The sequence below is a fragment of the Cetorhinus maximus genome, chromosome 13, assembly GCF_964194155.1.
Source record: "Cetorhinus maximus chromosome 13, sCetMax3.hap1.1, whole genome shotgun sequence".
In the NCBI taxonomy this organism is placed as follows: domain Eukaryota; kingdom Metazoa; phylum Chordata; class Chondrichthyes; order Lamniformes; family Cetorhinidae; genus Cetorhinus; species Cetorhinus maximus.
In genome coordinates, this window is record NC_135891.1 from 2,145,293 (window position 1) to 2,217,381 (window position 72,089).

Sequence of the window (72,089 nt, forward strand, 5' to 3'; positions counted from 1 at the left end):
AGGGGAACTTCCAGGTGGTGGTGTTCCCATCTATCTGCTGCCCTTGTCCTTCTAGATGGTAGTGGTCGTGGGTTTGGAAGGTGCTGTCTCAGGAGTGTTGGTGAATTCCTGCTGTACATCTTGTAGATGGTACACACTGCTGCTACTGTGCTTTGGTGGTGAAGAGAGTGAATGTTTGTGGATGTGGTGCCAATCAAGTGGGCTGCTTTGTCCTGGACGGTGTCAAGCTTCCTGAGAGTTGTGGAAGCTGCATTCATCCAGGCAAGTGGAGAGTCAGGAGGTGAGTTAGTCATCACAGGATTCCCAGCCTCTGACCTGCTCTTGTAGCCACAGTATTTATATGGCTAGTCCAGTTCAGTTTCTGGTCAATGGTAGTCCCCAGGATGTTGTTAGTGGGGGATTCAGCCATGGTAATGCCATTGAATATCAAGGATTCTCTCTTGTTGGAGATGGTCATTGCCTGGCACTTGTGTGGTGCGAATGTTACTTGCCAATTGTCAGCCCAAGCCTGGATATTGTCCAGGTCTTGCCGCATTTGGACATGGGCTGCTTCAGTATCTGAGCAGTCGCAAATGATGCTGAACATTGTGCAATCATCAGCGAACATCCCCACTTCTGACCTTATGGTGGAAGGAAGGTCATTGATGAAGCAGCTGAAGATGGTTGGGCCGAGGACACTACCCTGAGGAACTCCTGCAGTGATGTCCTGGAGCTGAGATGATTAATCTCCAACAACCACAACCATCTTCCTTTGTGCTAGGTATGACTCCAACCAGCGGAGAGTTTTCCCCCTGATTCCCATTGACTCCAGTTTTGCTAGGGCTCCCTGATGCCACACTCGGTCAAATGCTGCCTTGATGCCAAGGGCAGTCACCCTTACCTCAGGGGTGCAGCTCTCTTGTCCATGTCTGAATCAAGGCTGTGATGAGGTCAGGAGCTGAGTGGCCAAGGTGGAACCCAAACTGGTTATTGTTTAGCACTGTTGATGACCCTTTCCATTACTTTACTGATGAGCGAGAGTAGACTGATGGGGCACTTGTCGGGTTGGATTTGTCCTGCTTTTTGTGTACAGGACATACCTGGGCAATTTTCCACATTTCCATGTAGATGCCAGTGTTGTAGCTGTACTGGAACAGCTTGGCTAGGGGCACGGCCAGTTCTGGAGCACACGTCTTCAGTACTATTGCCGGAATATTGTCAGGGCCCATAGCCTTTGCAGTAGCCAGTACCTTCAGCCATTTCTCGATATCACATGGAGTGAATCGAATTGGTTGAAGACTGGCAGCTGTGATGCTGGGGACCTCCGGAGGAGGCTGAGATGGATCATCCACTCGGCACTTCTGTCTGAAGATTGTAGCGAATGCTTCAGCCTTATCTTTTGCACTGATGTGCTGGGGTCTCCCATCACTGAGGATGGGGATATTTGTGGAGCCTCCTCCTCCAGTGAGTTGTTTAATTGTCCACCACAATTCAAAACTGGACGTGGCAGAACTGCAGAGCTTAGATTTGATCCATTGGTTGTGGTATTGCTTAGCTCTATCACTTGTTGCATATGCTGTTTGGCACGCAAGTAGTCCTGTGTTATAGCTTCACCAGGTTGACACCCAATTTTTAGGTATACCTGGTGCTGCTCCTGGCATGCCCTCCTGCACCCTTCATTGAACCAGGGTTGACCCCCTGGCTTGATGGTAATGGTAGAGTGGGGGATATGCTGGGCCATGAGGTTACAGATTGTGTTCGAGTACAATTCTGCTGCTGATGATGGCCTACAGCGCCTCATGGATGCCCAGTCTTGAGTTGCTAGATCTGTTTGAAATTTATCCCATTGTGGTGGTTCCACATATGATGGAGGGTATCCTCAATGTGAAGACAGGACTTCATCTCCACAAGGACTGTGCAATAGTCACTCCTACTGATACCGTCATGGACAGATGCATCTGCGGCAGGCAGGTTGATGAGGATGAGGTCAAGTGTGTTTTTCCTTCTTGTTGGTTCCCTCACCACCCAGTCTAGCAGCGATGTCATTCAGGACTCGGCCAGCTCGGTCAGTAGTGGTGCTACCGAGCCACTCTTGGTGACATTGAAGTGCTCACCCAGAGTTCATTCTGAGCCCTTGCCATCCTCAGTGCTTCTTCCAAGTGGTGTTGAACATGGAGGAGCACTGATTCATCAGCTGAGGGAGGGCGGTACGTGGTAATCAGCAGGAGGTTTCCTTGCCCAAGTTTGACCTGATGCCATGGGACTTCATGGGGTCCGGAGTCAATGTTGAGAACTTCCAGGTCAACTCCCTCCTGACTGTATCCCAGTGTGCCACCACCTCTGCTGGGTCTGTCCTGCTGGTGGGACAGGACATACCCAGGGATGGTGATGGTGGTGTCTGGGACATTATCTGTAAGGTATGATTCTGTAAGGATGACTATGTCAGGCTGTTGCTTGACTAGTCTGTGAGGCAGCTCTCCCAATTTTGGCACAAGCCCCCAGATGTTAGTAAGGAGGACTTTGCAATATCGACAGGGCTGCTATTGCTGTTGTTGTTTCCGGTGCCTAGGTCAATGTCGGGCAGTCCTGTTTCATCCCTTTTTTGTGACTTTGCAGCAGTTTGTTGCAACTGAGTGGGTCTGGAGTCACATGTAGGCCAGACCAGGTAAGGGCGGCAGATTTCCTTCCCTAAAGGACATTGGTGAACCAGATGGGTTTTTTTATTACAAAATTCGACAATGGTTTCATGGTCATCATTACACTTTTTAAATTCGGAGTTTTTATTGAATTTAAATTCCACCATCTGCCCTGTGGTGGGATTCGAACCCAGGTCCCCAGAGCATGACCCTGGGACTCTGGAATACTAATCCAGCGACAATACCACTACGCCACCGCCTCCCTGTTATCACACACTAGAGTCCAGTGAGGTGAGGAGAAGGCATTGCAAAATAAAGGATACACCGCCAGCCTTTTAAAGATTATAAATGTCTTGATTTTAATTCCACATTCAAGGTATATACAATGAAACCTGCAAAGCACATTTTTAAATTAATAAGGATATAATATACAAAGCTTTTCTGCACAAAATCGCTGTGAGATAGAAACTTGTGGAAGCAAAGAAATCCTGTCTAATTATAACTGAAAGTTATGGAAAGTCTTGCAATATCTTGGCTCTCAAATAAACGGTTCAAACTCCGAAGTTGACAGGTGTGAGCTCTTGTTGCTGGAACTGGTCCCAGTACCGACTGGTTGAAGGGTTTTCCATCCCATGTTATCGAATCCTATAGCACAGGAGCAGGCCATTTGGCCCATGGTGCCTATGTCAGCTCTTTGAAAGTGCTACCCAATTAATCCCATTGCCCCATGATTTGATTTTCCCTTTTCAAGCGTTTATCCAATTCTCATCTGAATCTGCTTCTGCTGCCCTGTCAGGTCAGTCCAGGTCACAACAGCTCGATGCATCAAGAAAATTCATATCTCCCCACTGCCCCTTTTACCAATCAAAAGGGGAGGAGGGCGGAGAAATAGGGGAGGAGGGCGGAGAAAGAGGGGAGGAGGGCGGAGAGAAAGAGGGGAGGAGGGCGGAGAGAAAGAGGGGAGGAGGGCGGAGAGAAAGAGGGGAGGAGGGCGGAGAGAAAGAGGGGAGGAGGGCGGAGAAAGAGGGGAGGAGGGCGGAGAGAAAGAGGGGAGGAGGGCGGAGAAAGAGGGGAGGAGGGCGGAGAAAGAGGGGAGGAGGGCGGAGAAAGAGGGGAGGAGGGCGGAGAAAGAGGGGAGGAGGGCGGAGAAAGAGGGGAGGAGGGCGGAGAAAGAGGGGAGGAGGGCGGAGAAAGAGGGGAGGAGGGCGGAGAAAGAGGGGAGGAGGGCGGAGAAAGAGGGGAGGAGGGCGGAGAAAGAGGGGAGGAGGGCGGAGAAAGAGGGGAGGAGGGCGGAGAAAGAGGGGAGGAGGGCGGAGAAAGAGGGGAGGAGGGCGGAGAAAGAGGGGAGGAGGGCGGAGAAAGAGGGGAGGAGGGCGGAGAAAGAGGGGAGGAGGGCGGAGAAAGAGGGGAGGAGGGCGGAGAAAGAGGGGAGGAGGGCGGAGAAAGAGGGGAGGAGGGCGGAGAAAGAGGGGAGGAGGGCGGAGAAAGAGGGGAGGAGGGCGGAGAAAGAGGGGAGGAGGGCGGAGAAAGAGGGGAGGAGGGCGGAGAAAGAGGGGAGGAGGGCGGAGAAAGAGGGGAGGAGGGCGGAGAAAGAGGGGAGGAGGGCGGAGAAAGAGGGGAGGAGGGCGGAGAAAGAGGGGAGGAGGGCGGAGAAAGAGGGGAGGAGGGCGGAGAAAGAGGGGAGGAGGGCGGAGAAAGAGGGGAGGAGGGCGGAGAAAGAGGGGAGGAGGGCGGAGAAAGAGGGGAGGAGGGCGGAGAAAGAGGGGAGGAGGGCGGAGAAAGAGGGGAGGAGGGCGGAGAAAGAGGGGAGGAGGGCGGAGAAAGAGGGGAGGAGGGCGGAGAAAGAGGGGAGGAGGGCGGAGAAAGAGGGGAGGAGGGCGGAGAAAGAGGGGAGGAGGGCGGAGAAAGAGGGGAGGAGGGCGGAGAAAGAGGGGAGGAGGGCGGAGAAAGAGGGGAGGAGGGCGGAGAAAGAGGGGAGGAGGGCGGAGAAAGAGGGGAGGAGGGCGGAGAAAGAGGGGAGGAGGGCGGAGAAAGAGGGGAGGAGGGCGGAGAAAGAGGGGAGGAGGGCGGAGAAAGAGGGGAGGAGGGCGGAGAAAGAGGGGAGGAGGGCGGAGAAAGAGGGGAGGAGGGCGGAGAGAGAGGGGAGGAGGGCGGAGAGAGAGGGGAGGAGAGAGAGAGACAAAGTGCAACAAGTCTCTCCATTCACTGGTTAAAATAACTTTCTTGAAGTAAATCTGGAGATCATTGGCAATTTTAAACGAATGAAGAAGTTTATAATCGTATGAAAACTGAAGTACGGACATCAGGCATAATCCCCGACTACAGTCTGATCCCTCCTAGTTAGACTTTTCTAGAGATTCCTGGATACCTCTGGAAAGTTGGCAAATTTACGGGAGGCTTCCCGATGGCCTGCTAGGCCGCAGTAGCTCCAATGTTCAGATCAGAGGCTGATGTGGGGGAGAAATAGTTTCATAACATCAAAAGATTATCACCGAGGCATCAAGTCTAATATTGCAAGTCAGTGTTTGATGGAGGAAAAACGAGCGTTTATAAAAGGAAAGGTTCTTTCAACATTCAGGAGTCTAGTTTGGCACTGTAACAAAGGCATTGTACACAATTTTTCACAAGAACTGGAAAAAGGATCAAAGGGCTGGAGAGCAATAAGGGCATCTTGGCCTCACTGTTAACTATTCTGGCTGGAGTATAACTTTGGAAATTATTGAAGCCGGAGAATGAGTTGATGCTTCAGAAGCCAGTCAAAGCCAAAGGCCGGAACATCATCACCGGCTCCCCGATCTGTGTGGTCTAGACATGCTGGGAAAACCACAGCAACAGACTGGGGTCTAGACATGCTGGGAAAACCACAGCAGCAGACTGGGGTCTAGACATGCTGGGAAAACCACAGCAACAGACTGGGGTCTAGACATGCTGGGAAAACCACAGCAACAGACTGGGGTCTAGACATGCTGGGAAAACCACAGCAACAGACTGGGGTCTAGACATACTGGGGTCCAGACATGCTGGGAAAACCACAGCAACAGACTGGGGTCTAGACATACTGGGAAAACCATTGCAACAGACTGGGGTCTAGACTGATGATAACCAGACAGTGACACGGAATGAAAGGAAAGTTCCAGGTCCTACATCAGCCCACATCAAGTTAGCAGATCCAAGCATACACGGTGTTAAAAGGTTCTTGAAGGGATTTTGGTGTCTCCACATAATTAAAGGAGACAGAAAGCGGGAGTGTCCAGGTGTGCGAGGGGATGGAATAGTGACTCAGGGCAAAACACTCATGACAGAATAACCTGCTCACACGATGACGAGCATTCTCAAGAAACGGGACAGAGAAATACAGAAAAGCCCTTTGGCCTGCTCCAGAAAGGGACTGGGGATATTTAGTCATTCCTCTGAGCTAAACCTGCACTGAGTGACAGTAGTTACTGATGTGTAATATATAAAGGAAACAGGCAGTGGCATTCAGAATTATTTCCAAATATGCTCTACTCCTAACGTAAATATGCAGTCTTAGAAATTTACAGAGAAATGTGTTATTTGCATTGTGATTTTCAGTGTTTTTTGTTACAGAAAACACGGCAATGATAAATTTGCAGGTTTCGGTGGACGCTCATGTTAATCTTTGTTGCAGTTTTGAGATAACCGAGGGACTCATTAGGGTCACTTCAGGGGGCAGTTAGGAGTCAATCCACTGACATAGGACTGGAGTTACATAAAGGTGCAGACTGGCTAGGGATGGCAGGTTTCCTTCCCTAAAGGGCATTAGTGAACTAGTTAGGGGTTAATGACAATCTGACAGCTTCAGACACTTAGTTATTGAGACCAGCTTCTCATTTCCAGGTATTTTTTAATTCTTTAAATTAGCCATGATGGGATTTGAACTCATATTCTCTGGATTATTAGTCCAGTAAGTGAACCACTTAGACTCACTGTGCCTTGAATCTAATTAACAAGGCAACATGGAGGGGAGGTACTGTAGAGATGAAGTTTAGTAATAGAAACTTAGTAAATAATAATATGCAATATGAAAAGAAAAACTCCCTCTGGCACAGATTAAAATCAAAACTTTAAATAAAGTACTAATTTGTGTTCATTCCAAACTGTTGGTCAGTCGGTTCACTCTCCTGTGGATCTCTCCCACTCCTCCTCGCTCCCCATCTCCCCATCTCCACTCTTCACCATCAGGCCAGGAGCCCGAGTCGAGTCACTTTCGCCGAGAGGAATGAGTGAATTATAAAAACGATGGTTTTGGGACACGACTGTAGATTGAGTTGCTGTAAGAGAGAAAGTTTCCAATGACTGGTCCCATAGACACAGGCTCTGAAAGAACAGGATTCTTTAACAGGGAGTTTATTCTCGTGCGATGGATTCACTGGGAAATCAATCCTAAAGTCAGGACATTAAGGTCGTTTGAGATGTTTGCAATTTCACTGAGAGTAGGGGTTTCCTGTGCAAGGCAAAGTCTGTGAACGGGATCTCGGACATCTGAATAAACATTTTAACACCTCTGATCAATAACTGTCACCATCTCAGAATCTGCATATCAGAGAATGATCTTCCAATAATCCCATTGCTTCAAAAGATCATCTTCCATCCACCATGGATTTTACCCAGGTAATTTCCTGTGGGACGCTTATGCTCCATAATCTCCCCATCTCATTTAAGCAATCATAGAACAGACAGCACTCCCAACAGCGCAGCACTCCCTCAGTACTGACCCTCTGACAGTGCAGCGCTCCCTCAGCGCTGACCCTCTGACAGTGCAGCGCTCCCTCAGTGCTGACCCTCTGACAGTGCAGCGCTCCCTCAGTACTGACCCTCCGACAGTGCAGCGCTCCATCAGTGCTGACCCTCCAACAGTGCAGCACTCCCTCAATACTGACTCTCCGACAGTGCAGCACTCCCTCAGTACTGACCCTCTGACAGTGCAGCACTCCCTCAGTGCTGACCCTCTGACAGTGCAGCGCTCCCTCAGTGCTGACCCTCTGACAGTGCAGCGCTCCCTCAGTACTGACCCTCTGACAGTGCAGCGCTCCCTCAGTACTGACCCTCCGACAGTGTAGCACTCCCTCAGTGCTGACCCTCCGACAGTGCAGCGCTCCCTCAGTACTGACCCTCCGACAATGCAGCGCTCCCTCAGTACTGACCCTCTGACAGTGCAGCACTCCCTCAGTGCTAACCCTCTGACAGTGCAGCGCTCCCTTAGTGCTGACCCTCCGACAGTGCAGCGCTCCCTCAGTGCTGACCATCCGACAGTGCAGGGCTCCCTCAGTACTGACCCTCTGACAGTGCAGGGCTCCCTCAGTACTGACCCTCTGACAGTGCAGGGCTCCCTCAGTACTGACCCTCCGACAGTGCAGCGCTCCCTCAGTGCTGACCCTCTGACAGTGCAGCGCTCCCTCAGTGCTGACCCTCTGACAGTGCAGCACTCCCTCAGTACTGACCCTCCTCCCACAGTGCAGCACTCCCTCAGTGCTGACCCTCTGACAGAGCAGCGCTCCATCAGTACTGACCCTCCGACAGTGCAGCACTCCCTCAGTACTGACCCTCTAGCAGTGCAGCACTCCCTCAGTACTGACCCTCTGACAGTGCAGCGCTCCATCATTACTGAACTTCCGACAGTGCAGTTCTCCCTTGGTACTGACCCTCCAACAGCCCAGCACTCCCTCAGTACTGTGCTGGGATTGTCACTCTAGATTACTTGCACTGTAATGGTTTGATATAACTGACTGCCTTGCTTGGCCACTGGAAAGACAAGGGCCACAGACACATAGGAACACCACCACCTGGAAGTTCCCCTCCAAGTCACTCACAACCTGACGTGGAAATATATCACCGTTCCTTCACTGTCGCCGGGTCAAAATCCTGGAACTCCCTCCCTAACAGCACTGTGGGTGTACCTACACCACATGGGCTGCAGCGGTTCAGGAAGGCAGCTCACCACCACCTTCTTGAGGGCAGCTAGGGATGGGCAATAAATGCTGGCCCAGTCAGCAATGCTCAAATCCTGAGAATATAAACATAAAAATTATTTATTCCAATTTAAAAGTGAACCACATTGGTTTGGGACTGGAGTCACATATAGGCCCAGGTAATTCCCAGAATTCGGTTTTAAACTGAATTCAGCCAGCCCTGGTGGAATATGAACTCACGCCCTCTGGCGTGAACCACTAACACTAAACCACCTTGGCTTTTGATTTATGGTTTCTACGTAGAACAAAGCCTGATGAAAGTACTCACAATCTCCCCCTCAGGGCCCCCGAAGTCCAGGTACAACACTTTGACACCATCATCAGAGGACATGCGAAGCTTCTCGAAGGGTTGACTCAGGAGGATCTTGGGTTTGCCAATCTCAGGGGTGTCCTGGTAAATGGTGAAGCCCTTATCCAGGTGGACAGCCAGTTTGCAATCCTGCCCACTCCAGGTACATGCTGAAGCAAGGAGAAGAAGTGTTGAGAACATTAGACCATGGAGACTATCAAACACACTGGGATGTGTCTGAGAGACGTGATATCATTTCTTCCATAAGTATTTGGTCTGGATGGCGAAGAGACAGTTGGGGGGGTGGGGTGGCGTTAGTGAAGGGACATGTATATAAGAACATAAACAGGAGCAGTCCATCTGACTCCTCAAGCCTGTTCCATCATTCAATACCATCAATGCTGATCTTTGGGTTGGTGGGGGGGTGGGGGGTATAATGCCGGGAAGTGTGAGGTTTCTCACTTTGGTCGTAAGATTTTTTTTAAAAATCAGAATTTTATTAAAAGGCATAAAACTTGTAAATGCTGATGGTCATAGGGGCTTGGCTGTGCTCTACAAGGAGCAGAAAGTTAGCATGCAGGTGCAGTAAGCAATTAGAAAGGCAAATGGGGTGTTGGCCTTTATTGCAAAGGGGATTGGAATGCAGGAGTAAAGGAGTCTCGCTATAATTATACAGGGTGTTGGGGAGCCCACACCTGGAATACAGTGCTCAGTTTTGGTCTCCGTGCCTATGGAAGGGTGTACTTGCATTGGAGGGTCGCTAGATTGATTCCTAGGAATGAGAGACTGAGTAAACTGGGCCTACACTCTCTGGGCTTTAGGAGAATTGGCAATCTCATTGAAACTTTTAAAAAATTCTTTCATGGGGGTGTGGGCGTCGCTGGCAAGGCCAGCATTTGTTGCCCGTCCCCAATTGCCCTTGAGCTGAGTGACTTGCTCGGCCATTTCAGAGGGCTGTGGATCTGGGGTCACATGTAGGCCAGGCCAGGTAAGGATTTCCTTGCAGGTTTCCTTCCCCAAAGGGGAAGCAGATGGGTTTTTAAGGACAATCCTGTAGTTTCATACTCACTATAACAGAGACTGGCTTTACATTCCAGATTTATTAACTGAGTTCAAGTTCCACCAGCTGCTGTTGCGGGATTTGAACTCTTGTCCCCAGAGCATTAGCCTGGACCTCTGGATTACTAGTCTAGTGACATTACCACTAGGCCACCATCCCCCATAGGTACATGAAGGGGCTTGACAGAGCAGACACACAGGTGGTTTCTGCTGGCTGGGGAATCGAGAACACGGCTCCAGAATCTCGAAGAGGAAAGTCTGCTCACCTGTGACAACCTCCTGAATCAGCTCAGCCGCATTGTGACAGCCATCGACCAGCAGCCGTGTCCACGTGGACAGGTCCAGGTGGATTTCCGCAGAGAACAGGTGAGTCTCCACACCGTGTGGGGTGCCCGCTCTCAGGACAAAGGACAGGTCGGAATTATCTGCCAACAGAGAGCCTTTGGCGGGGCCAGAGTGAACCAGCCTGAAAGATGAAAGGTGAACCACATTAACCCTCTCCATCCATCGGTGGCAAACCCAACTCACGTCCAATCCGGAGCTGACCCCAGCATCATTGACCTGCCCTCCCAATATCCAACACTGAATAATAAAACAAACATACTCCAAATGCAACTGAGGGAAAATGGGTCCCAGAGTTTGGACAGATGATGTTCTGAGTAATATTGAGTCAGGAAGTGCTGGCCAGATGGTTACGCATAATTCAATGACAAGAGGGGAAATCAGCCAGAAGAGGGGGTCACAGCTGAAAAGACCATGAGACCTCTCCAGTCACCAAGGAGCCTAGTGCCATATCTGATCATGAGATGTGCTTCCAATCACAAACCCATTCCATCAGCAAAACTTCCATCTCCAGAAAATCCCCCACCTCAGCTCACCTGCGGCTGAAACCTTCATCTACACCTTTGTTACCTCCACGCTCGACTACTCCAATGATCTCCTGGCTAGTGTCCCATCTTCCACCCTCCCTGAATTTGAGCTCATCGAAAACTCTGCTGCCTGTTTCATAACCTCACACCTTCACCCACCGTGCTCGCTGGCCTACACTACCTCCCGGTCTAGCCACTGCTCAATTTTAAAATTTTTATCCTTGTTTTCAAATCCCTCCATGGCTTCTCCCTATCTCTCTAACCTCCCACCCAACAACCCTCCAAGATCTCTGTACTTCTCTAGCTGTGGCCTCTTAAGCCTCCATTTTAACACATTCCACCATTGGCAGAGGTGCTTTCAACTGTCTCTGCCCTAAACTCTGGAATTCCCTCCCGAAACCTCTTTGCCCATCGTCCTCTAAACCTCTACCTCAACTCCACTTTCTCACCCATTCTCCATTTCCCTTGACTCCCTCAGCAATCAAAAGTTTATCGATCCCAGTTTTGAATATATTCATCGATGGAGCATCCACAGCCCTCTGGGGTAGAGAATTCCAAAGATTCACAACCCTTTGGGTGAAGAAATTTCTCCTCATCTCTGATCCCAAACGATCGGCCCCTTATCCTGAGACTGTGCCCGTGTTCTAGATTCCCCGGCCAGGGGGAAACACTCTGCCCACCCTGTCCAGCCCCTGCAGAATCTTGTACGTTTCAAGAGATACAAAGCATGTTGCTGTCACTGCGGGATTATCTGACCAACTGACCACTAGAATATGGAAGAACATGAGCTTCTGACCCAGCCCAGGGTGCCAGCTCTGATGGTGCCTCTATCCACTCTCCACTTCCAGGAAGCTCTTGGCTAGAGCTCATCATAGAATGATTACGGCACAGAAGGCAGCCATTTGGCCCATCGTGTCGTTCTAGCCCTCTGAAAGAGCAATTCACCCAGAGCCAGTCTCCCGCTTTCTCCCTGTAACCCTGCACATTCTTCCTTTTCAGATAACAGTACAATCGCATCTTGAATACCTTGATTAAACCTGCCTCCACCATACTCTCAGGCAGTGCATTCCACATCCCAAACTCCTGCCGTGGGAAAGGGTTTTTCCTCATGTCTCCATTGCTTCTATTGCCAATTAACTTAAATCAGTGCCCTCTTGTTTTCAATCCGTCCACCAATGGGAAGTTTTTCTCTATTCACTCTCCGTCACCCTATATGTTACCCTATGTCTTTCTGTATAGAAGGCCACTATTTGGCTCTTTGCTAGGGCAGTCCAAAACTAGTCTCTCAGCCCTGCTCTTTTCCGCCCATCCATCCATTTTCACACTGCTTTTCCTGCCGAGGGTCGTGGTGGCAGGAAGCTGAGCAGGGCCCACCAGGCTTCCCATTACCCCAGCCACAGATTCCAGCTTCTCCTGGGGGATTCCCAGGCGTTCTCCAGCCAGCCGAGAGATGTAATCCCTCCAGCCTGTCCTAGGTCGGCCTCGAGGTCTCCGCCCAGTGGGCTGTGCCCGGTACAGCTCCAGCGGGAACCTACCAGGGGGGCATCCTTATCAGGTGCCCGAACCACCTCAACTGGCCCCTCTCGATCCGGAGGAGCAGCGACTCTAATCCGAGGCTCTCCCAGATTGCTGAACTCCTCACCCTGTCCCAGAGAATACACCCAAGCAACCCTGCAGAGAAACCTCATTTCCGCTGCTCGTACCCATAATCTTATCTTTTCAGTCATTACCCACAGTGCATGACCATAGGTGAGGATGGGGACATAGATCAACTGGTAAACCGAGAGCGTCATTCTAAAACCCAGCTCCTACTTCATCACCACGGACCGGTAAAGCACTCGCTTGCTCTTTTCCCTTGGTCCAATATCTCTCCCTGCTTCAAATATTTATCTACACCTTGCTCAAGCAATGTCGTGGTCTTTGTCTCAATCACTCTCTCTGGTAAAGCATCGCACACGCTCCAACAAGGCCTCGGTATAAAAAGACGTTGAGCCATGTTGCTTTACGAGCACAGGCTGCTTCACTAACATCCTTTCAGTAAGGATGTTGGAAGTGGGGGAAACTGCAGAGGTGAGAATATGGAACGAGATGAGAAACAGTCGCTGGAACACATCGCTTGTCTATGCTGCTGGACTAGAGTAATCCACAGAACTCAAGGTCAAATCCCACCATAAAATTTGAGTCCAATTTTTAAAATCTGGACATAAAAAGTTGGTCTCAGTAAAAGTAGCCACAAAGCTGTTGGCTTGTGGTAAAAACTCATCTGGTTCACTAATGTTCTCTAGGGAAGGAAATCTGCCATCCTTACCTGGTCTGGCCAGATCAGAAAGGGGCGCACAAGGAGTCAGGCAACTACGTCAGACTGAGACAGAGGCTGAGTGAGTAGCGATTAGGTTCACGGTACACGGGGGAAAGAGGCGAGGTATACATCGGAATTATTCTAAGTTAATTCAGTGAGTAACTAAATTAACTAAATAACATAAGTTAGAATGGCGGGACAGGTGTGATGTTGCAGCTGTGGAATGTGGGTGCTTTTGGACGCCAAGGCGATCCATAACAAACACGTCTGCAGGAAGTGTAAACAGCTTGAGGAATTCCAGATCGGGATTATTGATCTGGAAGCCGAAATGCAGACACTGTAAGGGAGGGGGGAAATACCTGGACACTTTATTCCAGAAGACAGTCCATCTCTTAGAATAGGGTTATCTGCTTGGTCAGCAGTGAGGGACAGGAGGACGTGACTGTCAGTGAGGGACAGGAGGACGTGACTGTCAGTGAGGGACAGGAGGACGTGACTGTCAGTGAGGGACAGGAGGACGTGACTGTCAGTGAGGGACAGGAGGACGTGACTGTCAGTGAGGGACAGGAGGACGTGACTGTCAGTGAGGGACAGGAGGACGTGACTGTCAGTGAGGGACAGGAGGACGTGACTGTCAGTGAGGGACAGGAGGACGTGACTGTCAGTGAGGGACAGGAGGACGTGACTGTCAGTGAGGGACAGGAGGACGTGACTGTCAGTGAGGGACAGGAGGACGTGACTGTCAGTGAGGGACAGGAGGACGTGACTGTCAGTGAGGGACAGGAGGACGTGACTGTCAGTGAGGGACAGGAGGACGTGACTGTCAGTGAGGGACAGGAGGACGTGACTGTCAGTGAGGGACAGGAGGACGTGACTGTCAGTGAGGGACAGGAGGACGTGACTGTCAGTGAGGGACAGGAGGACGTGACTGTCAGTGAGGGACAGGAGGACGTGACTGTCAGTGAGGGACAGGAGGACGTGACTGTCAGTGAGGGACAGGAGGACGTGACTGTCAGTGAGGGACAGGAGGACGTGACTGTCAGTGAGGGACAGGAGGACGTGACTGTCAGTGAGGGACAGGAGGACGTGACTGTCAGTGAGGGACAGGAGGACGTGACTGTCAGTGAGGGACAGGAGGACGTGACTGTCAGTGAGGGACAGGAGGACGTGACTGTCAGTGAGGGACAGGAGGACGTGACTGTCAGTGAGGGACAGGAGGACGTGACTGTCAGTGAGGGACAGGAGGACGTGACTGTCAGTGAGGGACAGGAGGACGTGACTGTCAGTGAGGGACAGGAGGACGTGACTGTCAGTGAGGGACAGGAGGACGTGACTGTCAGTGAGGGACAGGAGGACGTGACTGTCAGTGAGGGACAGGAGGACGTGACTGTCAGTGAGGGACAGGAGGACGTGACTGTCAGTGAGGGACAGGAGGACGTGACTGTCAGTGAGGGACAGGAGGACGTGACTGTCAGTGAGGCTGGTAATGGGACTGAGCAGACAGTGGGGGAGGAGCCTCAGACTTTGCCATTATCAAACAGGTTTGAGGTGCTCACAACCTGTGTGGACGAAAGCAAGGTCTGCAGGGTGGATGAGCTGACTGACCATGGCACAGTGGTACAGGAAGCCGTTTAAGCGTAGGAGCAAACAGGAATGTAGTGGTAGTGGGGGACACTATAGTGAGGGGGATTGACACTGTTCTCTGCAGCAAAGAGCGAGAGCCCAGAACGCTGTGTTGCCTGCCCAGTGCCAGGGCTTGGGACATTGCTCAGAGCTGGAGGGGAGCTTGCAATGAGAGGGGGAGGATCCAGTCATTGTGGTCTATGTGGGTACCAACGACAGAGGTAGGACAAGGAAAGAGTTTCTGCATAGCCAGTATGAGAAGCTAGGTCCCAAATTAAAACGCAGAACCTTAAATCTCTGGATTATTACCTGAGCCATGTGCAAATTGGCATAGGGAAAATAAGATTAGAGAGAGGAATGTGTGGCTCAAAGACTGGTGTAGGAGAAGTGGATTCCGGTTTGTGGGGCACTGGCATCATTACTGGGGAAAGTGGGGGCTGTTCCATTGGGACAGTCTACACCTGAACCAGGCTGGGATGAATGTCCTCGCAAATTGCATAACTAGGGAAGTTGAGAGGGCTTTAAACTAAACAAGAGGGGTGAGGGAAGAAGCTTGGGTAGATGTGACAAGTCAAGAGGTAGAGTCAAGACAGGAGGCCATAGTAGTGAGATGGAAAATGAGGGTCATGGAATAGAAGGAAGGGAGAGAGAGGTAAAACCTCAGAATACAGCAATAGTTGAGACTAGGTGTTACAAAGTTAACAAAAAGACAAAACTAAAGGCTCTGTACCTGAATTCACATAGCATTCATAACAAAGTAAACGAATTAATAGCACTCAGTGCAGTAAATAAATATGATCTGACAGCCATTACGGAGACCTGGCTGCAAGATGACCAGGATTGGGTCCTGAATATTGAGGGGTATATGATATCCAAGGAGAATAGAAAACAAGGTACAGGTGGAGAGGTAGCACTGTTGATCAAGAATGGCATTTGCGCAATACTTAGAGATGACCTTGGTTCAGGAGGTCAGGATGTAGAATCAGTTTGGATGGAGATGAGGAATAGAAGGGAAAAGAAAGAAGTCACTATGGGAGTGGTCTACAGGCCCCTAACAGTAACCACAATGTAGGACAAAGTATACAAGAAGAAATATTGAGTGCTTGTGATAGAGTCATAGAGGTCTACAGCACAGAGAAAGGCCCTTTGGCCCATCGAGACTGCGCCAGTCAAACAAGTACCTAACTTTTTAATTCAGTTTTCCAGCACTAGGCCCATAGTCTTGAATGCCATGGCATTGCAAGTGCACATCCAAATACTTCTTAAGGGGCGGCAATAATCATGGGTGACCTTAATCCATATTTTTTTAAAATTCATTCACGGAACGTGGGCTTTGCTGGCTGGGCCAGCATTTACTGCCCATCCCCAGCTACCCCTTGAGAAGGTGGTGGTGAGCTGCCTTCTTGAACCGCTGCAGTCCATGTGGTGTAGGTACATCCACAGTGCTGTTAGGGAGGGAGTTCCAGGATTTTGACCCAGTGACAGTGAAGGAACGGCCGATATATTTCCAAGTCAGGATGGTGATTGGCTTGGAGGGGAACTTCCAGGTGGTGGTGTTCCCATCTATCTGCTGCCCTTGTCCTTCTAGATGGTAGTTGTCATGGGTTTGGAAGGTGCTGTCTAAGGAGCCTTGGTGAATTCCTGCAGTGCATCTTGTACATGGTACACACTGCTGCTACTGTGTGTCGGTGGTGGAGGGAGTGAATGTTTGTGGATGTGGTGCCAATCAAGCAGGCTGCTTTGTCCTGGATGGTGTCAAGCTTCTCGAGTGTTGTGGGAACTGCACTCATCCAGGCAAGTGGGGATTATTCCATCACACTCCTGACTTGTGCCTTGTCGATGGTGGACAGGCTTTGGGGAGTCAGGAGGTGAATTACTCGCCGCAGGATTCCTAGTCTCTGACCTGCTCTTGTAGCCACAGTATTCATATGGCTCATGCAGTTCAGTTTCTGGTTAATGGTAACCCCCAGGATGTTGCTAGTGAGGGATTCAGCAGTGGTAATGTCATTGAATGTCAAGGGGGGATGGTTAGATTCTCTCTTGTTTGAGATGGTCATTGCCTGACACTTGTGTGGCGCAAATGTTACTTGACATTTGTCAAACCAAGCCTGGATATTGTCCAGGTTTTGTTGTATTTGGACATGGACTGCTTCAGTATCTGAGGAGTCGTGAATGGTGCTGAACATTGTGCAATCATCAGTGAACACCCCCACTTCTGACCTTATGATGGAAGAAAGGTCATTGATGAAGCAGCTGAAGATGGTTGGGCCGAGGACACTACCCTGAGGAATTCCTGCAGTGATGTTGTGCAGCTGAGATGACTGACCTCCAACAACCACAACCATCTTCCTTTGTGCTAGGTATGGCTCCAACCAGTGGAGATTTTTCCCCTTTTCCCATTGACTCCAGTTTTGCTAGGGCTCCTTGATGTCACACTCAGTCAAATGTTGCCTTGATGTCAAGAGCAGTCACTCTCGCCTCACCTCGGGAGTTCAGCTCTTTTGTCCATGTTTGAACCAAGGCTGTAATGAGGTCAGGAGCTGAGTGGCCCTGGCGGAACCCAAAATGGGCGTCAGTGAGCGGGTTATTGCTAAGCAAGTGCCGCTTGATAGCACTGTCGATGACCCCTTCCATTACTTTAATGATGATGGAGAGTAGACTGATGGGGCGGTAACTGGTCTGGTTAGATTTGTCCAGCTTTTTGGGTCCTTGCATAACAAGAATCTAAAGGTTATTGGGTTAGATGGGAATGTGGAACTCAAAACACAAACAGATCAGCCATGATCTTATTGAAAGGTGGAGCAGGCAAGAGGGGCCGAATGGCCTTCGTCTGCTCCTATACATTATATATATATATGTTCATATGTACTCCAGACCCACAGCAGTGTAGTTGACTCTTAGCTGCCCTCTGAAGGACCGAGCAATAAAAGCATTTTTCATCTTTGCCAAAACTGTGCCCTGCCTTTAATTTTATTTCATCTGGCATTACAAACGGCAGCCAGGAGGAGGCAATGCTATACCTGACCTGGTCGCTATGAGTGGGTGCCTGGAGCTGGGGCTGTTCAAACTCTCTCTGGTTTGTGGTAAACCGCTGTACAGCAGCAAGTCCTTCTCAGTGAGAATGGCCAGAACGGGTTTCTCCACATCACTGGACACCTGCAACAAAGGAAACAGCTCGAGTTAATGCAGGGGTGACAGACGCTCCTGGGCTGCACGGGAAGACGCCCCCACCACCCCCCCGCCATGGAGGAGACGGGGTCCCTCCGCAGTGCACCGGGGAGATGGGCCCTTCTGCAGGAGACGGGCACCCCACCCTACCAGGGAGGGGAGACAGGAGTTCCAGTTCAGAACTCTGGGTCAGCAACCAGCAGGATACTTGTGTCCGGCAGCTTTTGAGTAACTCCATTCCCCCCTTTATAGGGTTGTGGTAGCCCAAAAATAAAACTCTCCTCCCACTGGGTAGAGCTAACCCCCCTATCGACTGGGATAAAGATGGTTAAGCCATGGAAGGACTGTTCACCGTCACCATCTGTCAAGACTGTTAATTAGTCTGCGAATCCTTTCATTAATTCACACTGCTCTCCAAAGCAAGGCAGTAAAAGGATTCAAATAGCAAGCTGATTGATGAAGGTGTGGGTTACAGCTTTCCCATTCCAGCTACAAACACACACCCCACGATTCTGATATCCCAGTCTGGGTTTTGTATCAGATGGTGATTAAAGAGTAAGGGTCTGTGAGCTGTCAGAACAAGGCTGGCGGGACAGGGAAACCAACAGCGAAGAGAATCTTCACTAGCAGCTCTTAAATGGAAGGATTTTTTGAAGAACGAGGCGAACTGCCCTTGTGTAACAAGGTTTAATTTGGGCCGTAGATCAGATTCCTTTATCGGGGTCTGGAAGATGTACAAAAACAGACATCACGTGCATTTAGGTGCCGAGAAATCTCCCCAAAAAACATTCACCAAACGTACAGGTATTCCTTAGCTGTCATTATTTGGGTGGGGGGGGGGGAGGGAGAGTGGTGTACTGGTAATGTCACTGGACTAGTAACCCAGAGGGGACATGGGTTCAAACCCCACCAAGCCAGCTAGCAGAATTTAAATTCAATTAATAAAATCTGGAATTGAAAGCTAGTCTCAGTAATGGTGACCATGACAACTATCATCGATTGTCCTTCACTAACGCCCTTTAGGGAAGGATACCCGATGTCCTTACCTGGTCTGGACTGACCCACAGCAATGTGGTTAACTCTAACAGCAGCAAAAAAGCCCATCAAAAAATGTTCCTTCCCATGGACTGAGAGATTAACTAAGTACAGCAGCCAGGCATGATGGGCCAATTGGCCTCCTGTGCAGTACTGGGATCTGCTAGATCCCAGCAACAACTTGCATTTATATACTTAATTAGTCAAACATCCCCAAGGTGCTTTGTCAGACAAAATTTGAGGCCAGGGCAGATAAGGAGATATTAGGACTGGTGACAGAAAATTAATCAGAGTAGATTTTGGTCAGTTGTTCTCACATCTCTTGTATCTCAGTGTTAAATTTTGTTTACTAACACTCCTGAGAGATGTTTTACTACATTAAAGGTGCTACATAAATGCAAGTCGACGTTGTCTGCAACCAACACGTGTGCTTTATTTTACTTAGAAAGATTTGATGAGCACTTTATCCTGAAAAGGAAGAGAATTCACCTGCTCTGTCAGCCAGCCCACGTGTTTAACTTCTTTACTGCCCACTATGCCTGCGTTGCCTGCCAGGGCTCTCATCTCAGCTTTGACCAAGGGCAGAAGTGCACTGGCATTACCATGAAGGGCACTGAACCAGGACTGGGCAGTGGCGCTGTCCTTCACCCGCAGAGAGACCGAGGACTTCCCATCGGCAGAGGAGAGGTCAATGTACCTGATTGAAGAAAGGAAATAAACAGACGCTGAGATCGACAGAATCATTCACACAAAACAACTGAGAAACTCCAAATGGGGAAAAAAAAAATCAGCTTCTCACTTGGGAATCAATCAATGCTAAACAACGAAACCAAATGGTGTAGGATCAGAGACCCTGGGGGTGCAATTATGCAATGCTTTGAAGCTGACAGGGCGAGTTGAGAAGGCTGTACAAAAGGTAAGTCGTTACCTTTGTTTTATAAATAAGACTTGAAAAGATGTCTCGCTAGGGAGGGTGCAGAGAAGATGTTTCCCTTGGCTGGGGAAGAACACACGGTCACAGTCTCAGAATAAGGAGCTGATCATTTAGGACTGAGATGCGAAGACATTTCTTCACTCTCTGGAACTCTTTGCCCCAGAGACCAACAGATTTTTGGATACTAAGGGAATTAAGGGATCTGGTGATCGGGTAGGAAAGTGGAGTTAAGATACAAGATCAACCATTAAATTATTGATTGGCGGCGCAGGCTTCAGGGCCTACTCCTGTTCATGTCTCTCTTATGTCCTTCTAAGCAAGAAAGTTCTCCATTGTAAAACATTGGTTAGGTCTCAGCCTAACTCCGGGCACCACACTTTATAAAGCATCTCACGGATTTGGAGAGGTGGAGAGGAGGTTTCTTGGAACGGTTCCAAGTGATGTGAAGGGACTGGAGAAACTGGGACTGTTCTCCTTGGAGGGGAAAAGGATAAGGAGAAATTTAATAGAGAGGTTCAAGATGATTAAGGATTTTGATAGAGTAAATAAGGAGAAACTGTTTCCACTGGGCAGGAGAGTCGGTAACCAGGGGACACAGGGAGAATGTAATGGGCAAAAGAACCATGGACAACATGCAGAATTTTTTTTTCACACAGCGAGTTGTGATGATCTGCAATGTGATGCCTGAAAGGGCAATGGAAGCAGGTTTGGTAGGAGAACTGGAGGAGTGCTTGAAAAGGAAAATATTACACAGCTATGAGGAAAGAGGAGGGGAGTGGGAATAACTGGACAGCTCTTCAAATCGCCACCACAGTACAATGAACCAAATAGCCTCCCTCTGTCATCTGTCGTTCTACGATCCAATGGGCCAGCTGATATGGCAGGGGGAAAGGAAAAATCATTATTATTTACTGGGCATCTCCCTGTAAATATAGACAACAATCCCTGGAGACCCCCTGTAAATACTGACACACTCCCATGGGCCCCTTCAAAGAGCCGGCATTAACACTGAATGGGCTGAATGGCCTCCTCCTTCACTATGTGACACTCCAAGCATCCGGTTTACAGGCCGTGTAAGAGGGACTCCTCTACATCTGGGGCCTTTTTAACTATTTCAGCCTTTGCTGGAGTCTCTGTTTACATGGGTTCTCCGTATGTGTCTGTATCAGCAAATTCTATATCTCCTTCTTCCATGTGAAGGCTCAGGCTCCTGACTGAAAAAAATCAAACGACCATCCAGCAGAAATCAGTGCCATGTTTATTTAGTATCAACTCAATAAAACGCCATAAAGTGACTAAAAAAAAAAGGGGGTGGGAAATTAAAGGTGAGTGAGAAAGTTATTCAGGGATTGTGCCCAGTCTGTTCACGGCTGTCTCCAGATCTTTTCAAAAATAATAACTTTACTCCACTTCTCTAGTAGAGAGAGCCAGGCATTAAAAAAAAGACAGACTTGCATTTATATAGCACCTTTCATGACCACCAACTGTCTCAATGCGCTTTACAGACAATGAAGTACTTTTGAAGTGTAGTCACTATTATAATGTAGGAATCGCAGCAGCCAATTTGCACACAGCAAGATCCCATAAACAGCAAAGTGGTAATGACCGGATAATCTGCTACAGGAACCGAGAACCTTATGTCTCAGAGGCAAGAGTGCTACCAACTGAGCCACCCCTGACACTGTATTATTACAGTTAGTGTAGGATAAAAGAGCCCTGGTTCTATGCAGCCTCTTGGTCACTTGTCTTTGACCTTACCTCTTATCCAGGTCAGGAGGCCTGACTTTCCTTCGGACGTAACACATTTTCAGGGGGATGGTCTTCTCCTGCTCCAAGTCCCCGTGGGGGGGTGGGCCCAAGGTGGCCGGGGAGTTTCCCCCACTCCCGGGAGGCGATGAGGAATCCCATCCCTGGACCATGCCCGCCGAGGTGTTCTTGAAATATGATGACACTTCCTTCAGGTATTTCACTAACATTGGAAAACAAAAGTTATAGTCATTAAATTTGCAAAAGGTCTGTCTAAACACTAGTGGACAGGTTAAAAAAATAATGAACAAGCCTAATGGAATGTTGGTCTTGATCTCGAGGGGCTGGAAGTGATGCTTCAGTTATACAAAGCCTCACAGTCAGACCCCATCTTGGGGCAAATGTATTCAGTTCTGGCCACCCGAGCTCAGGAAGGAGAGCTTGGCCTAGGAGGAGGTACAGCTCCAATTGAATTTCTTCCAGCCCTGGGATCGTTCTGGTCAATCTAGCATAGGCTAAGCTTATATTCCCTTGATTACAGAAGGGATAATCAGAGTAATTATATGCCATAAGATGTAGGAGCAGAAGTAGGCCATTCGGCCCATCGAGTCTGCTCCACCATTCAATGAGACCATGGCTTATCTGATAATCCTCAACTCCATTTCCCTGCCTTTTCCCCATTACCCTTGATTGCCTTACTGATTAAAAATCTGTCTATCTCAGCCTTAAATATACTTAACGACCCAGCCTCTACAGCCCTCTGTGGTAAAGAATTCCACAGATTCACTACCCTCTGAGAGAAGAAATTCCTCCTCATCTCTGTTTTAAATGGGTGACCCCTTACTCTGAGATTATGTCCTCTGGTCCTGGACTCTCCCACAAAGGGAAACAACCTCTCAGCACAACAGTCTGACAATCGCATTGATTCAACAATATGTTCTAATTGATGCTAATCATGAGTTTAGAAAAGTGAGGGGTGATTTGATTGAAGTATAAAGGACCCTGAACGGCCTTGACAAGGTGGACATGGAAAAGATGTTTCCTTTTGTGGGTGAGTCCAGAACTAGGGGGCACTGTTTTAAAATTAGGGATCACCCTTTTAGGACAGAGATGAGGAGAATTTGTTTCTCTGAGGGTTGTGCGACTTTGGAACTCTCTGCCTCAGAAGGTGGTGGAGACGGGATCATTGAATATTTTGAAGGCGGAGGTAGATAGATTCTTGTTAGGCAGGGGAATCAAAGGTTATCGGGGGTAGATGGGAATGTGGAAATCGAAATGTAAGAAGATCAGCCATGTTCTTATTGAATGGCAGAGCAGGCTCGAGGGGCCGAATGGGCCACTCCTGCTCCTATTTCTTATTTTCTTATGCTCATTTTTGGCTGAGGTCAAACTGGACTGAGACTGACAAACTCAGTTCAAGATGGACTATTTTTAATAACAGACCCCAACAACCAGCAGCCCATCAGTGAATCAAATCTGAGATGTTGGAGAACAGTTTCTAACCCACTCTGTTAAATGTACTTTCTGTGGTGACAATTACTCTAGAATTCACAACAGAAAGACCAATATAAAACAAATGATTGCTTTCGGCTGACAATCTGCAAGTTTGAAAATACCAACAGTTTCTAAAATGAAAATTTTCTCAGGGCTCTTTATCACAATAAAGCCGCTCGGTTTTCCTGACTTCAAATGAAGCTGCAGAAAAAGCCCAATAATTGGCAAACCCTTCATTATAAACTGGAGTGTGCAGACAGAAGGGGTGAAAGAATGAAACATGTGAGAGAGTCTGCCTTCCTCGTTCCAACCTCACAGCATCTCCTCAATCGAAGGGTCAATGACAGGTTCACTTTCTTTAGTCTGGTTCATTTCAATAGCTCATGCCCATTTGAGAGGAGGCAATGGAGACAGGGAGATGAGGGGTGGGTGCTGTGGAGGGGTTGAGAGTGAGGGGCTTGGAAGATAAGGGGGCAAGGATGGGAGGGGACAAAGAAGTCTCAGTTCTGACTCACCGACAGTGCAGCACTCCTTCAGTACTGATCTTCCGACAGTTGTAAAGAACATATCTTTTTATTTCTGTTGGACTGTGGATTAAAATTACAATGGCTGCAGCTTGAGAAACATGTCTACTGGAACAGTATGCGGGATATATACAATGTTGCTGTCCTGGAACAGAGTGTGCCATGAAAGACAGGATGGTGCCAAGGAGGAGTTCGGTCTAACGGGGAACTGCCTGGCAACAATATTTTGATTCGCTCTTAACCAGGTGACCAGGGTTTGTGAGAGAGCAGTGCAGCAAAAAAAGCTCCTAGTCTGAAAAGAGAAAAGACCTAAAACCTCTTTCTCCTATGTGCAAGATTCCAGTAATTCTACAATGATAGCTAACTGTTCTATAATAATAGCTAATGTCCTAAGTATCAATAACAATAATTAATAATGTTCTACAATAATAGCTAGCTGGTTTTATTTTCCTCATATCTCGATAACCTCTCTCTCTCTGAAAAGCCCCTGTCAAGAGGGAAATGGGAAAATCACTGTTAAAGGCATTAAAAAGCAAACGCTCAACCAGCGAACTAAAGACTGAAAGTGCTGGAAGACCCACCTCGTGTCATCAGCAAAGAACTGAAAGGAATTTGGAAGCCATCGATCAAAATCAACCCATCGAATCCTGTACTCTGGAATTGGTGTGATTGAATTGTTTTATCCCACCCGTAAAATCCATGTTTTTGTGTGTATTAGGTGCCTTTTGTGTGTGGGTATAGGGATTTAGGAAGGGGTAGAGTTTAGACTATAGGTTTAGAAATTAGTTCACGTTTCTTTCTTTTGCCACTGGTTAAAGACAATTTGCTCAATAAACGTTATTTACTTAAGTTTAGAAACTTGGTGCTCGTATTCTGTTAACCTAAATTAAAGCATTAGGTGTTTTGATCAACCTTTTCACAATTGTCGTGGCTCGGGGAGCAGTGGGGCTTGATATTCCCCAGTGAGTCGTGACACAGTGTACACTCCCTCAGTACAGACCGTCTGACAGGGCAGCAGCACTCCCTCGGTATAGACCCTCCGACAGTGCAGCACTCCCTCAGTACTGACCCTCTGACAGGGCAGTATTCCCTCGGTACTGACCCTCCGACAGTGCAGCACTCCCTCAGTACTGACCCTCTGACAGTGCAGCAATCCCTCGGTACTGACCCTCTGACAGTGCAGCACTCCCTCGGTACTGAGCCTCCGACAGTGCAGCACTCCCTCGGTACTGAGCCTCCGACAGTGCAGCACTCCCTCGGTACTGACCGTCCGACAGTGCAGCACTCCCTCGGTACTGACCCTCCGACAGTGCAGCACTCCCTCTGTACTGACCCTCCGACAGTGCAGCACTCCCTCGGTACTGACCCTCCGACAGTGCAGCACTCCCTCGGTACTGACCCTCCGACAGTGCAGCACTCCCTCGGTACTGACCCTCCGACAGTGCAGCACTCCCTCGGTACTGACCCACCGACAGTGCAGCACTCCCTCGGTACTGACCCACCGACAGTGCAGCACTCCCTCGGTACTGATCCACCGACAGTGCAGCACTCCCTCAGTACTGTCCCACTGACAGTGCAGCACTCCCTCAGTACTGAGCCTCCGACAGTGCGGCACTCCCTCAGTACTGAGCCTCCGACAGTGCGGCACTCCCTCAGTACTGAGCCTCCGACAGTGCGGCACTCCCTCAGTACTGACCCTCCGACAGTGCGGCACTCCCCCAGTACTGACCCTCCGACAGTGCGGCACTCCCCCAGTACTGACCCTCCGACAATGCAGTACTCCCTCAGTACTGAGCCTCCGGCAGTACAGCACTCCTTCGGTACCGAGCCTCCGACAGTGCAGCACTCCTTCGGTACTGAGCCTCCGACAGTGCGGCACTCCCCCAGTACTGAGCCTCTGACAGTGCAGCACTCCCTCAGTACTGCAGTGGGGTGCTTCCTAGACATTGTGCTCAAGTTCCTGCAGAGGATTTTGAACCCACAATAGTCTGGCTGAAAGAGAGAGCTGCCCACTGAGTTCTGGCTGACTGTCTCAGCCAAACAGGCTGCCAATAGTTACAGTCGGGAAAGGCAACTCGGTTTTGTGCCAGAATGTTGTTGGTGCCCGTGGCCATGTTGGAATCTGCAGCAGGTCAAGAGGGTAAAAACTACAAAGTGTTCCGATACCAGGGACCAGTGGGTGCAGCCTGTGCCGCTCAGCACCCACCCTGCACTCTAACCCGGACCATTACAGCTTTAACTGGCTCACGGTTCAGGATTGTGCTGAGATCCTATAAAAAGCAGCATCCTCACAGCATCCAACACATGTTCGGAATCTCGGATATCCACACAAGTTCATTAATCACTGGAACCCAGGATGGCGACAGAACAAGACCGCCCCTGGTTGCAAACAAAACGTTGTGGTTTGTGGATGAAGGGGAGGGGAAGGTGGTTTAATCCCTTTCTCCCTTGTCGCCGTTTGCTAGATTGCTCCCTGCTGTCCCGATTGAGGTTTTAAGCAGATTCCGGGAATTGTGGCCGGAACCTTGTCCGGCTGCAGGGAATCTGGGAATTGCTAAAATAACTCTCCACCCCCCTCCCTCCTCAACGCATCAAAGAGGTTGGTGGAGAGTCCAAAAATAGAATGCTGATCTCTATCCCGTGACCTCTGGTAAAATTACAGGGCAACACGAGGGAAGTGTTTAACATTATGAAAGAATGAGACAGCGCGGAGAAAATCTGACTGCATCCAGTCATCGAGGGGTCTGGAACTAGGAGCCACAGATAAAAGGTTTAAAAGAGTTAGGATAGATGGCAGGAGAAGCTTCTTCAGTGAGTAGGGTGGCTGTGGGATTCACTTCCAGGATTCATGGTTGAGGCAGAAATTCAAGTCAACATTGAGGATAAGATTGGATTGGGTGGGGAGGGTGTTGGATGAAATGAAAAGCGGTTGAGGGGATATGGGAGCAGGGTGGGTAAATGTGATTGGAAGTATTTGCTCGAGAGGAGGGTAAACACTGGCACAGGCTGAATAGCCTGTTGGATGTTGGCTGAGACCAGGGTCAGCCTGGGCTGTGATGCCTTCTGTAGTTGAATATCTTGCTGCAAATCACTTTGTGAAGCAGCGGGGGCAGGCAGTCCTGGAATCAGAATCTGCTGACCATGAGGCAGAGAAACCCAGAGGGCAATATTCAAAACACAAAGTAAGAAAGGAAAGGATTGTTCAATGTTCTTTTCAGCTGGGATTGAATGGGGAATGTGACTTTGAGAAAAACTACTTGGGAAGAAAAAAAAACACTTAGCAAAAGCACAATTTACAATCGAGTCACTTAGTGACAGAGAGCAGCCACAATCACCCAGGCAACCGGTTCCAGTACAGACCAGAGCCTTCATGGGAGAAAAAGAGAGAGGGAGATAGAGAAAGAAGAGAGGAGGGGAGGGGAGGGCCGAGAGAGAGAGGAGGGGAGGGGAGGGCTGAGAGAGAGAGGAGGGGAGGAGAGGGCCGAGAGAGAGAGGAGGGGAGGGGAGGGCTGAGAGAGAGAGGAGGGGAGGGGAGGGCCGAGAGAGAGAGGAGGGCTGAGCGAGAGAGAGGCCAAGAGACAAACAGACAGAGCGAGAGCAAGAGAGAGAGAGAGAGAGGAGGGGAGGGCTGAGAGAGAGAGGAGGGCTGAGTGAGAGAGAGAGAGAGAGAGAGAGAGAGGCCGAGAGACAAACAGACAGAGCGAGAGCGAGAGAGAGAGAGAGAGAGAGGCAGGGAGGGGACAGTGAGGGGGATGAGGGACAGAGAGAAAAGCAGTGAGGATCCAAACTTGGAGCTAAAGTGTGATCATTACTGCAGGAAGGAGAATAACTGAATGGTGTTAAAATCAGTCCCACCATTTGGAAGGGCAGTTTCCACTTACCCCCACTGCAGGAGGTTTCACATCCGATTAAAAAACGTAATTAATTCCAGGAGTTTCTTTTAAATGAGACTGAATGTTAATATTCCAATAACTATCAATATGGATTATTTTGAGATTCTGATCCTGAACTGGTCCAGCTTTATTCCTCAATTCTATCGACTCCTTGCTGTGACTCTCATCTTGGTCGCTGCGGGAATTAACACAAACAGGAAATCTTCCCAGTCACTCTGCACCTTCAAGTATCACATCGAGAGGATGACACTCTCGGGGTTGAGGACTAGCTGTGAATCTTTACCGACCTTCAATGAAGAAACAGGAGACTTACATTTCTACACTGGATGCCGTGTTAAACTCATCCTGTCTGCTCTCAGGTGGATATAAAAAATAAGGTGCCACTGGAAGAGGAGCAGTGGGTACTTCCTGTGACCCGACCAAATAACTTGACAGGGGGATGGGAATCTGAATGTAGCACTCGAAAGGAGAAGAAAGATGCACAAAGGATTGGGAGAGACAGACAAAGAACCAGTAAGGTATTAGGTGGGGTCAACGTAAGAGGGAATGCAGTAAGATCTAAATTAGGTTTACAGTGCACAGCATGTGAGATAAATAAGGTTGGTGAGCTGTGGGCACGTGGAAATGTGATATTGCGGCTATACCGGAGACCTGACTTAAAGAAGGAGGGACTGGGTATTAAATATTCCTGGATGCAAGGTGTTCAGGAAAGATAGAGGAAGGAAAGGAAGAAGAAGGGGGTGGCAATTTTGATTAAGGAGAATATTAAAGTGTTGGAGAGAAAGGAAATCCTAGAGGGGTCAAGGGCAGAATCTATTTGGAGATAGATTCCACGTCTGTGAATGCATGCCTTTTAGAATCCAGAGAGGTAGGATATTGGCACCTGCCCCTGTGTCAATCTTGGCCAATAGCAAATAGTTACCAACTTTCTTGGGACAGTCCTTGGCAAACGCTTCGGATGGTGTGATGGTATTTATATTTTCCACGATACTGACTGTGTGAAATATGTTCACTGCTCCTCGTTCCGTCGTGCACATCATTGTACAAGCACACGACTGGGTGTGTGTGGGGGGAGGGAGAGGGGCTGATTAGTGTGTGTGCGTGTGTGTGAGAGAGAGGGGTGGGAAGGGAGAGAGGTTATCGCCAGAGAATATGGAGAGCTTGGCTGAAATCTCAGTGGCCAATAACTGTCGCATGTTATACCTGTTCAGAAGCAATGCACTTTCCTTGTAAAACTGGTTGTGTTTTTATATTGATATAAAGCCATCAATCACTCATAAGGGATTGTGTAAAAACGTTGTGGGCTCATTTATTTAGACCAAGCACATAAAAACATTTATACAAAGGTGGAAAGCTTGAAGACCAGCAGTAGAACTGTGTGCTGTGCTCACAGGCCAAAGTGAAACACAGTGGATGACAACACACTTCCCCTCTAGTGATGGCACGCTGCTATCCCTTAAAGACATATTACAACATCCCCCTTTCTTTTCAAAGATACTTGCCCCTTTCTAAAGGAGTATAACTATTTATAATACATGATCATGTTTAGTTACCATTACTTAAGTGTGTAGGACTGGTGAATCTTTGATTCTCTAAAGCACAAAGGAAATCTGCTGGTACTTGCATTGTGCAAAATGTACCAAACCAATCGATGGACTTGCATTCTCCTGCAAGTGTAATGTTGCAGCTCCCTTGAAACTGCCAATTTTGTTGAAACATTCTGGATATTTCAATGTTAGGTCATGAACCGAGGTGGTAGGAGTAGTTTCTGAGGTTGATCTGCCGGATGAGGTCTGACTCATTCCATGGATTGTTACTGGTGGGAGGTCATGACATGCCTGTAGACCTACAATCGCTGGGCCTTTAGTCTCCACAATGTAGAACATCTGTGACACCCAGGAAGACTGATTGTACTTGCACTCCAGAACTACAGATCCTGCTCATGGAATTAGTGAACCGTTGTACGGCGAAAGCTTCACAGTTGTTGGTTTTGTCATGGCATTCCGTGACTGTGGATACACGTCTTTCAGAATCCACAGAGGTAGGGTGTTGGCACTTGCCCCTGTGTCAGTCTTGGCCAAAAGCAAATAGTTGCCAACTTTCTTTGGGCAGATAATTTGAATCTTTGCAAACACTTTGGATGGTGTCTATGTTTTCCATGAGATGTGTGGTGTGAAACGTGTTCGCCACTCATCGTCTCATCATACACGTCATCATCATTTTCTGGTTTGTCAATCACATCATATCTATGTTTCTGGCAGGATACTGGATGGTCATTCTTATTGCTTGAAGGTACCTGTTGTGAAGGTACCTGTTGTGTACGGTCTGTTTGGATCAGTGCACGGCTCTTTGTAGCTGCATCAGCCTTTGCTCTAGTGCCCTGTCACTGCCAATGGCCCCTTTCTGCCACATGCTTTGTAGGATTGGTGGAGAGCTGGGCATTTCCTTGGTGTGTGCAGAAGGCCACACCTTCCACATGTCTTACTAAGTTTGGATGTTCTAGTGACTGCGTCAACAATTGGGGTTGTGCTTAGGACCCGTCAGCTTCATTGACCTGTGAGGATCGCTTCATATTTACGTCCATCCATGAGCAGCTCTTCGATGCTATAGGTTTGGGCTTGTCTAGCAGATCTTTCTGGACTGCTTCCATGGGAGTGGATGTGATCACCAATTCGACAATTCTGTCTGCTAGCTCTGCATTTGAAAAATCACAGTGCGTATCCTTTTCCCTGTATCACCCGATGGAGTGGCCTATGGATTCTGTAGCTGTTGTTGAAGTTCCATGAACGCTAGTCGATGGATATGGAAGTTTAACCTGATTCTGAACCGGTCTTCCAATGTAGTCCATAACTTTTTGGGACCCTTTTGCTCTTCTGCTGTTAATCCTGACATGTTCATCCTGTGTAGACCTTCATTCCCAGTTGCTAAGCAAAAGTTTATGGCTTGCTTGTCTGGTTCAGACACACCTGAATCAAATAACAGAGCTCTATACGCTGTTTAAACGTTTTGAATTCAGATATGTTAGCTGCATCCCAATTCGAACTGGGGAATTTTGTGGACATTTTGACAATATCCTTTGATCTTCCTCCTTGTTTTATTCAATTTATTGTTCAGCAATTCCCGAAGCCACCCGCTACAATCGCACCCTTCTCTAGCCTGATTTTTATGACTATTTTTATGACTGTTTTTTTGACTCTCCCTCGCTCGCTATCGATCGGGTCCACACCCTGGTCACTCGCCTTTCCCGACTGAGCTAACCCGGTGCTGGTCCTCTTGACATGCTGCAACCTCACCACGAGGGATCCCATCTGCTTACCAGCTCTTTATTTGGGCACTGTCCCCACACTGGGTCTCCAAAGCTGTTCTGTGCAGTCACCATGCTGTGATTTCAACACTCTCCAATGTTGCGAACCTGCTGTGATCCGATCAAAGTGTCAAGGACTGTCTCATGCCACATAGCACGATCTGAGGTTGTCCACCATGTCGTACTTGTACTTGATCTTGCTGCCACACTGTTTGATCACCGCTGAGCACCATGTTGTGTTTTTATAATGATAAAAAGGCACCAATCACTCATAAGGGATTGGGTAAACACGTTGTGTGTTCATTTATTTAGACTAGGTACATAAGAACAGGTATACAAAGGTAGAAAGCTTGAAGACATCAGTAGCAGGCCTGTGTGTGCTGTGTTCTGCTCACAAGCCAAAGTGAAACTGAGTGGATCACATGACACACTTTCCCCTTCAGTGATGGCTTGCTGCTTTCTCTTAAAGGCATATTACAATAAAACCCATCCCCAGGTTGGGAGGGGCATGGCTCCACATTCAGGTAAGTTATTTAACTTGTGAATTAAATCCATCTTAGTTTAAAACTACATTGTGTGTAGCAGAATCCCCAATGAAACAGCAGCCTCTGGGACTATGAATATTATTCTGTCATTTGAAATCCTCAGCAGAAAATTAAAAGTCTATTTGATTTATCTCAGATTAAAATCACCAATGTCATGCTGGCCTGTGGGGAACTTGGTGCAACGTTGCTATAGTTCAATTATGCTGAATGCAAATGTGAATGTCAACAATATTTGCTGCTTTCTGACAAAGAGCCATGAGTTGGAGTGGCTCAGATGAAGTAATAGATTGGGGAGTACATAAAATAACGTGAAAAGGGCACTCAGTAGAGTGCATACCTCCGCCATGCTGTATTAACTCAACATTATTAAAATAATGCAGCTCTTCAGTGAAGCTTTCCCTGACTGGTTGATGTTCTGTAACTACAAAGCTGAGAAAAGAAATCTTTTTATTAACAGTTTCCATCTCACTGAGGCTTCAGGCCAATCTACATCCAACAACCTGCTCTGAAAACCCTGCTGACATTTTGAAAGCTGTGATAAATTGTACCACAGCAGCTGAAACAATCCACAACATTCTACGGCAACCCACTACATTTTTTAAAACAAAAATCAATTCACTCTATCTCCCAACTTTGACAAATCCTCTAAAACAATTTCAGGATCTGGGTCTGCATCTTCGTCAAAAACTAATCCGTTCTTCTTTGGGCCATACCCTATCTGTGTACCAAGTTTCGTTGAAATCTGCCCATTAGCTTTTCAGATATATTGTTTGCCGACAGACTAATAAATGGGCCCAAACATTACCTCTGCCCACCTCCAGTGGCTGAGATAATAACATTCTTACAAAGTACTTTAAAAAGACAGATCTTCATAGTTATAGTGATGCTCTATAATACATAATGTTTAACAATTATATACTGAATGCTACCGTCCTGCATCATTGCTGTTCCATTTTTGCTGTCATGTTAATTTTCAAGAGTTAAAATAGGATCACATTGGAAAATAGTTTTGGAAATACTGATCTATAACCAGAGTATTGATCAGGGGACTTGAATTACCCTAATATAGACTTGGAGAGTAATAGTGTAAAGGGCAGAGCGCAGGGGGAAGAGTTTCTGAAGTGTGTTCAGGAGAATTTCCTAGATCAGTATGTTCCTGGCCCAGTGATGAAGGAATCATTGCTGGATCTGGTTCTGGGGAATGTGGTGAGTCAAGTGGATCAGATGTCAGTAGGAGAATGTTTAGGGGGCAGTGACCATTGTATCTTAAAATTTAGGTTTGCTATGGAAAAGGACAAGGAGCAACCCGGAGTAAAAATCATTAATTTGGGGAGAGACAATTTCAGAGCGGTAAGAACAGATCTGGCCCAGGTAAATTGGAACCAAAGATTAACAGACAAAAGTATAACTGAACAATGGGCTGTCTTTAAAGAGGAGATTGTTCAGGTACAGTCGAGGTCCAGTCCCACAAGAGTGAAAGGTGGGCAAGACAAAACCAGAGCTCCCTGGATAACGATAGCGATAGAGAGTAAAACGAAGCAGAAAAAAGGTACAGGTGACAGATGCCAGGTTTATAATAGAGACTCCCAGCCTGAATATACAAAGTTCTGAGGGGAAGTGAAAAAGGAAAGAGAGAGTATGAGAAGAGACTGGTAGCTAACATAATAGGGAATTCAAAAGCCTGCTATAGGTATATTAGTAAAAGGGCGGTAAAAGGAGGATACAGGGCAATTAGGGATGAGAAAGGAGACCTGCATAGAGACCGAGGGCATGACTGAGCTACTAACTGAATACTCTGCACCTGTCTTTACCAAGGAGGCTGCTGCAAAAGTCATCGTGAAAGAGACATTGGATGTGATAAAAATTAGACAGGAGGAAATAGAAAGGCTGGATGTACTTACAGTTGATAAATTACCAGAACACAATCAGGTACATTTGAGGATACGGAGATAAGAATGAGTGGTAACTGCAGAGGCACTGGCCATAATTTTCCAATCTTCCTTAGGCTCAGGGTGGATGAGCCCAACAATTACAGACAAATCAGGTTAAACTGGATGGTGAGAAAGCTTATAGAAACGATAATCTAGAGCAAAATTAACAGTCATTTGGACAAATCTGGATTAATTAAGGAAAGTCAGCATGGAATTGTTAAAGGCAAATTGTGTTTAACGAACTTGATTGAGTTATTTGATGATGTAACAAAGAGGGTTGATGAGGGTAATGTGGTTGATGTGATGTACATGGGCTTCCAAAAAGTGTTTGATAAAGTGCCACATAACAGGCTTGTCAGCAAAGTTGAAGCTCATAGAATAAAAGTGACAGTGGCAGAATGGATACGAAGTTGGCTGAGAGACAGGCAACAGCAAATAGTGGTGAATGGTTGTTTTTCTGACTGGAGGTAAGTACATAGTGGCATTTCCCTCTGCAGTCGGTATTAGAATCCTGCTTTTCTTACTCAAAGAACTACATTTATATAGCACCTTTCACTGCCTCAAAAAGTCCCAAATGTTTTACAGCCAATGAAGTACTTTTGGAAGTGCAGTCACTGTCGTAATGTAGGAAATGCGGCAGCCAATGTGCGCACAGCAAGCTCCCACAAATACCAATGTGATAATGATCAGATAATCTGTTTATTAGTGAAATTGGCTGAGGGGTAAGTATTGGCCAAGCCAGTGGGATAACTCCCTGCTCTTTCTTGAAATAGTGGCAAGGAGGAAGCAGACAAAGAGTGATACCAACTGAGCCCCAAGCTGCACCTTGTTGACGATAGGGCTTTCATGAATTGTCTTCAGAGGACATAAACCTCAAGTCTTTGAGGCCCACATGAGGTTTAGATGTTTACACTATGCTGGGAGTTACAGTTTCACAGGCGCCAAGCCACAGTTGGTCCAATATTACATCAATACCTCGATTAGATCACCAATCTTCTAAACACAAGAGAATACAAAGTCAAATCTATACAACTCGTCCTCATAATTCAACACTTTATGCCCCAGTAATCTTCTACTGAATCTGTGGTTCACCCCACCCAGGGCAATATATTTTTTTTAAGCGGTGCTGTGCCACACTGCCACAGCCAACAGTCAGGATACTGAGCTCCACTCAACATCCCAGATACATCCAGCCCGCCATTGGCTCAGATTCCAGAATGCATCCCATGAGAGGCAGCAGGGAGAGGATAGGAGCACTCTTCAAATTCCACCCAAGGGAGGCTCAGCTAGAATGTGGTCAGAAGGTTGGATTTCGAAGGGAGATTTGAAAGCAAGTTCATCTTCCTCATCCTCAATTTCTGGTTTTTTTTTAAAGTCGAGATGAAGTCGGCAAATACTGAGTTAGGCACCATGGGAGTTAGCACTGACACCAAATACCAAGACACAACTTGGCAAGCAGACGATTTAAGGCAGGTCCAACAGGCTTTGCCACATCGGTGACACCAGACACAAACTGTATTTATATAGCATCTTTCACAGGAGCAAGTTCAGAGTGATCCACATAGGAGATATTAAGGCAGGTGACCAAAGACTTGGTCAGAGGTTCTAAGGTATATCCTAAAGGAGGAGCGAGATGTGGAGATACTTAGGGAGGGACTTCCAGGGTTTAGGGACCAGGCAGCTAAAGGCACGGCTGTCAAGAATGGATCAATTAAAATGGGGGATGAGCAAGGGGCCAGAATTAGAGGATTACAGAGATCATCAGAACAGGAAGAGGTCATTTCGTCCCATGAGCCAGTACCACCATTCAGAGATCATGGCTAATCTGTGACCTAACTACAAGTTCCTGTCTTTGCCCAAAGGGCTCTGAGAGTGTTGTAGGTTTGGGGAGGTTAGAGAGAGGGTGGAGGCTATGGGAGGAGCTGACCATGATAATGAGTGTTGGTGGATTAGGAGCCAGTGTAGCTGAGTGAACAGGATCTGTCCTCACTGGCTTCCATTGCTGTCTAATGCACACGCTCCTCCCTCTCTGCATAAACTAGTTCAAACTGAACTTCCCATTCTACCAACCCTCAAAGTTTGATCCACTGCCCTGTTAGAAACAGATTAATACAGCACAGGAGGAGGCCATTCGGTCCATTGTGCCTGTTCTGGTTCTTTACAGGAGATTACCAATTCTTATAGAATCTGTCAAATGTTAAACGTATTGATATTGATCTTGACTACATGCTTTAGGACCTCGAATTCTTGAAGGCAAGCTCAGAGGATTTCAAGTGAGAAGGTGCGGAAACCACAAGTATTTCAGCTGGGAAATCGAAGAACTTGGGTGCCTGAACTTAGCTCTTAGGTTTGCTTCCTCAGCGCTGCACTGTCGGAGAATTGGTACCGAGGCAGTGCTGTCGGAGGGTTGGTACCGAGGGAGCGCCGCACTGCCGGAGGGTCGGTACTGAGGGAGCGCCGCACTGCCGAAGGGTCGGTACTGAGGGAGCGCCGCACTGCCGAAGGGTCGGTACTGAGGGAGCGCCGCACTGCCGGAGGGTCGGTACTGAGGGAGCGCCGCATTGCCAGAGGGTCGGTACTGAGGGAGCGCCGCACCGCCGGAGGGTCGGTACTGAGGCAGCGCCGCACTGCCGGAGGGTCGGTACTGAGGGAGCGCCGCACTGCCGGAGGGACGGTACTGAGGGAGCGCCGCATTGCCGGAGGGTCGGTACTGAGGGAGCGCCGCACCGCCGGAGGGTCGGTACTGAGGCAGCACCGCACTGCCGGAGGGTCGGTACTGAGGGAGCGCCGCACTGCCGGAGGGTCGGGACTGAGGGAGTTCCTTCTTTCAGATGAGACACTAAACTGAGGTTCTGCTTCAGGGAGCTGGGAGTTTCCCATTGCCAAGCCAACATTGCTCGTCACCAAAAACACTGATTAGCCAAACATTCATCCCTTGCTGAGTGGCCATGCTGCTGTATGAATGTCGTTCATTGTAGGCGATGTGTGGAAAGAGATTTCAGAGCCTGGCTTACGTGCTCCAACTCCTCAATGAACAGAGTGGGTTCTTGCTGACTGCTCTATTTTTATACAAGTGTTGTACTCAGTGGAATAAAAGAATGAGCAGCTGTTTGTCACAGTTTCTAGAACACTCCATCCTGTCCCAAGCCGGAACACTTCACAATCCGAGCAGTTCAATATGGTTTTAATTTGAAATGTTTTTTTTTTAATTCCCTCTCAGCAGCTGATCGCTATCCATTAGTTTTCGCTCTCTCTGAGAGATGTAAATATTCTGTATTTATTCCACTTGAAGCTCCTCCTGCCTTTTCTGTATTTGGAGCCATTTCCTTCTTATTCAACATTCACTGATCTTTCCACTGACCACCTCTCCCCCTGGACCCACTCACTGACCACCTCTCCCCCTGGACCCACTCACTGACCACCTCTCCCCCTGGACCCACTCACTGACCACCTCTCCCCCTGGACCCACTCACTGACCACCTCTCCCCCTGGACTCACTCACTGACCACCTCTCCCCCTGGACCCACTCACTGACCACCCCTCCCCCTGGACCCACTCACTGACCACCTCTCCCCCTGGACCCACTCACTGACCACCTCTCCCCCTGGACCCACTCACTGACCACCTCTCCCCCTGGACCCACTCACTGACCACCTCTCCCCCTGGACCCACTCACTGACCACCTCTCCCCCTGGACTCACTCACTGACCACCTCTCCCCCTGGACCCACTCACTGACCACCCCTCCCCCTGGACCCACTCACTGACCACCTCTCCCCCTGGACCCACTCACTGACCACCTCTCCCCCTGAACCCACTCACTGACCACCTCTCCCCCTGGACCCACTCACTGACCACCTCTCCCCCTGGACCCACTCACTGACCACCTCTCCCCCTGGACCCACTCACTGACCACCTCTCCCCCTGGACCCACTCACTGACCACCTCTCCCCCTGGACCCACTCACTGACCACCTCTCCCCCTGGACCCACTCACTGACCACCTCTCCCCCTGGACCCACTCACTGACCACCTCTCCCCCTGGACCCACTCACTGACCACCTCTCTCCCTGGACCCACTCACTGACCACCTCTCCCCCTGGACCCACTCACTGACCACCTCTCTCTCTGGACCCACTCACTGACCACCTCTCCCCCCTGGACCCACTCACTGACCACCTCTCTCTCTGGACCCACTCACTGACCACCTCTCCCCCTGGACCCACTCACTGACCACCTCTCCCCCTGGACTCACTCACTGACCACCTCTCCCCCTGGACCCACTCACTGACCACCTCTCCCCCTGGACTCACTCACTGACCACCTCTCCCCCTGGACTCACTCACTGACCACCTCTCCCCCTGGACTCACTCACTGACCACCTCTCCCCCTGGACCCACTCACTGACCATCTCTCTCCCTGGACCCACTCACTGACCACCTCTTCCCCCTGGACCCACTCACTGACCACCTCTCCCCCTGGACTCACTCATTGACCACCTCTCCCCCTGGACTCACTCACTGACCACCTCTCTCCCTGGACTCACTCACTGACCACCTCTCCCCCTGGACTCACTCACTGACCACCTCTCCCCCTGGACCCACTCACTGACCACCTCTCCCCCTGGACCCACTCACTGACCACCTCTCCCCCTGGACCCATTCACTGACCACCTCGCCCCCTGGACTCACTCACTGACCACCTCTCCCCCTGGACCCACTCACTGACCACCTCTCCCCCTGGACCCACTCACTGACCACCTCTCCCCCTGGACCCACTCACTGACCACCTCTCCCCCTGGACTCACTCACTGACCACCTCTCCCCCTGGACCCACTCACTGACCACCTCTCCCCCTGGACCCACTCACTGACCACCTCTCCCCCTGGACCCACTCACTGACCACCTCTCCCCCTGGACCCACTCACTGACCACCTCTCTCCCCTGGACCCACTCACTGACCACCTCTCCCCCTGGACCCACTCACTGACCACCTCTCCCCCTGGACCCACTCACTGACCACCTCTCCCCCTGGACCCACTCACTGACCACCTCTCCCCCTGGACCCACTCACTGACCACCTCTCTCCCTGGACCCACTCACTGACCACCTCTCCCCCTGGACCCACTCACTGACCACCTCTCCCCCTGGACCCACTCACTGACCACCTCTCCCCCTGGACTCACTCACTGACCACCTCTCCCCCTGGACCCACTCACTGACCACCTCTCCCCCTGGACCCACTCACTGACCACCTCTCCCCCTGGACTCACTCACTGAGTCGATGGAGTGACCACCTCTCCCCCTGGACTCACTCACTGACCACCTCTCCCCCTGGACCCACTCACTGACCACCTCTCCCCCTGGACCCACTCACTGAGTCGATGGAGTGACCACCTCTCCCCCTGGACCCACTCACTGACCACCTCTCCCCCTGGACCCACTCACTGACCACCTCTCCCCCTGGACCCACTCACTGAGTCGATGGAGTGACCACCTCTCCCCCTGGACTCACTCACTGACTCGATAGGGTGACCACCTCTCTCCCCCTGGGCTCGCTCCCTCACTCCCTGGACTCCCTTGCTCCCCGGGATCGCCCTCTGGCCCTGCAACCCCCCCCCCGCAGCACCACCAGGCTCACCCCTCCTGACACCCCACTCACCCCCTCCCACTCTGAACTTGCCGCCTTGCTCCCACCCCCTCACTCCCCAGGCTCGCTCCTTGGGCTCACCCTCCGGACCTCCTAGCTGCCCAAGCTTGGCCCCTCGCTCCCACCCCCTCAGCCTCCCTGGCAGGCTCTCTGGGCTCACTCCCTTATTCCCTGGACTTCCCTTGCTCCCCAGGCTAGCTCCATCTCTTCAGAGGCTGTGCCAACACCTCCTTTAGTCCAGCAATAGGTGACTAGGATTAGCCCCGGCATTAACACTTTGACTTTCTCATCCTATTACATTTCAAAATTACTTCACTGACCGTCAAGAACTTTGGGATGTCCTGGGACCACGAAAGGTTCTACAGAAATGCAAATATTTTTCCTGTTGGGAAGACCACCCACTCAATCATGGCTGGGTTCAGACTGCAAACTCTCCCCCACAAAATAGCACTAGGGATGCTGTGGGTTAATTGGAGCTTTCTAGCGTGAGCTTTCAAGATTTTTTTTTAAGGCAAGGGGATTGAGTTTAGAAGAACGAGAAATGATCTAACTGAAACACACAAATTCTTGAGGGGTTTGATGGGGGTAGATGGTGAGAAAAGGCTTCCCCCATCTGGGGAATCTCGAGAACAGCATTACAGCCCAAGGCTAAGGGGGTCAACCATTTTGGACTGAGATAAGGAGAAATGTCTTCACTCAAGAGGATTGGGAATCTTTGGAATTCTCTATCGCAGAGGGCTGTGGATGCTTATGGAGTATATTCAAGATCAGGATTAAGAGGTTTTGGGTACTAAGGGCAATTGAGGAATACACAGGTAGTGCAGGAAAGCGGAGCTAAGATAAAAGATTAGTCATGCTGTTGTTGAATGGAGGAACAGGCTTGAGGGGCCAAGTGGCCTCCTCCTGCTCCTATTTCTTCTGGGAAACCTGGGGGGTGGGGTGACTGAAGATTTGGTGCTGATCAATGATTTAATTCAATGATGGAACAAGCTCGAGGGGCTGAATGGTCTCAAGTCTCCAGTCCCAATGGACCGCATCCTAGGGTCTTAAAAGAGGTGGCTAATGAGGTGGTTGATCGGCTGGTGTTAACTTTCCAAAATTCGCTAGATTCTGAAAAGGTTCCTTCAGGTGAAAAGTAGCAAATATAACCCCTCTATTCAAGGAGGAGGGAGACAGAAAACAGGTAACTATAGGCCAGTTAGCTTGACGTCTGTCATGGGGAAGGTGTTACAATTGATCGGTAAGGAGGTTATAGCTGGGCACTTAGAAAAACTGAAGGCAATCGGGAAGAGTCAGCATGGTTTTGTGAAAGGAAAGTCATGCTTAACCAATTTATTAGAGTTTTCTGAAGGAGTAACATGTGCAGTGGATAAAGGGGAGCCTGTAGACATGCTGTACTTGCATTTCCAGAAGGCATTTGATAAGTGCCACATCAAAGATTATTACGGAAAATAAAAGTGCATGGTGTAGGGGGTAACTTGGATGGTATGTTGTGAAAAGGACACGAGGAGGTTGCAGATGGGTATAGATAGGTTATAGATGAATGGATATAGGTAGGATATAGAGTGAATGGTCAAAGGTCTGGTAAATGGAGTTTAATGTGGGAAAATGTGTAGTTGTTCACTTTGGCAGGAAGAACAAAAAACTGAGTATTACTTAAATGGAGAACGGCTGCAGAATTCTGAGGCGCAGAGGGATCTGGGTGTTCTCGTGCATGAGTTACAAAAAGTTAGTATGCAGGTACAGCAAGGCTAATGGAATCCTATCCTTTATTATGAGAGGGATTGAACATAAAAGTGAGGATGTTATGCTTCAGTTAAACAGGGCATTGGTGAGACCGCACCTCGAATACTGTGTGCAGTTTTGGTCTCCTTATTTAAGGAAGGATGTAAATGCGTTATAGGTGGTTCAGAGGAGGTTTACTAGATTGATATCTGGAATGAGTGGGTTGTCGTATGAGGAAAGGTTGGACAGACTGGGCTTGTTTCCACTGAAGGTTAGAAGAGTGAGGGGTGATTTGATTGAAGTTTACAAGGTCCTGAATGGCCTTGACAAGGTGGATGTGGAAAGGATGTTTCCTCTTGTGGGTGAGTCTAGAACTAGGGGGCATTGTTTTAAAATTAGGGGTCGCCCTTTTGGGACAGAGATGAGGAGAATTTTTTTCTCTCAGAGGGTTGTGCGACTTTGGAATTCTCTGCCTCAGAAGGTGGTGGAGACGGGGTCACTGAATATTTTTAAGGCAGAGGTAGATAGATTCTTGTTAGGCGAGGGAATCAAAGGTTATCGGGGGTAGATGGGAATGTGGAAATCGAAACACAAGATGATCAGCCATGATCTTATTGAATGGCGGAGCAGGCTCGAGGGGCTGAATGGTCTCCTCCTGTCCCTACTTCTTAAGTTCTATATACCTACAGAATGCTGTGCACCATTTTGTGAAACGTATTAAGGGCTCAAACATATTTATTTTGTTTTATTAACCTTCCTGGGAAAGTTTTCATCGAATTTCCAAGTTACAAAGTTGAGGGAGTATATCAGGGGCTGGTATTGTTAGACTGACAGCGTAAAAGGGCAGTGCTAGTTAAAAGAGCAATGTGGTTGATTCTTAAATGCCCTCTGAACTAGGGTCAACTAGGGATAGGTAATGAACGCTGGCCTGGGCCAGCGATGCTCACATGCCATGAACGAATTTTTAAAAAAACCTACAGTAAAGCGAGTGCGTGTGACACAAAGACAAGATCAGACCTCATGTCCAAACTATGAGAATTAGCAATTGCCGTCTGCAAAATTACAGAACCATTACCAGATACCAAATTGGAACCAGCCACCAGTCTAACTAGAGCTGGTCAAACTAGAACCAGTCACAAGTCTAACTACCGCTAGTCAAACTAGAACCAGTCACAAGTCTACCGCTAGTCAAACTAGAACCAGTCACAAGTCTAACTACCGCTAGTCAAACTAGAACCAGTCACAAGTCTAACTACCGCTAGTCAAACTAGAACCAGTCACAAGTCTAACTACTGCTAGTCAAACTAGAACCAGTCACAAGTCTAACTACCGCTAGTCAAACTAGAACCAGCCACGAGTCTAACTAGAACTATTCAAACTAGAACGAGCCACCAGTCTAAATAGAGCTAGTCAAACTAGAAATAGCTGCAAGTCTAATTAGTTAGTCAAACTACAACCAGCCACCAGTCTAACTAGAACAAGCCATAAGCTAACTAGAGCTAGTCAAACTAGAACCAGCTACGAGTCTAGCTAGAGCTAGTCAAACTATAACAAGCCATGAGTCTAACTAGAACTAGTCTAACTAGAACCAGTCACAAGTTTAACTAGAGCTAGGAAAACTAGAACCAGCCACCAGTCTAACTTCAGCTAGTAAAACTAGAAACAGCCACCAGTCTAACTAGAGCTAGTCAAACTAGCAACAGCCACAAGTCTAACTAGAGCTGGTGAAACTAGAACCATCCACGAGTCTAACTACCGCTAGTCAAACCAGAACCAGCCACGGGTATAACTAAAGGCAATCAAATTAGAACCAGCCACAATTCCAACTAGTTAGTCAAACTAGTACCAGCCACGAGTCTAACTACCGCTAGTCAAACTAGAACCAGCCACGGGTATAACTAGAGCTAGTCAAACTATAACCAGCAACGAGTCCAACTAGAACCAGCCATGAGTCCAACTAGAGCCAGTCAATCTAGAACCGGCCACAAGTTTAACTAAAGTAATCAAACTAGAACGAGCCACGAGTCTAACTAGGGTTAGGCAAACTAGAACAGCAGTCTAACTAGAGCCTGACACTAAGTCTTACTACATCTGGTAACTAGTAAAAGCAAAATCTCATACTGGTTAAACTAATACCTAATACTATTCAAACTAGAGCCAAGGCCTGGTTCTTTTTTGGATGAGGCTAGCTGTGATGCCTCCAAAGTCAGATAGCCAATTAGTACTACCAGTTTGGGCTCACATGTATAACAGCCACTTGGGTAAAGGACTAAAGGTGATGGGCTGAATGGTCTCCTCCTGTACTCAATGATTCTTTTCCTTAAAGATGAAGCTTTGTTCACCACCAGCCAATTGTTGTAATGCTAACAGAGGGTTAAAAAGAACCTAAGATAAAAGCAAACTTTTCCAGGTATTTTTGTTTTTGTGTTAAAAAGAACCTGTTTAATACAAAGTTGATTTACAAGGGTGATACCAGAAACATGTGGGTAAACATATATCAGGAAGGGAACGACAGGCTGGGTCTCTTCTCTCTTGAAGAGGTGACCTGATAGAGTCTGTAAAATGATGAAAGGTTTCAATAGAGTGGATAAGAGAGAATGTTTCCTCTTGCGAGAAAGAGCAGAACCAGAGGCCGTCAATCTAAGATAGTCACCAAGAAACCCACTCAGGGATTTAGGAGAAACTTCTTTACCCAGAGAGTGGTGAGAGTGGAGAACTCGCTCCCACACGGAGTGGTTGAAGTGAATAGTATCAGTGCATTTAAAGAGCAACACTAGAGAAGCATATGAGGGAGATGGGAATAGAGGGTTACAATGGGAGATTTAGACAAAAGGAGATGGGAGGAGGCCCGAGTGGACCATAAACACCAGTATGGACTGGTTGGGCTGAATGGCCTGATTCTGTGCTCTTTTAAAAAAAATTCGTTCACAGGACATGGTGTCGCTGGCTGGGCCCAGCATTTATTGCTCATCCTCTATTGCCCTTGAGAAGGTGGTGGTGAGCTGCCTTCTTGAACCGCTGCAGTCCATGTGGTGTAGGTACACCCACAGTGCAGTTAGGAAGGGAGTTCCAGGATTCTGACCCAGTGACAGTGAAGGAACAGTGATATATTTCCAAGACAGGATGATGGTTGGCTCGGAGGGGAACTTGCAGGTGGTGGTGTTCCCATCTACCTGCTGCCCTTGTCCTTTTAGAGATGATAGTGGTCATGGGTTTGGAAGGTGCTGTTGAAGGAGCCTTGGTGAATTCCTGCAGTGCATCTTGAAGATGGTACACACTGCTGCTACTGTGCGTTGGCAGTGGAAGGAGTGAATGTTTGTGGATGTGGTGCCAATCAAGAGGGCTGCTTTGTCCTGAACGGTGTCAAGCTTCTAGAGTGTTGTAGGAGCTGCACTCATCCAGGCAAGTGGGGAGTATTCCATCACACTCCTGACCTGTGCCTTGTAGATGGTGGACAGGCTTCGGGGAGTCAGGAGGTGAGTTACACGCCACAGAATTCCCAGCCTCTGATCTGTTTTTGTAGCCACAGTGTTTATATGGCTGGTCCTGTTCAGTTTCTGGTGGTATATAATCCTATGTAAAGGCTTCTCAGTGAGCCGGGTTCAGTTCCCCAGCACAGGGCAAAACCTCAAGGACACCGTGGGCAGTGGTGGATGAGTTAATGCAATGCAGTGCTCAGAGGCATCCTGACAGAAATGTTAGGAGTGTGAATGATATCACAGCACAGGCGGAGGATCAAGCCTGTGCGGAGAGCATGTATAACTTATGAAATGGATTTATTTTAAACACATATTACACAAAATAAAAATATGCTGACGTTCTACAATCCATGCAAGGCAGTGAGTTTAAAATCCCACACAGTAACATTAGCAAATCAATGTTGGAGGGAACCTCTGTCACAGCTTCCTTGCGACAGTTTATCTCAGAGTCAGGAGTGGAAGCAGAAGCTGGCAAGTAACTCAATTGTGTCGCTCACACCAAACACCAGATGGACATTGCTGGCCCTTTAAGCCCGCTCCACCCTGTGTGAACACAGGAGCATTGCCAGGTGCAGAGTGATGGGTTAACTTGGCAGTACTGATATTGAGGAACAGCTGGCTTGTGTCACACAGTATCGCACTCGGCTGTTCAAACACTGACACGTAATCAAATACTTATAGATACCAGCTTCCCTCACTCAGCCAAACTTACCAAGGACAATTGACCTCACTGTTTACTGTTAAACCTCACTACAGAACTGCCTTCCAAATACTCCCTAGGCCCAATGAGCGACTGCCCTTGTAACTTTCCCCCTTCTATTTTTTCCAAGTATCAATTTGCAGTATCCAATCAAACCTTCCACAGCACCCAGAGCAGCACCCACCCTCCCTACAGGCCCAGCGATGGCCCCTCAGTATTCATCCGGAGAGGTAACCCCGGCTTAAATTTCCCATTCCCCAGCCTCAGGAAATCGAGTCATGTGCATTAACCCCAATGAGGAAACCAGGGAACTCAGCAATCACCAGGTTCCAGAATAAGAGGTGCGAGTGGTACCTGCCAGGCTGTAGCCGACAGCTCATTTAGCACAGAACTCCCTCAATTTATGACAAATTTTCCATTGCTTCACCGGCATCATTGTTCAGGATCCAATGTGCTCCAATGTACCTGGGCTGGATGGAGGAGAATGGGTAAGAAACACTGCAAAACTGTCCAAGTGACAGCAACTGGAAATTAAGCCAGGAATTTGGCTCCAAAACTGGTATAAACACATGAGTCTCAGAACTTGTTTATAAAGGAATTCCTCTTTTACAACAGTCAGCTAAGGAACAAGAGCTCATTACCATCTAAGGCAGCGAACAGCCCAGCTCTCCATCCCAGCGTCGTCAGGAAGGCCTGAATGATAAGCGTTGATATGGAAACGCCTGCCCCCCTCAGCCTCTGGGGTACAGGGTGCAGGTGAGCTGCTCAGCTGGTATCCCATGGTTCTCAGGTGGGCATCAGCTGAGCGAAAGGCTAAAGCAGAACCCCCATTTCCCGGTCAGTGATGAGACTGGGGGTGAGCAAGGGCAGAGTGGGGGGTTGGTGGTGGTGGAGGCAGCGCCTTAACCTTCTCTGATCCAAGGACAACATTCAGAGCTTCTCGAGTCTGTCCACATAATAATAGTCCCCGGTTATTACCTGACAATTGCGGCCATCCAGGTTGTATTGAATCTCTAAATCAGTCCCCAGCTCGAGCGCTATTCCAATATTCCTCACCATTCAACAGCATTGTGCATGCACTAGCACAGTCTCGGCCTCTCCTCCCCTCCTGGTATCTGCTCCTGTACAAGTCCAGCTGCTAACAGGAAGGGCTTCAGAAAACAAGGGGGAACTCTCTCATGAACAATAATATTTAGCTGCCAATTTGTGCATGGCAAGATCCAACAAACAACAATGTGATAACGACCAGATAATCTGTTTGAGTGCTCTTGGTTCAGGGATAAATATAGATGGGCTGATCAGTAGCAAATGGAATTTAATCCGGATAAGCGTGAGGTGATGCACTGGAGCAGAACAAACAAGGCACAGGAATACATGATGAATGGTAGGACCCTGGGAAATACCGAGGATCAGAGGGACCTTGGTGTGTATTTCCATCAGTCCCTTAAGGTAGCAGGACAAGTAGATAAGGTGGTTAAGAAGCATATGGGATACTTGCCTTTATCAGCCAAGTCATAGGATATAAAAGAGCAGGGAGGTTATGCTGGAACTGTATAAAACGGTGGTTAGGCCACAGCTAGAGTATTGCGTGTAGTTCTGGAATCCGCATTATAGGAAGGATGTGATTGCACTAGAGAGAGTGCAGAGGAGATTTACCAGGATGTTGCCCGGGGTGGAGAGTTTTAGTTATGAGGAGAGATTGGATAGACTGGGGTTATTTTCCCTGGAGCAGAGGAGATTGAGGGGGGACATGATTGAGGTGTATAAAATTGAGGGGCATAGATAGGGTAGACAGGAAGGAACTTTTCCCCTTGGTGGAAGGACCAATAACCAGGGGGCATAGATTTAAAGCAGGGGCAGGAGGTTTAGTGGGGATGTGAGGAAGATTTTTTGAACCCAGAGGGTGGTGGGAATCTGGAACTCGCTGCCTGAAAGGGTGGTAGAGGCAGAAACCCTCATAACATTTAAGAAGCATTTAGATGTGCACTTGCGATGCCATGGCACACAAGGCTATGGACCTAGTGCTGGAAAATGGGATTAGAATAGTTAGGTAGTTGTTTGACTGGCGCAGACTCGATGGGCCTAAGGGCCTTTTTCTGTGCTGTAGACCTCTATGACTCTACCGAACCCCACGATGGTGCAGCGCTCCCTCAGTACGGCACCCCCCACCCCCTCCGGACAGTGTAGCGCTCCCTCGGTACTGACTCTCCGACAGTGCAGCGCTCCCTTGGTACTGACTCTCCAACAGTGCAGCGCTCCCTTGGCGCTGCACTGGGAACATTAGCCTGGATTATGGGTTCATGTTTCTGGAATGTGACTCAAACACACGACTGCCCAATAATACTCACAACCAACCCTTTAAAAGAATTTATGGCTCTATTCAACTAACATTAGGAAGAAGAAAATGTCAGATTGTTTGTAAAAACCCAACTAGCTCATAAATGTCCTTCAGGGAAGGAACCTGCCAGCCTCGTCTGGACTACACCAGACTCCATTCCCACACATGTTTCAATATCCTCAGGGGGTCTAGGGTTAGGCAATAAATACTTGTCAGAACCACCCACATTCCAAGAACAATAAATATAAAGAATTCCCCATTCCAACCACCCCTCTTTAAAGAGATTTTCACTAACCTTTCATTCTAACTCTTTTGATATGACCCTTAATTTGTGACCCTGCTTTACTGCCTGAACAACCACTACACACAGTCCATCACCAGCTGCCTTGGCAGAAACCTTCACAAAGACCTGAAGTCTTAGAATCTGAAATTTACAGCACAGAAGGAGACCATTCAGCCCATTGTGCCTGTGCTGTCTCTTTGAAAGAGCAGATGCGCTTAGCGCCACACCTCCGCTTTTTGTCTGTAACCCTGTAAGTTTGTCATCGTCAGGTATCTGTCCAACTCCCTTTTCAAATTATTTAGGGAATTGGCTTCCACCTTGTCAGGTTGATAACTCAGAGTGAAAAAAATTATTCACATCTCTCTAAATCTTTCCCAATGGTTTTGAATCTGTGACCTATGGTTATTGACCCACTCTCCAGAGGAAACAGTTTGTCTCTACCAAAGCCTCTCCTCATCTTGAAAATCTCTTACTAAGTCACCTCTTAACCTTCTCTGTTCCAAGGAGAATAAACCTAACTTTTTCAATCTCTCGAACGTACAGATAGGAACAGGAGTAGGCCATTCGGCCCCTCAAGCCTGCTCTGACATTCAATAAGATTGTGGCTGATATGTTTGTTTAGAATTCCACATTCCCATCTACCCTCAATAACCTTTGAATCCTTTGCCTAGCAAGGATCTATCTACCTCTGCCTTAAAAATATTCAGTGACCCCACCTCCACCGCCTTCTGAGGCAGAGTTCCAAAGTCACACAAGCTTCAGAAAATAATTCTCCTCATCTCTGTCCCAAAAGGGCGACCCCTAATTTTAAAACAATGCCCCCTAGTTCTGGACTCACCCACAAGAGGAAACATCCTTTCTACGTCCACCTTGTCAAGGCCGTTCAGGATCTTGTAAACTCCAATCAAATCACCCCCTCACTCTTCTAAACTCCAGTGGAAACAAGCCCAGTCTGTCCAACCTTTCCTCATAAGACAACCCACTCATTCCAGGTATCAATCTAGTAAACCTCCTCTGAACCACCTATAACGCATTTACATCCTTCCTTAAATAAGGAGACCAAAGTACTCAAGAGGTGGTCTCACCAATGCCCTGCTCCCTTCTTGAATAGAGGGGTTATATTTGCTACTTTCCAATCTGATGGAACTTTTCCAGAATCTAGTGAATTTTGGAAAATTAACACCAACGCATCTACCACCTCATTAGCCACCTCTTTTAAGACCCTAGGATGTAGTCCATCAGGACTCGGAGACTTGTCAGCCCGCAGCTCCATCAATTTGCTTAGTACCATTTCCCTAGTGATTGTAATTTCACCAAGTTCCCCTCTCCCATCCACCTCCTGATTTACAGCTATTACTGGAATGGTTTTTGTATCCTCTATATTGAAGACAGAAGCAAAGATTTGTTCACTTTGTCTCCATTTCCTTATTATCTACTATTATCTCCCCATTGTCACACACTCTCCTCATAACTGAAGTCCCTCAAACTAGGTAACATCCTGGTAAGCCTCCTCTGTACACTTTCTAAGGCCTTTACACATTTCTTGAAGTGTGGTGCTCACACTATTCCAGCTGAGGTGTAACCATTAATTTATAAAGTTCTAGTTTGATCTCTTTGCTTTTATATTCAATGTCCCTATTTATATATTAACCACAAATAACCCATATGCTCCTCTTAGCCATCTGATCAACTTGTCCTGCTCTTATGCTCCCTCACTCCACGTCTACAGTCCAGTGAATCCACACTGCACATTTTCCATTGTCGTTTTAGCCCTTTCTACCATGTGATATACACAACTGTGTACAAAATTTCCTAAATGGGGTGTGTGTGCATACCTGAGAGAACAAGACTAGAATGGTCCGGGGCAACATGATCCATTAACACTCAACATCTCAGCTCCTGGTGTAGGGGTTAACATATTGGTGTGGATAGAAGATTGGCTAGCTAACAGAAAACAGAGATGGCATAGATGGGTCTTTTTCTGGTTGGCGGGATGTGACGAGTAGTGTCCCACAGGGATCAGTGCTGGGGCCCCAGCTTTTCACAATTTATATAAATGGCTTGGATGAAGGGACAGAAGGAATAATGGCTAAATTTGCTGCCAACACAAAGATAGATAGGAAAGTAAACTTTGAAGAGGACATAAGGAGGCTACAAAGTGACATAGATAGGTTAAGTGAGTGGGCAAAGATCTGGCAAATGGGGTATAATGTGGGCAAATATGAAATTGCCATTTTAGCAGGAAGAATAAAAAAGATTATCTAAATGGCGATAGATTGCAGAGCTCTGAGATTCAGAGGGATCTGGGTGTCCTAGTGCATGAATCACAAATGGTTAGTATGCAGGTACAGCAGGTAATTAGGAAAACTAATAGAATGTTATCATTTATTGAGAGGGGAATTGATTACAAAAGTAGGGAGGTTATGCTTCAGTTATACAGGGCACTGGTGAGACACATCTGGAGTATTGTGTATCGTATTGGTCTCCTTATTTAAGGAAAGACATTAGAAACAGTTCAGAGAAGGTTTACTAGATTAATACCGGGAATGGGCAGGATGTCTTATGAGGAAAGGCTGGACAGGTTAGGCTTGTACCCCTTGGAGTTTAGAAGAGTAAGAGGTGATTTAATTGAAACTTTTAAAATCCTGTGGGGTCTTGACAGGGTGGATGTGGAGAGGATGTTTCCTTGTGTGGGAAAATCTAGAACTAGGGGTCACCGTTTAAAAACAAGGGGTTGCTAATTTAAGACAGAGATGAGGAGAAATATTATCTCTCAGGGGGTCGTGATCTTTGGAACTCTCTTCCTCAAAAGGCAGTGGAAGCAGAGTCTTTGAATATCTTTAAGGCAGAGCTAGATAGATTCCTGATTAACAGGCTTGGGCTGACAAGTGGCAAGTAACATTCGCGCCACACAAGTGCCAGGCAATGACCATCTCCAGCAAGAGAGAATCTAACCATCACCCCTTGATGTTCAATAGCATTATCATCACTGAATCCCCCACTATCAACATCCTGGCGGTTACCATTGACCAGAAACTGAACTGGACTAGCCATATAAATACTGTGGCTACAAGAGCAGGTCAGAGGCTAGGAATTCCGAGACAAGTAACTCACCTCTTTACTCCCCAAAGCCTGTCCTGACTTGTGCCTTGCATATGGTGGAGTGTGATAGAACACTCCCCACTTGCTTGGATGAGTGCAGCTCCCACAACACTCAAGAAGCTGGACACCGTCCAAGACATAGCAGCATGCTTGATTGGCACCCCATCCACACACGTTCACTCCCTTCACCACCCACGCACTGTTGCAGCAGTGTGTACCATCTACAAGATGAACTGCAGGAATTCACCAAGGCTCCTTCAACAGCACCTTCCAAACCCATGACCACTACTATCTGGAAGGACAAGGGCAACAGATAGATGGGAACACCACCACCTGGAAGTTCCCCTCCAAGTCGCTCACCATCCTGACTTGGAAATATATCACTGTTCCTTCACTGTCACTGGGTCAAAATCCTGGAACTCCCTTCTTAACAGCACTGTGGGCGTACCTACACCACATGGACTGCAGCGGTTCAAGAAGGCAGCTCACCACCGCCTTCTCAAGGGCGACCAGGGATGGGCTTTATTGCTGGTCCAGCCAGTGAAGCCCACATCCCAGGAGTGAATTAAAAAAAAAAACAAGGGGGTGAAAGGTTGTTGGGGATCATCAGGAAGGTGGGGTTGAGGTTACAGTCAGATCAGCCTGGTCTTATTGAATGGCAGAGCAGGCTTGAGGGGCCAAGTGGCCTACTCCTTCTCCCAATTCTTATGAACGTATCTTTGTACAACAGAAGGCCATTCAGCCCCTCAAGCATCTATCCCCATTGAATTAGATCATGGCTGATCTGTATCTTAGCTCCATTTACCCATCTTGGTCCCATAACCCTTAATCCGCTTACCCAACAAAAATCTATCAAGCTCAGTTTTGAAGTTTTCTGATGACTATTTAAAGTGTAATTGATCTTTTTATTTGAAGTATCATTTGACTGTTAATTTATGTTTAATTTACTTTGGTTCTGATTCGAGTTAAAGTTACAAAAAGGTGAAATCCTGTTGATAATTTCTCCATTTAGGGATGGTTTGGTAAATTTAGCTATTTTGGTTTAGTGGTTCCCCCACAAGGAGCATTAACAAAACAACAAGAATGCAGTTGTTAACCATGACGACCTGACCTACAACCCCGCAATCTTGGCGCTCCTCCAGTTTTGGCCTTCATAGAGTATCGCCAGTTTCCATCACTCCACCATTGGTGGCCTTGCTTTCAGTTGCCTCGGCCTTAATCTTCTCCCTAACCCTTTCTGCTTCTCCACCTCTCTCTTCCTTTAAGGCGCTCCTTTAAAACCAACCTCTTTGACCAAAGCTTTGATCACCAGCCTTAATATCTCACATGGCTGGGCGACAAGTTTTGATTGATAATGCTCCTGAGAAATGCCATGGTTAAAGGTGCTATATAAATACAAGTTCTTGTTGTTGACTGATCACAGTGATCAATCTCTATCAATGAATGTACAACAGGACGGGACAGGAGATGAGGAAAGGCCCCAGTAGTGCAAAGCTGTGGTAATCATCGGTTCACTGCGCTCACCACACGTCATGTCTCAGGTTACTCACAGGCTGCGTTAGAGGACAACTTTGGAACAATTTAATCTGTGACTGATAGTGATGGCTTGTCACTGACCTGTGTTTAAGCACAGGAGCACAGAACTTGATAAAGCTCAGTTGAGCTGCACTATCCGGTGTCGGGGTTACAGCAGATTAGTGTCTCAGTAAAGCTTGACCGGAACTGCTAAAACACACGGGCACAAGGTTGAGGGTGGATAGTGTTCAGGGCAGATTCTGCTCATTTCTCCAGAACTGAGTCAACCTCTACTGCTCCATCTTTACTTTGAGCCATTTGAAGTGGCTGTAAATCAATATTCTGTTTTATATAAAAGCAAAAAAACTGCGGATGCTGGAAATCCAAAACAAAAACACCTGGAAAAACTCAGCAAGCCTGACAGCATCTGCGGAGAGGAACACAGTTAACGTTTCGAGTCCGTATGACTCAACTTATCTTTCATATAACTGATACGAAGTTTTGAAGCAATTTTTAGTTCAGACACCATCGCAAAGGAGTCTCAGTTCCGAGAAGTGGCTCAGGAAAGGAGCAGACACAAAAATAACTAGGGAGGAGAGATGATCCGAATGAAGGAAATCACTCTGTTCACTGGAGCCTCAACCACAGCGTTACTCCACATACAGAAAACACCCTCATCTTGCAGGGGTGGGGACGGTCCCTATTCCCTGCTTTAACTGTGGGGTGGGGGACGGTAGTGGTGGGGGATAGCAGTTTGGGTGGGGTGTGGATTTGTGAGTGGGGAGATGTATTAGGGTGAAGGAAGTTGAGGGGGGATATGAAGGTGACTGAGGGGACGCGAGGGTGGAGATGGGTGGTGGTTAGTCTGGGGGGGGGGGGCGGTGGGCAAGATTCTAGGGGGGCTATTGGGGGGCTGGGGTGGAGGGGAGTCAGGGGAGGCACTGGGGGGAATCTGGAGGGCAATCGGGGGGGGGGAGAATCTGGAGGGCAATGGGGGGAATCTGGAGGAATCTAGAGGGCAATCGGGGGGTATCTGGAGAGCAATGGGGGGAGTGCTGGGAGGGCAATCGGGGGGGAGAATCTGGAGGGCAATCGGGGGGCGATGAATCTGGAGGGCGATGAATCTGGAGGGCAATTGGGGGGGTGAGAATCTGGAGGGCAATGGGGGGGAGAATCTGGGAGGGCAATCAGGGGGAGAGGTGCTGGGAGGGCAATGGGGCGGGGGGGGGGGGGAATCTGGGAGGGGAATCTGAGGGTTAGGGGAGGGCTCCTACCTTCCAGCAGAACCTCTTTGCCGGTCTTTTTCAGCGCCTGCACCGCCTGATCGTGTGAAGCTTCCCTGAGGTCGGTGCCGTTGACGGACAGGATGGCGTCTCCCACAAACAGCTCCCCGCTTTGATCAGCCGCCAGCCCGCGGAAGATTTTGGAGATGAGGATGGGCATGTGGTTCTCTCGGCCGCCCTTGATGCTGATGCCCAGGCCGCCCGCCTCCTGTTTGACGATGCGGACGGTCCGCTTGCGGCCGGAGCCGGGCTCCGAGTCCGCCTGAGGCTGAGGCTGAGACGGAGAGGGAGACGGCGGCGGGGGCGGCTCGGCTTCCCCGTTACTCAGGCCGTGTCCAGCGGGAGTTCCGGCCGGGCTGAGTCGCAGCGAGTCCTCGGACAAGGAGGCGAGGAGCCGCCGCCAGCGCTCGGGCTCCGGCTCCGGGCTCCGCACTTCCAGCAGCCCGCTCCGCACCACCATCCCCCCGCCGGCCTGACTCACACTGTCCGGGGTTGGGACCCTCCTCCCTCTCCCTCTCTCTCCTTCCCCCCAACCCCCTCCCAAAAGGCCGGCCCGGCTCTACCCCGCCCCTCGTTAAAGGGGCCGCGATGGCAGCAACTTGGGACAAAACTTTTCCTAACTTTTAAAAAACTTTTTCCAACATGGAAAACTTTTTCAAAACTCCTTCCAATTTTTTTTTCCAAACTTGGAAAACTTTTTCAAAACATTTTTCCAAACTTGGAAAACTTTTTCAAAACATTTTTCCAAACTTGGAAAACTTTTTCAAAACATTTTTCCAAACTTGGAAAACTTTTTCAAAACATTTTTCCAAACTTGGAAAACTTTTTCAAAACATTTTTCCAAACTTGGAAAACTTTTTCAAAACATTTTTCCAAACTTGGAAAACTTTTTCAAAACATTTTTCCAAACTTGGAAAACTTTTTCAAAACATTTTTCCAAACTTGGAAAACTTTTTCAAAACATTTTTCCAAACTTGGAAAACTTTTTCAAAACATTTTTCCAAACTTGGAAAACTTTTTCAAAACATTTTTCCAAACTTGGAAAACTTTTTCAAAACATTTTTCCAAACTTGGAAAACTTTTTCCCAAATATTTTACAAACTTGAAAAACCCTCTCAAAACGTTGCTAAACTTTTTCTAATTTTTTTTTTAAAAACTTGACAAATATTTCAAAATCTCAAACTTATTTCGAAATTTATCCGAACTTTTGACAACTTTATCGAAAGTTTTTCTAAATTTTATCCAAAGTTTTAACCACTTTTTCCAAACTTTCCGGCTCAGGCGGCGGGGCGGACACAGTCCTGACCGGAGCGGGCACCATTCTCCCGATCGCTGGAGTGGACGAGAAGGTTTTGGGTCAACTTTTCCACAAAAAACTCCGCACTCCTCGGAACTCGGGGCCATAGCGGCCGGTGTGAGCAGTGAGGACAGGGCTTACACCTGTCCGTGTCTCGGGAGTTTAGTCTGAGTTCATTCACAGCGAGAGATCATTCTAATCATTCTTTTGTTTCTTTGCACTAAATTTCCAGTTTGCTATCGATAGAATTCAAATCATTTACAAAATCACAGAATTGTTACAGTGCAGAAGGAGGCCATTCGGCCCGTCGTGTCTGCACTGGCTCTCCCAATGAGCAATTCCCTTAGGTGCCATTCTCCCCTTAACCCTACACATTCTTCCCTTTTAGATAACAGTCTAGTTCCCTTTTGAATGCTTCGATTGAACCTGCCTCGACCACACTCTCAGGTAATACATTCCAAACCCTAACCACCCGCTGCTCGAAAAAGCTTTTTCCTCATGTCGCTTTTGCTCATTACTTTAAACCTGTGCCCTCTCATTCTCAATCCTTTTGCACATGGGAACAGTTTCTCCCTGTCCTGCTCTGTCCAGACCCATGATTTTGAAAACCTCTAACAAATTTCCCCTCAGCCTTACTTCAATTCCACTTTTAAAGAGACCTTGTATTTATAAACCATCATTTACCTCCTCATGATATCCCAACGCACCTTACAACCAAATAAATAATTCTGAAATGTGGTCACAGCTACAACAGGAAATGTGGCAACTGATTTGTCTACAGCAAGCTCTCAAAACACCGAGAAAAATTACCAGATAATCTGTTTTAAGTAACGTTAGACAGCGCGGCGCTCCCTCGGCACCGACCCTCCGACAGCGCGGCGCTCCCTCGGCACCGACCCTCCGACAGCGCGACGCTCCCTCGGCGCCAACCCTCCGACAGCGCGGCGCTCCCTCGGCGCCGACCCTCCGACAGCGCGGCGCTCCCTCGGCGCCGACCCTCCGACAGCGCGGCGCTCCCTTGGCGCCGACCCTCCGACAGCGCGGCGCTCCCTCGGCGCCGACCCTCCGACAGCGCGGCGCTCCCTCGGCGCCGACCCTCCGACAGTGCTTCCCCTGCTCCATATCTATTACCAGGAAACTCTTTCGAGTTATCAACAGTCACAGATTGCAACTCTTTCGAGTACAATCACAGTTCTTGGTTTCCGGGAGTGGGACATGAACCCACAACCCTCTGATTCAAAGGCGAGGGTGCTATGAACTGAGCCACAGCTGAGTTGCCATCAGGGAGATGGGTTATTAACTAAGCATATAAACATCTGCCTAATAACAGAGGCTGACTGTAATCTGACAATTCCTATTCATTGCTGGCTTTATGTTTCCATGTAGTATTTTGTCCTCCTACATCAAAGAGTTCACACTGGAGTTATCCGAGAACCAGCCAATGAATAGCCTCAAAATCAAAGCAGGTTTGAAGTGGAATCTGGGGGTCAGATAGACCTGGTGAGATCTGATCTAATATTGGGATCGGGAGATGGGATGGAACATAAGGCACTGAGATGAAGGTAACTGTGTGGGCGATAGTTCAGTCAATACCCTGTTTACCAAGCTCAGTGAACAAGAAGTGGAATTATTTAAAAATGCAAAATCCTTTGGATGCTGGAAATCAGAAATAAAAACAGAAAATGCTGAAGGCATTTAGCAGAGCAGGCAGCGTCTGTAGAGATAGAAACAGAGCAAAAAGTGGCAGCATGGATCCAAAGTCAACCGCGAGACAGGAAACAGATAACTAGTGAATGGCTGTTTATCAGACTGGAAGAAGGTATATTGTGGTATTCTCAAGGGGTCAGTATTAGGAGCACTGCTTTTCTTGATCTACATTCATGACTGAGATGTGCAGGGCACAACTCAGATAACAAAATATAAAACAAAAAAAAACTTATATCAACCCAATTCTTTTCAGCCAAATATTCCACCTCCCGTATATATATTGGAGGAGAGACTCTGGAATATGCTGAGCACACTGCATATCTCAGCAGACACGTCTCTCAAAAGGCCACCATTGACAGGGCGATCCAACACTGGATCAGCTGCACCAACTCAGCCTTCTACAAACCACGGCAGTGAGTGTGTTTAACAACAAAGACCTCCACAAGTCAATAAAAGTCCTACTGTATGGAGCAGTTGTTGTTACCACACTCTGTACTGCAGATCTGGTCTGTGTATCAGTGACACAGTACAGTGCGAGAGAAATTGCATCAGCAATGCCTCTGCCCTACCCTCTGGATTCAATGGGAGGGCTGTCAAACAAACGCCAATGTCCTTGAAGCCAGCTCCACAAGTATTCAGGCAAACCTCCTGCAAAATCAACTATGTTAGACAGTACACTGTGTCTGGATGGTCATCACCCATCAGCTCCTGTTTTCTCAACTCTTAAATGGCCAGTGTTCCAGGGGAAGACACAGGAAACCCTACGAAGACACTCTGAAGCGTGGCAGCATTGACATTAATGACTAGGAGTAGCTCGCTACCAATTGTTCAAAATGGTGACAATTTTCCCATGAAGTTGCATCACGCTTCGAGTCCAAACGACAGGAGGAGGGAAAGCAGCGGCAGAGAAGGAAAGAAAAGGAATCAAATCCTGCATTCCGGATCCCATTACCTTGCTGTGGCCATAGATCTGTGGGTTGAGGATTGGCCTGTCCAGTCACATGAAGGCCCAGTCAGAAATTAGGAAAGCTAATAGAATGTTATCATTTATTGCGTGGGGAATGGATTACAAAAGTAGGGAGGTTGTGCTTCAGTTGTACAGGACACTGGTGAGACCACATGTGGAGTACTGCATACAGTATTGGTCACCTTATTTAAGCAAGGATGTAAATGCATTGGAAGCAGTTCAGAGAAGGTTTACCGGACTAATACCTGAAATGGTGGGTGAGGAAAGGCTGGGCAGGCTAGGCTTGTATCCAATAAGATCCTGAAGGGTCTTGACAGGGCGGATGCGGAGAGAATGTTTCCTCTTGTGGGAGAATCTGGAACTTGGGGTCACTGTTTAAAAATAAGGGGTCACCCATTTAAAACAGAGACCAGGCAAAAGTTTTTCACTCAGAGGGTCATGAGTCTTTGAAACTCTCTTCCGAAAAAGGTGGTAGAAGCAAAGTCTTTGAATATCTTTAAGGCAGAGGTGAATAGGTTATTGGCGGTAGGTGGGATGCAGATTTCAGGTTACTATCAGATCAGTCATGGTTCTATTAAGTGGTGGTGCAGGCTCGAGGGGCTGAATGGCCTCCTCCTGCTCCTTGTTTGTATGTTCGTAAGGCAGACCTCGTGACCCCGAGTAGACATCATCCTTGAATCGAGAGACAGCCAATGATGACGGCACAATTTCAAAATTTGCAGATGCATCAAAATTTGGAAATATTGTGGACTATGAGGAGGATAGTGACAGACTGGTGGAGTGGGCAGATGTAATTTAATGCAGCAAAACGTGAAGTGATACATTTTGGTAGGAAGGCTGTCCAATTCAGTTTCTGGTCAATGGTAACCCCCAGGATGTTGACAGTGGGGAACTCAGCGATGGTAATGCCAATGAACATCAAGGGCAACGGTTGGATTCTCTCTTGTTGGAGATGGTCATTTCCTGACACTTGTGCAGCACAAATGTTACTTGCCACTTGTCAGGCCAAGCCAGATATTGTCCAGGCATTTGGACATGGACTGCTTCAGTATCTGAGGAGTCACGAATGGTGCTGAACATTGTGCAATCATCAGTGAACATCCCCACTTCTGACCTGAGGATGGAAGGAAGGTCATTGAGGAAGCAGCTGAAGATGGTTGGGCTGAGGACACTACCCTGAGGAACTCCTGCACTGATGTTCTGGAACTGAGATGATAGACCTCCAACAACCACAACCAGCTTCCTTTGTGTTAGGTATGACTCCAACCAATGGAGAGCTTTCTCCCTGACTTCCATCGACTTCAGCATTGCTAGGGCTCCTTGATGCCACACTTGGTCAAATGCTTCCTTGATGTCATGGGCAGTCACTCCTACCACTCCAGGACAAAGCAGCCCACATGATTTGCACCCCATCTATCACCTTAAATATTCACTCTCCACCACTGACGTACAGTGGCAGCAGTGTGTACCATTTACAAGATGCACTGCAAAAACAAGGCTCCTTAGGCAGCACCTTCCAAACTCACGACCACTACCATCTTGAAGAACAAGCGCAGCAGATACATGGGAACACCACCACCTGGAAGTTCCCCTCAAGCCACTCACCATCCTGACTTGGAAATATATCACCATTCCTTCACTGTCACTGGGTCAAAATCCTGGAACTCCCTCCCCTACAGCACTGCAGGTGTTGCTACACCACAAGGAAGTTATCATAAACTTGTATAAAGCACTGGTTCAGCATCAGCTGGAGTACTGTGTCCAATTCTGGGCACCACACCATAGGAAGGATGTAAAGGCATTAGAGAGGGTGCAGAAAAGATTTACAAGAATGGTTCCAAGGATGAGGGACTTCAGTTATGTGGATAGATTGAAGAAGTTGGGGTTGATCTCCTTGGAGAAGAAAAGCTTGAGAGGAGATTTGACAGTGGTGTTCAAAATCACGAGGGGTCTGGACAGAGCGGATAGAAAGAAACTGTTCTTTGGTGGACGGATCAAGAAACAGAGGGACACAGATTTAAGGTGATTGGAAAAAGAACCAAAGTTGACATGAGAAGCAAGAGCCTAGCTGCAAAATGGACTTATATGTCGAGTGTAATTATCAGCTGTGGCTCAGAACCACAGAACTGTTACAGTGCAGAAGGAGGCCATTTGGCCTTTCGTGTCTGCACTGGCTCTTTGAGCATTTTAACTTAGTGCCAATCTCCTGCCTTTTCCCTGTAACCCTGCACATTTAAATAGAAACAGTCATCCAATGTCCTCTTGAATGCCTCATTTGAACCTGCCACCACCACACGTCCAGGCAGTGCATTCCAAACCCTAACTACTCGCTGTGAGAAAAAGTTTTCTCACCTCACATTTGCTTCTTTTGCAAAATGCTTTAAAACTGTGCCCTCTGGTTTTCGATCCATTTACCAGCAGGAACAGTTTCTACCTATCTACTCTATCCAGACCCCTCGTGATTTTGAAAACTTCTATCAAGTCTCCTCTTAGTCTTCTCTCCGAGGAAAACAGTCCCAACCTCTCCAATCTTTCCTCGTAACTGAAGTGTCTCGTCCCTGAAACCATTCTCGTAAACCTCTTCTGCACTCTCTCCAATGCATTCACATCCTTCCTATAGTGTGGTGCCCAGAACTGTACATAATACTCCAGCTGGGGTCTAACCAGTTCATCATAACCTCCCTGCTCTATGCCCCTATTAACGAAGCCTAAAATACTGTACGCTTTAGAAACAGCTCTCTTTACCTGTCCTGCCACCTTTAATGAATTATGTACATATACACCCAGGTCTCTCTGCTCCTGCACATCCTTTAGAATAGTATCCTTTATTTTGTGCTGTCTCTCCATGTTCTTTGTACCAAAGTGTATCACCTCACATTTCTCTGCATTGAACCTCAACTGGCAGTACTCTTGCCTGAGTCAATTTGTGCTCACTTCTGGACTTGAGCACAAAAATCAAGGCTGGCACTCCAGTTCTGCACCTGGGGTCAGAGGTGTTGTCTTTTCAATGGGATGAGAAACCAAAGCCCCATCTGTCCTCTCAGATGGGTTAAGAGATGCCATAGAACTATTTTGATGAAGATCACATCTCTGGTGTCCTGGCCAATATTGATCCTTCAATCAACATTAACAAAACAGATTATCTGGTCAGTAACATTCCTTTTTTTTAAGGAGCTTGCTGTGCACAAATTGGCTGCTGTGTTTCTTACATTATAACAGTGACTGTTATGACCGATGCAGTTGGTAAAGTGGAGTTATTTAAAAATCCCAGAGGGAAACTTTAAACAACTGTCATAACCTATAATTTTAAGTGTTATGTTTGAGATGCGACTCCAAATTCAGGAATCAGACCACGAGTTCTCGAGGCTTTACATTAAACTAAATGAAACATTTTATTAATTTTACACAGGTTAAAGTATATATACACATGACTTCAATTTACTACTAGCCTAACTTTTAACAAGTACCCAAACTAATCTTCATTAAGGCAACTGCAACCCATAGACTTAACCAAACACCAGGCAAAGCATTTTCACCTTATGAATTCAAAATGAGGCTATTTTCACTGTGGAGCCAGTTGGAGGCTTACAGCTGCCTTTTGATCTCACATTGCCTCTGCTCTGCATGCCCGAAAACTACTGAAGTTATACCTACCAGCCCCATTGAATGTTAATTCTCATTGTATCAACAGCCTCTGAACTAAACCTCTCTAACAATAAAACCCCTTTCATAGTACCAACTTTATTAGTAATATAAACATGTGGCTAGTTAGCTGCTAGATAGGCATCAGTTTTCACCCCACTTCTTGAATGCTCTATTCAAAAAATGCAAATGTGCACTTTATCTCTTACATATCAAAACTAGTACACAAAGCACCCAGACTAGCTGGCTATAATCCTATTAAGACACGCCCACAGACTATAACTCTATTTTAAAAGGAAAATATTTTCCAAAATATTATATACATTAATAGCTTCATGAGACTGACTACACTTCAAAAGTACTTCATTGGCTGTGAAGCACTTTGGAATGTCTTGCGGTAGTGAATGGCGCTACATAAATACAAGTCTTTTTATGAGCAAAAGTATCTGGAACAACCTCCAATCAAAACAGTGTCATCACCTTCTTTGAAATTTAAACATTTGCATTTCTCATTCTCATTCGATGTTAAGGATCCCCTAGAACTATTCATAGAATCAGAGGACAGAAAGATGTCCATTCAATCTGTGGTGTCTGTCCTGGATCTTTGAGAGAACTATCCAATTTGTCCTAATTTGCACGGCAATTTTTTTCCTTTTCAAATATTTATTCAATAATCCTTTAGAAAGTTATTGAATCAGCTTCCAGCACCCTTTCAGGCAGCATATTCCAGATCACTACAACTTGCTGTGCAAAAAAAATTTCTCTTCATCTCTCCCTTCCCCAGTTCTTTAGCCAATTATTTTTAAATCTGTCTCATATGATTACTGACTCTTCTGAGTTTCTCCCTATTTGCTCTACAAAAACCTCCTGCTGATTTTGAACGTCTCTATCAAATTCCCCCTTAACCTTCCCTGCTCGAAGGAGAACAATCCCAGCTTCTCCAGTCTCTCCACATTAACTGAAGCCCATTGTCCCGGAGATAATTCTAGTCAATCTCCTCTGCAACCTCTCCAAAGAGCATGAAGTGACCTTGATGTTCCAGCCAACATTCTTCCCTCAAACATCAAAACAGATAAACAGATTGTGCGCAAAATGGCTGCTGCCCTTAGCTGCAACACAAGCCGCTGAATTTCAAAATATGTGAAGCATTCTGCCGCATTTGAGACCAGTGATTAAAGTTCTCCATACAAATCCTTCATTCACTGCCAGTGAGTCTGATGAGTTTCATTCAGTTTTTCTGTACTTATGACAAATTATTAATCTGTCACTGAAAAATTGGAATCAAATTTTAAGAATCATCTCATCAGATTAGACTCTTGATGAGTGGAAGATGCTGGTAAAAATGGCTGAAAGACTCTCCTGGTTCAGGCTCACTCACCTCGAACATGCGTAGTCTGTAGAAAGTTACAATAAGGAGCAGTTAGCCAGCAGCATGTAGGGTAGAGAGAGAAATTATTGCCTCTGGTGGCGGGGGGGGGAGTCCACAACAAGGGGGCATAACATTAAAATCAGAGCCAGGCCAATCAGGAGTGATGTCAGGAAGTATTTCTTCACACAAAGGGGAGTGGAAATCCCCCAAAAAAACTGTGGATGCTGGAGGGGGGTGGGGGGGGGCGTCAGCTGGAGTTTTCAGGCCTGAGATTAATAGAATTTGTTAGGAAAAAGCGTTAAGGGCTGCAGAGCATTTTTGTGGTTGAGGTGCAGATCAGCCATGATCTGACTGAATGGTGGAACTTGCTTGAGGGGCTGAATCGCCTCCTCCTGTTCCAATGTAGATCCAAAAAGTTGGTTTGTATTTTCCCCAAGCCCAGAGTGCTGCGTATGGTTTGCCAATCAGCGTTTCATAACCTTGAGGGGAGATGTGGCCTCACCTTTTCTGAAATATTTTGAATCTGAGCTTTCCCCCAACAGGACTGTAATTCACTCCAGGATGTGGTTAAATTAGCTTCAAGGCAGCAGCCCGAGAGGTTTTAACAATGCTGCTTTTTTGGATGCGTAATTAAACTGTGATCCCCATCCGCCCTCTCAAGTGTAGGAATTCCATGGCAGTATTTGAAAAAGAGGGAGTTCTCCTTGGCATTATCCCTCCAACTACATCACCAAAAAACAGATAATCTGGTCATTTATCCCATTGCCATGTGTGTGACTTTGGCATACATCACAACAATGGCTACACTTCATTGATTTTAAAACATTTTGGGATGTCTTGAGATTGTATTGACACACATCCTTTTATGTCAACTTGTGTCTGTCTCTACGTTAGGGAATGATTCAATTGCTGCATGAATAGCTTTATAAGTCAGTAGGTTAGGAATAAATTATCTAGTTAGAATTCCAAAGATGCATCTTTGGGTTATAGTGACTGCCTGATTCAATCGTTCTCACACTTCTCTAGTTACCAGTCAAGGCTGTACAATCCATCCTTGTTGATGTTTCCACACAGCTGGTGATTAGCAGAGGTTGAACTTGGCTCATTACCCTCTGCGTCTGCTCCCTTTAGTCCTGTTAGACACGGGGCCAGTTTCTCATCAGTCTTTGCATGTGAGTGTAGATGGCTATCACAGATTGGTCACAGCCTCGAAGTCCAGGCTTCAGCAGTTTGCAGCAGAGTCACTAAGCTGTGACAAAGAGCACAATCTCCTGGCTGACTGTTTAACCCATCGGCACTAACACCAACTCAAGTGTTATCCCTGATTAGGATCAGTTAATTCGGCACTGGAGACTAGATCGGGGGGCTGTCTGCTCTGTATGACTCTATCACAGCAGGCGCTTGATAATTAGCAGTAATCTCTGCCTTTTGATTAATTAGGACATTACATTCTGTTGCAACAAACTCTCAGAACCTCTGTGCCGACTTAATACATCAACACTAAATGTTAATGTGCCTTGGACTGCAGACTTCTGTAACATGGCAACGTGAATAAAACAAAAACTATGTAAGGTTCTGAGAAACCATTTGTCTGGATCTGGGAAGTGAGTAAAGGGTTTAATTTTGTTAACACGGTTTTGATTAAGCTTTTCGCTGACGTTACTGATCATCACGTTGAGGTAAACCGGGTGTGGACTGGGATTAGTTTAGAGTAAAATAAACAGGTTTCCGAAAAGTCCTGGAGAAATACCTTTCGCACGTGAACCACTATCTATAAACATTTAATTATATGCATTATACATACATATAAGTTATATATACACATACATACAAAATAGAAGTAGGCCATTCGGCCCCCCCTTGCCTGCTCCACCATTCAATAAGATCATGGCTGACCTGTTTGTGTTTCAAATTCCACATTCCCATCTGCCCCGATAACCTTGGATTCCCTCATAGACTCAGACATTTACAGCACAGGAGGCCATTCAACCCATCGTGTCTGCGCCGGTTAACAAACTTCTGACTACACTAATCCCACTTTCCAGCACTTGGCCCATAGCCCTGGAGGCTATGTCAAATCAAGAGAATATCTAAATACTTCTTTAATGTTACAAGAGTTTCTGACTCAACCACCCTTTCAAGCAGTGAGCAGACTCCCACCACCCTCTGGGTGAAAATCTTTTTCCTCAACCTCTTACCTTAAATCTATGCCCCTGGTTATTGACCTCTCTACTAATGGACAAAGTGCCTTCCTATCCACCCTACCTATGCCCCTCATAATCTTACACACTTAGAACATAAGAAATAGGAACAGGAGACGACCATTTGGCCCCTCGAGCCTGCTCCACCATTTGATAAGATCATGGCTGATGATCGTGTGTTTCGATTTCCACATCCCCATCTAACCCCGATAACCTCTGATTCCCTTGCCTATCTACTCCTGCCTTAAAAATATTCAATGACTCCCACCGCCACTGCCTTCTGAGGCAGAGAGCTCCAAAGTCACACAACCCTCAGAAAAAAATTCTCCTCATTTCTGTCCTAAAAGGGCGACCCCTAATTTTAAAACAGTGCCCCCTAGTTCTGGACTCACCCACAAGAGGAAACATCCTTTCCACGTCCACCTTGTCAAGGCCATTCAGGATCTTGTAAACTTCAATCAAATCACCCCTCACTCTTCGAAACTCCAGTGGAAACAAGCCCAGTCTGTCCAACCTTTCCTTATAAAACAACCCACTCATTCCGGGTATCAATCGAGTAAACCTCCTCTGAACCGCCTCCAATTCATTTACATCCTTCCTTAAATAAGGAGGCCAAAGCTGTACGTAATATTCAAGATAAAAAAAAACTACTGCGGATGCTGGAAATCCAAAACAAAAACAGAATTACCTGGAAAAACTCAGCAGGTCTGGCAGCATCGGCGGAGAAGAAAAGAGTTGACGTTTCTGCCGAAGGGTCATGAGGACTCGAAACGTCAACTCTTTTCTTCTCCGCCGATGCTGCCAGACCTGCTGAGTTTTTCCAGGTAATTCTGTTTTTGTTTTGTAATATTCAAGATGTGATCTCACCTATGCCGTGTATTACTGAAGCATAACATCCTTATTTTTATGTTCAATTCCTCTTGTAATAAAGGATAACGTTCCATTAGCCTTCTTAATTACTTGCTGCACCTGCATACTAACTTTTTGTGACCCTGATTACATTGAATAGCGGAGCAGGCTCAAAGGGCCGAAGGAGCTACTCCTGCTCCCAATTTCCATGTTTCTTTGACTCATGCACTAGAATACCTCTCGATCCCTCTGCACCTCAGCATTCTACAGCCTTTCTCCGTTTAAGTAATACTCTGCTTTTTTATTCTTCGTGCCAAAATGAACAACTTCACATTTCCCCACATATCCCATCCGCCAGATTATTGCCTACTCACTGAACCGCCCACTCACTCAACCTATCTATATCCGTCCGCAACCTCCTTATGTCCTCTTCACAACATATTTTCCTACCTATCTTTGTGTCGTCTGCAAATTTAGCTACCATGTCTTCACTCCCCTCATCTAAGTTATTGATACAAACTGTAAAAGGTTGAGGCCCCAGCAGAGACCCCGACGGGACTCCACTCTTCACATCCTGCCAGTTATGCATACTCTTGTTTTCTGCCAGCCAGCCAATCTTCTATCCATGTATCGAGTGGTGTGCCACGGGGATCAGTGCTGAGACCTCGACTTTTTACAACTTATATCAATGACTTGGATGAAGGGACCAAAGGTATAGATGCTAAATTTGCTGGTGACACAAAGATAGGTTAAGTGAGTGGGCAAAGATCTAGCAAATGGAGTATAATGTTGAAAAATTTGAAAATGTCCATCTTGGCAGGTAGAATAAAGAAGAGCATATTAGCTAAATGGTGAGAGATTGCAGAGCTCTGCAGATTCAGAGGGGATCATGAGGGGGCAGGAATCACAAAATGCTAGTATGTAGGTACAGCAAGTAACTAGGAAAGCTAATAGTGTTATTGTTTGAGGGGAATTGAATACAAAAGCAGGGTGGTGTCATGAAGCTATTAATGTATATATTATTGGAAAATATTTTCCTTTTAAAATAGAAGTTTTGTCTGTGGGTGTGTCTTAATTGGATTAAAGCCAGCTAGTCTGGGTGCTTTGATGTGTACTTGTTTACATCTCAAAACTGAGAGGTAGAGTACATTTGCATTTTTTTGAATAGAGCATTCAAGAAGGCAAGTGAAATCTGGAACCTAGCTAGCAGAGACCAAGCAATATGTTTATATTGCTAAAAATTGGTACTATGAAATGGGTTTTATTGTTAGAAGAGACTGGTGATACAATGAGAATTTACATTCCATGGTCTGTGCTAGGTATAACTTCAACAGTTTTTGTGTGTGCAGAGCAAAGGCAATGTAAGATCAAAGTAGCCTACAACTGTCTCCACAGAAACCAAAGTGAAAGGAACCTCATTTTGAATTTGTACAGTGAAAATGTCTTGCCTGTTGTCTGATTAAGTCTATGGGTTGCTGTTGTCTTAATAGAGATTAGTCTGGGAATTTGTTAAAAGTTATGAAAGTAGTAATTCGTAGCCATGTGTATGTATTTAACTTGTGTAAATTAATAAAATATTTCATTTAATTTAATATAAAACCTCTGAGAACTGGTGGTCTGATTCAGAATTGCATCTCAAACATGCCACTTAAAAATGTAGTTTGTGACAGTTTGGGATTCTTAAATAACTCAGCTTTACCGAAAGGGTATCTCATAACAATTGGGTGCTCTGGTGGGATAAAAATATTGCTAATTCCTTGATTGGTTTGGAATTGGTGAATCTTAAGTTTACAAGTATGAGAAGCACTTTGAATTCAGGAGTTGGTGAGATATTTTAGAAGTGGTGAGACTGCAAGATGGCTTTAACACTTGCTAAGACTTGTCTGGGAGCAGAAGAGATAACTCTGATCGGGTTGGAAAAAATAACCAAAAGTATGTTAACAGAGTTGGCAGATAAGTTAAAATTGGGGTTATCTGAGGGGGTTAGGAAATCAGATATAGTTAAAAGTATAGCACAGCATCTACAGCTGGGAGTGAAACCTGAGACTAGTGAGTCACAGCTGGAGGGAGTGAGACTTCAGTTACAAATGAAAACATTTGAATTTGAACAAGCAAAGGAGCTGACAAAGCTTGAATTTGAAACAAAGGTCAGAGGAATGACTTTTGAAAGGGAATTAGAAATTGTGAAGATAGAGAAGGAGGAAAGAGAAAAAGAGAGAGAATTCCAACTGAAAATGTTGGCAGTTAAAGAAAGAGATGCCATTAGGTGAGGAAGGATTTATCTCCAGAGTAGAAGCCAGTGGGGATGTTTTTAAATTTGTACAAGCTCTTCCAGAGTTTGAGGAAAAAGGTATTGAAGCATTCTTTATTTCATTTGAGAAGCTAGCTAAACAGATGAAATGGCCACAGGAAAACTGGATGTTATTATTACAGTCTAAGTTGTTAGGTAGGGCGCTTGAGGTATATGCTTCATTTTCAGAAGAAATGTCGGTGAATTCTGATGTGGTGAAAAAGGCTATTTTGAGTTCATAAGAGTTGGTTCCTAAAGCATACAGACAGAAATTTAGGAATATGAGAAAACAGCCTGGGCAAACTTATATTGAGTTTGAAAGAGTAAAACAAAGTAATTTTGACCGGTGGATACGGGCATTAAAAATAGAGACAACCTATGCAGCTCTTAGGGAAGTAATCCTTTTGGAAGAATTTAAAGATTCAATCCCTTCAGTAGTGAGAACTCAGGTGGAGGAACAGAGGGTTGATTCTGTAAAACGAGCAGCAGAGGTGGCTGATGATTATGAGTTAGTTCATAGAGATAAACCTTTTTTTTTGCCACCCTTTTAAATTGGAAAAGGATAAAAAGTGGGAAGGTGAAAGGAAGGTAGGTATTCAGGGAAGAGAAGGAATAGCTCAAAGTTCCCAGCAAGATTTTTCTCAGGATAAAAGAGGTGCTGAGTGTAGAAGTGACAATCAAAAATCGAGGTGTTTTCATTGTAATAAAGTGGGACACACAAAGTCAGTGTGTTGGGGGTTGCAGGAACAATCTTGGAATTGTTAGGGTACAGAAAAGCTCTGGAAGTAAAAGTATTGTGGGTTCTGATGTTCAGGCACAGGAGAAACCAGTGGTTTGTGTACAGGCGAAACAGGGAGAATCAGTGAAAGGTAAAGAAGTGGGAATGTGTTCACAGTTTACTCAAGAGAATTCTGAGGAGCAGGTTGCAGAAATGTTTAAAGATTTTGCATGTGAAGGAAAAGTCTTTCCATGTGTACAGGGTGGAGTAGGTAAAGATGTTAAAATTTTAAGAGACACAGGGGCTAGTCAATCCTTAATGTTGTGGGATAATGATATTTGTTGTTCAAAGGGAGTATTGCAGGAGTAGGTAATAATAAGTGGGACTCATGGAGATATTAAATCTATTCCATTGTGGAAGGGAAATTTAAAGAGCAATTGGAAGAATGGTGAAGTTATAGTTGGAGTGATGGAAAAATTGTCCATTACAGGGGTTCAATTTATTCTGGGTAATGATATAGCTGGATCACAAATGTGGGTGATGCCTATGGTAGGTGAGCAGCATGTGGAAGTGTTTTCAACAGAGGTGTTACAGAAGGAACACCCTGGATTGTTTCCTGATTGTGTTGTAACAAGGTCAAATGCTCATAGGGAAGAAGAAGATAAACAGGCAGTTCAAAGACAAGAAGGTGTCAAAATCCAATTAGCTGGCACTGTATTTGATAACATTGTTCAAGAGGAAGGAATGCAGGACTGTTCAGTTGAAGTGTTTAACTCAAAGAGGTTAGTGGAGTTACAGAAAAATGATCTGCAATTAAAGCAGTTATATCTGAAAGCTTATTCAGAAACAAAATGTAATCCAGTATGTTATTATCTTCGGGAATATATATTGATGAGAAAATGGAGGTCGGATCATGTCTCAGCAAATGAAAGCTGGAGGGAGGTGCATCAGATTGTTATCCCATTGGGGTATAGCAACGAGATTCTGAGGATTGTTCATGAAATTCCAATGGGGGGACATTTAGGAATTAGGAAAACACAGGAAAAGATAGAGGCATTTTTTTTGGCCAGGATTGCATAGGGATGTAGTCAAATTCTGTAGAACCTGTCATACATGTCAAATAACAGGAAAACCACAAGCAGTGATTAAGCCGGTGCCTTTAATCCCAATACCAGCATTTGAAGGACCTTTTACCAGGGTCATGATCGATTGCGTAGGGCCCCTCCCTAATGCTAAAAGTGGAAATTGGTATTTATTGACAATAATGGATGTGTCTACCAGGTTTCCTGAAGCAATACCTTTAAAAAAATATTACGACTAAGAAGATTGTGGAGGAGTTAATTAAAATTTTTACAGGACAATTGTTTAAAGTTTCCCTCTGGGATTTTTAAATAACTCAGCTTTACTGAAAGGCTGTCTCATAACAGGAGTTTATGCTTCAGATGTACAGGACACTGGTGAGACCATATCTGAAGTAGTGTGTGCGGTACTGGTCTCCTTATTTAAGAAAAGATGTAAATGCATTAGTAGCCCAGTTCAGAGAAGGTTTACTAGACTAACACCAGGAATGGGCGTGTTGAGGAAAGGCTGGGCAGGTTAGGCTGGTATTCCCTGGAGTTTAGAAGAGTAAGAGGAGACTTGACTGAAACCTTTAAAATCCTGAGGGGTCTTGACAGGGTGCCTGTGGAGAGGATGTTTCCTCTTGTGGGAGAATCTAGAACTAGGAGTCATTATTTAAAAATAAAGGGTCACTCATTTAAGGCAGAGATGAGGAGAATTTTTTTCTGAGGGTCGAGTGTCTTTGGAACTCTTTTCCTCAAAAGGCGGTGGAAGTATAGTCTTTGAATATTTGTAAGGCAGAGGGGATAGATTCTTGATAAACGAGGGGACAAAAGGTTATGGGGGTAGTTGGGAATGTGGAGTTGAGGTTACAATCAGATCAGCCATGATCTTATTGAATTTTGGAGCAGGCTTGAAGGGCCGAGTGGCCTCCTCCTGCTCCCAATTCGTGGGTTTGTATGTAAACCATTAGAGAAAAGTCAAAAAGGAATAAAACTGGATGAACCACCTGGCATCTACCTAAGTGCCAGAAATGACAATGGCAAACCGTACCCTGTTGACACTGCAAAATCCCCCTTACTAACATCTGGGGGCCAGTGCTGAAATTGGGATGGATGTCCCACAGACCAGACTGACATGGTCTGTAAGGTATTGTAAAAAAACATAACTTTTTACTTCTGTTGGACTGTGGATTACTGAATGGAATTTGGAAGACATCGATCAAAATCAACCCATCAAATCCTGTACTTTGGAATTCAACTGTTTTATCCCACCCTTATAAGCCATGTTTGTGTGTGTCTCATGTGTCTTGTATGTGGGTGTATAGGGATTTAAGAAGGGGGTAGAGTTTAGGTTATAGAGTTAGAAGTTAGCAGTTCATATTTCTTTCTTTTGCCACTGGTTAAAGACAATTTGTTCAATAAACAGTTATTTACTAATCAAGTTTACAAACTTGGTGCTTGTATTCTGTTAACCTAAATTAAAGCATTAGGTAGTTTGATTAAACTTTCCACATTTGTCGCGGCTCAGGGAGCAGCGGGACTTGATGTTGCAGCGCACTATCCCCAATGAGACGTGACGATATGTTTGGTGAGTGTGACTAAGTCCCAGACAACACCATCACCATCCCCATCCTGGGTATTTCTGCCCAGCACAGTGGTATAGAGTCAGGAGGGAGCTGCCCTGGGAGTCCTCAACATTGATGCCAGAGCCCATGAAGTCTCATGGCATGTCAAAAATGAGCAAGGAAACTACCTGATTACCCCCCAGTTGATGAATCAGTGTTCCTCAATGCTGAACACCACTTGGAGGAAGCACTGAGGGTGGCAAGGGTGCAGAATGTACTCTGGGTGGGGGACTTCAATGTCCATCACCAAGAGTGGCTCAGTAGCACCACTATTGACCGAGCTGGCCAAGTCCTAAAGGACATAGCTGCTAGACTGGGTCTGCGGCAGGTGGTGAGGGAACCAACAAGAGGGAAAAACATACTTGACCTCATCCTCACCAAACTGCCTGCCGCAGATGCATCTGTCCATGACAGTATTGGTAGGAGTGGCCACTCCACAGTCCTTGTGGAGATGAAGTCCTGTCTTCATGTTGAGGATACCCTCCGTCATGTTGAGTGGCACTACCACCGTGCAAAATGGGATAGATTTTGAACAGGTCCAGAAACTCAAGACTGGGCATCCAGCGGCTCTGTGGCCATCAGCAACAGAATTGTACTCAACCACAATCTGTAATCTCATGGCCTGGTACATCCACCATTACCATCAAGCCAGGGGATCAACACTGGTTCAATGAAGAGTGCAGGAGGGAATGCCAGGAGCAGCACCAGGCATACCTAAAAATGAGGTGTCAACCTGATGATACTACAACACAGGGTTACTTACGTGCCAAACAGCATAAGCAGCAAGTTCTGGAATGGTGGTGGACAATTAAACAACTCACTGGAGGAGGAGGCTCCACAAATATCCCCATCCTCAATGATGGGGGAGCCCAGCACATCAGTGCAAAAGATAAGGCTGAAGCATTTGCTGCAATCTTCAGCCAGAAGTGCCGAGTGGATGATCCATCTTGGCCTCCTCCAGAAGTCCCCAGCA

At 46.9% G+C, this 72,089-nt stretch overlaps 1 protein-coding gene across 1 annotated transcript; it reads right to left on the bottom strand.

Moving 5' to 3' along the window:
* Positions 1-6,355: 6,355 nt before the first annotated feature.
* snta1 (syntrophin, alpha 1) lies at positions 6,356-53,906 on the bottom strand. The gene is made up of 7 exons (XM_078554788.1): positions 53,382-53,906; positions 21,640-21,850; positions 19,437-19,644; positions 17,770-17,900; positions 10,220-10,419; positions 8,874-9,064; positions 6,356-6,907 (listed from the first exon to the last, which is right to left on the bottom strand). Exons 1-7 carry the CDS (start codon positions 53,848-53,850, stop codon positions 6,815-6,817), a joined length of 1,503 nt encoding a protein of 500 aa, XP_078410914.1. The 5' UTR covers positions 53,851-53,906; the 3' UTR covers positions 6,356-6,814.
* Positions 53,907-72,089: the final 18,183 nt, after the last annotated feature.

Coding starts and splice junctions, on each gene's coding strand:
- snta1 (XM_078554788.1), bottom strand. CDS start 53,850: ATGGTGGTGCGGAGCGGGCTGCTGGAAGTGCGGAGCCCGGAGCCGGAG. Junction 17,901..19,436: donor TGGGCTGGCTGACAGAGCAG/GTGAATTCTCTT, acceptor CCTTTGTTGCAG/GTGTCCAGTGATGTGGAGAA. Junction 6,908..8,873: donor GGGGCCCTGAGGGGGAGATT/GTGAGTACTTTC, acceptor TCTCTCTTACAG/CAACTCAATCTACAGTCGTG.